Source organism: Oncorhynchus mykiss, chromosome 3 (assembly GCF_057628025.1).
Source record: "Oncorhynchus mykiss isolate SJ-2025 chromosome 3, ASM5762802v1, whole genome shotgun sequence".
Lineage (NCBI taxonomy): Eukaryota > Metazoa > Chordata > Actinopteri > Salmoniformes > Salmonidae > Oncorhynchus > Oncorhynchus mykiss.
Genome location: NC_143024.1, coordinates 55,580,014 through 55,652,102, shown reverse-complemented (window position 1 = coordinate 55,652,102; position 72,089 = coordinate 55,580,014). Strand labels below are relative to the sequence as shown.

The window sequence follows — 72,089 nt, the reverse complement described above, 5'->3', positions numbered from 1 at the left end:
AACACTTATCTCCCTCACTAGCTTTAAGCACCAACTGTCAGAGCAGCTCACAGATTACTGCACCTGTACATAGCCCACCTATAATTTAGCCCAAACAACTACCTCTTTCCCTACTGTATTTCATTTATTTATTTATTTTGCTCCTTTGCACCCCATTATTTTTATTTCTACTTTGCACAATCTACCATTCCAGTGTTTTACTTGGTATGTTGTATTTACTTTGCCACCATGGCCTTTTTTTTGCCTTTACCTCCCTTATCTCACCTCATTTGCTCACATCGTATATAGACTTGTTTATACTGTATTATTGACTGTATGTTTGTTTTACTCCATGTGTAACTCTGTGTCGTTGTATGTGTCAAACTGCTTTGCTTTATCTTGGCCAGGTCGCAATTGTAAATGAGAACTTGTTCTCAACTTGCCTACCTGGTTAAAAAAAGGTGAAATAAATAAATAAAAAAGACTCTCAGCCTGCCTGCCTGTCTCCCTTCCGCATTCTTTTCTTTTAAATGCTATCAATCAAATGTACAGACGGCATTTCTTTAGATGGGTCAGTTAGCATGAGCTAAGATTGTAATTAGCCGACAGGTACAAACAGACAAATGAAAGAAGGACAAAAGGTTTCTTACAAGTCAATACAAAAACACTGGAACACCATTCAATGGAGACAGTCTCGGCAGTTACAGGGATTGTGAATCCATAAATGAATTAATATAATACAATAAGATGCCGCTTTTGGGCTCCTTTTGAACAGTGTGGTTCTACCATATTAGTGCCCAGTCAGTATATTCCCCCCTCTAGCCTAGAGGTTAGAAAGGCGTGCCAGTAGACAGAAGGTTGCTGATTCAACCCACTGGACCCACCATGTCATTTCAACGTGGAGAATTGGGTAATATTTGGTAAATATGTTGATCAATGACATTACAAACTATTTTCACCCACTCAAAAATATTTTGTTGAATTCCCAATGTGTTTCCGCTATGATTTGAACGGTCTAAAAAGCACAACCAAATTCCAATGGAAAATCAATGTCTGATTTTTGGTTTAGTCACATAAATGAGTTATCACTGCGCTTTCAACGATTTAACCTTTTACTGCAGTGGTCTAAATCAGGGTCTTAAAGGAAAGGTTCACCCATTTTGTGCCTCTGAGTGATGTTCTATCGATTTTCTGGGTCATTTCATGTTTTCATATGTATCTGAGTTATTGGCGTTCAAGCATGCAGAAATCCGTCCGGTATGACACAGCTTGCCAGCCAGCCAGTCCATAGAGAGAGCATTGCATTGTGGATTTTGTAGTCGACTTGAGCTGCAACAGATTTCCACAACGATTTTGCATGTTGCTACCAACCATATTATAACTCCAAAATTAAACATTTGTTCACATAAAATGTTGTTCTCACATATTAGTGTTATTTTACACTGTAAATTAAATAAATGAGTGGTTTGGAGTGGATTTTTCCTTTAAACAAATCTACTTTGAAACACCGGATTTTTGGCCAAAAATAATAATAAAAGTTGATTAATTATGAAAAATATTAATAACATTCCATCGAGGCCAATAGCTAATTTGACTGCAGGGAAGGGCTACAAGCACAACAACGTTCAAATGGGAATACAATGAAAGATAATTTATTTGTTTATTTATGCAAGTTAAAGATGCAGTCAGGGATCTTAAGCACAACAAATTTGCAACATGTATGAATTGGATTCGTAACATATCATACGAATTGCAACAAAAAAAAAAAAAATATATATATATAATATCCCACAAACTGGATGATGTAATACACAAAAAACGGGGACCTGTTTTGGCTCGTTGTAATGATTTTCATTGGTGGAAGGAGAGGAGGACTAAAGTGCAGCATGGTACGTATCCATAATACTTTTAATCAAGAATGAATACACACCCCCCCCCAAAAAAACGATAAACGAACAGTTCTGACAGGTGCAACAAACACTAACCAGAAAGTAACTACCCACAACCCATAGTGGGAAAACAGGCTGCCTAAGTATGGTTCTCAATCAGAGACAACGATTGCCCGCTGCCTCTGATTGGGAACCATAGCAGGCCAAACACATAGAAATAGAAAACATAGAACAAAAACTTAGAATGCCCACCCCAACTCACGCCCTGACCAAACTAAAACAGAGACATAAAAAAGGAACTAAGGTCAGGACGTGACACTCGTGAGCATCACCTTCAAAACTACTGGCTGAAATTATGCAAAGGTTCCGGAGCATCCCTTTTCTGTGTTCTCACTGTGCTTCAACTAATAGAACAACCAAATGATCTGGAATGCAGTTGAGATTACATTAAAGTAGATGGCACAAGTGATCAATGCCGTTCGGGATTCTATGCAGATTATTAGAGCAAATGTGAAGATTTCCACAGACCTGCAGCCTTTGCATGCTATCTTGAACATGCACAGTTTATATGATTACATAAGCAGACATTCATTTTTACATTAACCTCAAAGTGTGTCCATGGATGTATTACTCACTTTAAGGTTGAATAAAAACTGTTAAATGTGTTTCTAAAATATCCTTAACTTATTTACTGTATTGCAAAAGTGATATTGAATTGTGTTTGGTTGTCAACACAACCAAACATCAACATTTGAAGAAGTTGTATCTGCTTGGATACTTCCATCTGTGCCCTGAGTCTGGCGTTAATTCCAATTTGACTACAAATTAATAATTGATATGTTGGATTCATGTCCCTATTTCAACCAAAAATCTAAGGTAAGGCCAGGCTCATCAGACTAAAACTTTACCAATTGAAAGTATACATAAATACAATATATTATTGTATTACAAGTTTTATTTATTTGAAAATTAAAATATGCAAATGTGTCAAACCTCCCGTAAATATGCGCTAATTTGCATATGACGAGAATCTGATTTTCAACACATTGCTTTAAGGCAGAATGTTTTTTTAGTTGTTTTATTGTGATAAGACACACAATGGTCAGACAAATCAGTTCATCAAAATATTGTAATTTCATGGAATTATTTTAAAAAACACTATTCACATGTAAGATGGATGCATATTTTGCATATATTTACACATAAAATGACACTTAATCAAAACAACACAAGATATTTAAAAAGGCCTCTGTAAAAGTCTGCCTGTAAGACCTAAGAACCTGTGTGTGGAATAGTGGGAATGTACGTCCTTTACAGACTGAGAAAAATGAATTGGCGCACCGGTAACATGTCATTTTGAGAAAATGGCCGATAAAGATAGGCTAATGCAATTAAAATGTACTTTCCATAAATATGTCCATATTTCACATTAATTAAACTCTTATACATATATCACTTCTAAACTGACAAATGAAAATCAATCATCACATTCTTATTGGCAGACTCAACAGCCTTGGTTTCTCAAATGACTGCCTCGCCTGGTTCACCAACTACTTCTCAGACAGAGTTAAGTGTGTCAAATCGGAGGGCCTGTTGTCCGTACCTCTGACATTCTCTATGGGTGGCACACAGCGTTCAATCCTCTGACCAACTCTTTTCTCTGTATACATCAGTGATGTCGCTCTTGCTGCTGGTGATTCTCTGATCCACCTCTACGCAGACGACACCATACTGTATACTTCTGGCCCTTCTTTGGACACTGTTAACTAACCACCAGACAAGCTTCAATGCCATACAACTCTCCTTCTGTGGCCTCCAACTGCTCTTAAATGCAAGTAAAACTAAATGCATGCTCTTCAACAGAACGCTGCCCACACCTGCCCCCTGTCCAGCATCACTACTCTGGACGGTTCTGACTTAAGGGTGGACAACTACAAATACCTAGGTGTCTGGTTAGACTGCAAACTCTCCTTCCAGACTCACATTAAGCATCTCCATTCTAAAATTAAATCTAGAATCGGCTTCCTATTTTGCAACAAAGCATCCTTCACTCATGCTGCCAAACATACCCTCGTAAAACTGACTATCCTACTGATCCTTAACTTCGGCAATGTAATTTACAAAATAGCCTCCAACACTCTACTCAGCAAATTGGATGCAGTCTATCACAGTGCCATCCGTTTTGTCACCAAAGCCCCATATACTACCCACCACTGCGACCTGTATGCTCTCATTGGATGGCCCTCGCTTCATATTCATCGCAAAACCCACTGGCTCCAGGTCATCTATAAGTCTTTGCTAGGTAAAGCCCTACCTTATCTCAGCTCACTGGTCACCATAGCAGCACTCACCTGTAGCACGCACTCCAGCAGGTATATTTCACTGGTCACCCCCAAAGCCAATTACCCCTTTGGCCGCCTTTCCTTCCAGTTCTCTGCTGCCAATGACTGGAACGAACTGCAAAAATCACTGAAGTTGGAGACTCATATCTCCCTCACTAGCTTTAAGCACCAGCTGTCAGAGCAGCTCACAGATCACTGCACCTGTACATAGCCCATCTGTAAATAGCCTATCCAACTATCTCATCCCCATACTGTTATTTATTTGATTTATTTTGCTCCTTTGCACCCCAGTATCTCTACTTGCACACTCATCTTCTGCACTTCTATCACTCCAGTGTTTAATTGCTATAGTAATTATTTCGCCACTATGGCCTATTTATTGCCTTACCTCTGTTATCCTACCTCATTTGCACACACTGTATATAGACTTTTTCCATTGTATTAATGACTGTATGTTTGTTTATTCCATATGTAACTCTGTGTTGTTGTTTGCGTCGCACTGCTTTGCATTTATCTTGGTCAGGTCGCAGTTGTAAATGAGAACCTGTTCTCAACTAGCCTACGTGGTTAAATAAAGGTGAAATAAAAAAATAAGGACAAGTGAAATCCTAGATGAAACTCTGGCTCAGTCTGCTTTCCAATACTGAGAGACAAATTTATCTTTCAGCAGGACAATCACCTAAAACACATGGCCAAATATACACTGGAGTTGCTTACCAAGATGACGTTGAATGTTCCTGATTGGCCTAGTTACAGTTTTGACTTAAATCGTCTTGAAAATCTATGGCAAGAAATGACTGTCTAGCAATGATCAACAACCAACTTGACAAAGGTCAAAGATCATTTTTATAATAATGTGCAAATGTTATACAATCCAGTTAACTAGGCAAGTCAGTTAAGAACCCATTCTTATTTGCAATGACGGCCTATCCTGGCCAAACCCAGACGATGCTGGGCCAATTATGCGCCGCCCTATGGGACTCCCAATCTCAGCCGGATGTGATACAGCTTGGAATTGAACCAAGGACTACAGTGACGCCTCTTACGCTGAGATGCAGTTCCTTAGACCGCTGAGCCACTCGGGAGCCAAAATCTTAGAGACTTACCCAGGAAAACTGTAATTGCTGCGAAAGATGATTCTAGCATGTATTGACTCAGGGGGTTGAATACTTACCCAATAAAGATATATTAGTGTTATTTATTTATAAATGTTAGCATTGATATCCCAGAGTAGTTTATGTAGATCGTTGACAAAAATTACAATTAAATCCATTTTAATCCCGCTTTGTAACAACAAGCAGTGTAAATATTTTCTGAAGGCACTGTATACATTATGATTGATTAAGTATTGTTTCATTAATCTACTCTTTGGAATGACTTCGATAGCAACAATTAATCGATTAAGTGGAGATTTCTGTACAGTCATTCTCACAACATCACATTGGTAATAGTCAGTGACAGACATCAAAGCAAAGCATGGCTGGGCTTGGTTACATTGTTGTCAAATTTTTCTCAGACATGCCACTATGAAAATCTTATGCCATTTTTGTGTGCATTGATGAAGCAAGCTCACTCAGAAGCCCAGGTCGAGTCCTTTGAGAACATTAAAAGAGACCAAAAAAAGCAGGTGAGTGCATAGCCAACAAAGTCCCACGAGAGCGTTTCCACACCAAAGCACACACACAATACCCACAATATCTTTCTAATTCATTTCGACAACAGCAATGCTTCCTGGCAGGACCAGGAAGAGGGCTTTTGTGGTGCGAGTGAGGGCTTAGATTTGTACCTTCCATGCAGCATAAACTATGAATCAGTTGGGAGTGCCGTCTCCATGGTAACAGAGGATTATTATCTTTTACATAACAACAGTTGGCCATCTAAACTCCCTGGATAAACCACAGCAGTCAGTGCTCTGGTTTTTTAACCAAGATGCATGTGTTCAAGGCATCAGTGGTGAAAGTACTGTTAGTAAGCAAATGTATAGGCTTTGTCAATAGCACAGACATGATGGCACTCTGGTATTTAAGTGATGTTATTTTTCAATCATGGACTTCTAGACTGGCAACATCAAACTGGTCAAATGTAATCACCTATCATCTGAATCTCGTTGAGCGTCAGACGGAAAAAGGTTGGTCTCGTCACCGACTGCAGTGCTAATCTTGACACTACAAATCCTGACAAACACTTCGGAAAACCACCATGGCTTTTACAAAACTATCTAGAAACTAAGGGGCATCTAAAGGTATAGTTCACCAAAACAACAATCCTATGTGCCTCCTTTGAACAACTCTAAACAAAACATGTTACTCCCAGTACCTGTGACAGCATCTAAAACCATGTTATTGTCACATCTGCTCCTGCTATGCCCTCTTGTGTTCATCCGGTGTCTTCTTGACCTGCAGTTACTTCCCCAGTACACTCTTTCTCTCTGTGTGTGATTGTGTGGTTGGAGACAGGTGTGCTGGAGTCAGAGCAGATCTCTACCAGCTGCAACTCGTTCCATAATCAAGACCTCTACAAATACTCAGTCCTGCCACTTCCACTCTGCCAGATTGTAATCTCTGCTCAGTCAGTTTATGCTTCTAGCTATTTATGATTATTCAAGATCCTGTTACTCTGCTGTGCCTGTTTCCCTGCCTGACGCTGTTTATCCTCTCATCACAGTTTACCGATCTGTCTCTGGCTCCTGTCTCCCGTTCCACATCTCACCACCCTACTACCCTGTTCTGGATTTAGCTCACCACCACTACCTTGGATTCCCCTCCGGACCTATTTATCCGGTTCTACCCAGCTCACTCCAACGTCAGTCTCCACATCTGGTATTCTACAACTCATTCGAGCTTCCCCGGATCTGCACTCCATATCTCCCTGTGTTACAATAAATATCTTGGTTCATTCATCCCTGTTTCCTCGTCTGAGTCTGCTCTTGGGTTCCCCTGTGTCGCGCCGCCTAACAGTAATACAATAATACTCCATTTAAAACTTGATGTATTATTTTACACTGTCAAAATGTAGCGTCCTGAATATGTGAGGTGTATGTATTAAACCGTAAATTAAGTGTGATATTAATTTAGCAGTACTTCAGAAAGTGTAGTGTAAACATCTACTACCACAGTGGTAAGAAATATCAAAGGTTCACAACCTTAATTTGATGGCCGCGTAGCTATAACAGCTTTAAAAATCTTATTTTTTTCTGAGCAAAGCACTTAGACTTTAATCTGCATAATTCCAGTTTTTTGAAAACAGTAAGTCCTACAATATCAAACATTCCAAGCAGAGTTGAGGAAGACCGCAGTCTTCCCCATCAAGAATGCAAGAGTTAATCTACCAGTTGCTCACTTCCAAATGTGTTGATTAACATAGAACGGTCTAATTTACATATTCAGCTGTGGAGTGTAAAATCATCCCGTCCTCAAATCCGGCATTTGATGAAACCACAGCAAATTTCCATGTAATCAAGTTTCCGGTAATCCCAGTATTTCAAAGGGTCAAATATCTAGACCTCTGGTAGGAGTTGGCTCTTCATGCTTGAATAAAGACATCTTTACTTTCCTCACTTAAAGGAGAAGACCAGATATCTGAGGTATCATCGCCCTGGCTCCCAAGCCAACACTCTTACCAACTGCAACCTTCAACCTGGCTCGCCTCTGTCACATCACTCCTCCAGGTCATCAGGCCTCTAATGCCAAGATGGCTACCTTCCTCACCTCCTCCCTGTAATTTAAATTAAACTAAAATAGGGTTAATTAATAAAAAAGTTAAAAAGTGCACTGTGAAAAACAAATTCTGAAAGGTTGATGTTGTCATCCACTAAGTGCATACCATTCAGTGTTCCCTTCAGCTATGTCCTCCTCCTAATTGTGGAAATCATTTGAGTGCAATAAGTGGACTCACTGTGGTATTGGATATGCTCACGCTCAGAGAGCGAATTATATCGTGACATTAGGGGGTCTCTATTAGTAAAGTTAAATTGTATGACCTTTTAATTTGGCATGAACACAACCAATCATGATGTTTTCATCTTATTGTCAAACAAATCACTTCAGAAAGTAGGCTACCTGCACATGTTCGTCCACTCCAAAATAATAAACAGTCCACTGTGCACTCTTTTCATTTGATGAATGGAAAGAGACATCTCCCACTGGGCACGCACTTGTTGAATCAACGTTGTTTCCACGTAATTTCAATTAAATTACGTAGCCTGAATTAACCTGTGTGTCTTGCTAACAAAAGTATATATATTTTTTGGAGACAGAAAAGTTGGGACATCTGAAGAGGGGCTGAGATACGGGACTGTCCTGGGATGACAAGCGCAGCCACATGGGAAGTAAATTGTTTAAACCATGACACAGAGGTGGGGGTGTTCATTTACTTGACACCCAGCATCATGACACGTCATAACACAGTCATAGCCATGTCATAATATGTCAACAACTGACATAACTTGTCATAATCTGTTATATTATGGTCATAACACTGTCACAACACATTTTTAGACCTGTTGTGACATATATTGCGTTATTACTCGTAAATAATATGTGGATGTTATATAACAGGAAAATGGCCATATTATTGTCATTGTAATTGCTCACACATTGATGTCAGACATGTTCCTACTCCAATCTTCAGTTGCTGATGACATTGGATGAATGCAGGAGCAGATTTCAGGAGCAGGACAAGACACCATATTTTTGACTGATGATTGACAAAAGGGCATTTACGTGACAGGCCTGTCTGATTTATAGGATTATTATTGTCAGAATGTTTTGTGACAGTGTCATAAAGTGTATTTTCTTAGTCCAAGTAAAGTTACACAGGGTGTCACAGGGCGTAATTGGCGGCAGAGAGGTCAGGCCCAGGAGAGCAGAACTGGGTGATAACCGGAGATTTATTATGCAAAACCAATGGCATCCAGAACAACAAGATAAATAGGCACAAAAATAACCCGTTGTGTGCTCACGGGGAACGTGCACAAGCACTACAATAAAAATCCCACACTAAGACATGGGGGAACAGAGGGTTAAATATACAACAAGTAATTGAGGGAATTGAAACCAGGTGTGAGGAAAAACAAGACAAAACACATGGAAAATGAAAAGTGGATCGATGATGGCGACGCCGACCGCCTAGCAACGCCCGAACAAGGAGAGGACCAGACTTCGGCGGAAGTCGTGACATAAACTCGATGGAGCAGCCCAAAAAATTATTCCAGCCAATGGGAAAACCAACACAAACGCATTGTCTTTTCCTCTTCAATCTGAGCCAGGTTGACAGTGCTCTGATCCACTGAGAATGGGAGCGCAAAACAACTACCTTCCTGCATTTCAACACATTTTGACACAGGGCAGAGGGAATAGGGGGGGGGGGGGGGGGGGGATTTATTGATTTGAAATAAATTATTGTAGGGGACGAATCAGCCTGTTCTGAATAACACGCCTATGGCATGCATCCAATGGCAATGTTCGCTTTAGGTGTAATGCGAAGAGCCACTTGTGGATTTGACAGCTCTAATGGAGTTCCACCTAAGCTCCGACGCCACCAGAACAACCGCTATGCAAATGTTGGCTAAAGCTGAACTGATTTAATATAGCCCTTAGTCTTTTTTTAGCAAAACCAGGCCAGATTTACACAATCCCCAGCATATCCCTTTGATCTGCATCCTGTATCAAAAGGTTGGCTGGACTTTGCTAATGACCTTTTGGTTTACCAGGCCCTACTTCATAAACTTACGTCTTATCTACATTTGCTATTGAAGTATAGACATTTGAGTTGCCTTATCCGTTCACAGGATTGGTTAACTCTTGAGGTTTCTAGGGTCTCCGCCGAGCTAGGTAAATATGCTTGTATATAATCTGCCTGTATATAAAACATTAATGAACACATTTTACCCAATATAGAGTACCAGTGAAAAGTTTAGACACACCGACCAGGGTTTTTCTTTATTTTTACTATTTTATACATTATAGAATAATAGTGAAGACATCACAACTATAAAATAACACATATGGAATCATGTAGTAATCAAAAAACTGTCAAACAAATTCAAATATATTGAATATTTTAGATTATTTAAAGTAGCCACCCTTTGCTTTGATGACAGCTTTGCACAGCTTTGCATTCTTTCAACCAGCTTCATGAGGTAGTCACCTGGAATGCTTTTCCAACAGTCTTGAAGGAGTTCCCACATATGCTGATCACTTGTTGGCTACTTTTCCTTCACTCTGAGGTCCAACTCATCCCAACAAGCAGATCCTTCACTCTGTGGTCCAACAAGCAGATTTACCTAGCTCACCAGCAAAGCACCCCCACACCATCACACCTCCTACTCCATGATTAACGGTGGGAACCACACATGCGGAGATCATCCGTTAATCTAGTCTGCGTCTCACAAAGACACAGCAGGTAGAACCAAAAATCTCTAATTTGGACAGATTTACACCGGTCTAATGTCTATTCTTCTTATTGGTGTCTTTTAGTAGTGGTTTCTTTGTAGCAATTTGACCATGAAAGCCTGATTCACACAGTCTCCTCTGAACAGTTGATGTTGAGATGTGTTTGTTACTTGAACTCTGTGAAGCATTTTTAGGGGGCAGCAATCTGATTTGCAGTTAACGCTAATGAACTTATCCTCTCCAGCAGAGTTAACTCTGGGTCTTGCTTTCCAGTGGCGGTCCTCATGCGAGTCAGTTTCATCAAAGTGCTTGATGTGTTTTTTGCCTGCACTTGAACAAACTTTAAATGTTCTTGACATTTTCCACAATGACTGAACTTCATCTTCTATAGTAATGATGGACTCATTTCTCTTTGCTTATTTGAGTTGTTCTTGCCATAATATGGACTTGGTCTTTTACCAAATAGGGCTATATTCTGTCTAACAACCCTACCTTGTCACAACACATTGTCAAGATGGCGCTGACAGAGGGCTGCCTCGCTTCTAGTTCTTAGGAAACTATTTATTTTTTAATGTATTATTTCTTAAAAATTGTTAGCCCAGAAAATTGTATGGTATTATTACATACAGCCAGTAAGAACTATTGAATATCAGAGCGGAGGTAACTCACCAGCACTACCAGCATTACGACCAGGAATACTTTCCCAAAGCAGATCCTTTGTTCGCACCACCCAGCGCTATTGAACTGATTCCAGAGGCCGACCCAAATCAACGCCAGCAAAAAATGAGCACTCGGAGCGGTCTTCTGGTCCAACTTAGGACTAGAAGACCGATTTAGGACTAGCACACCACCTACTGCTTCCGAGTATAGTACTTGCTAATAACAAAGTTGATGAGATCAGGGTAAGGGTTTCTTTCCAGAGAGACATCAGGAATTGTAACATACTCTTTCGCGGAAACTCTCTCGGGATATACTGTCGGAGTCGGTCCAGCCATCTGAATTCTCAGTTCATTGCTCCGACAGGAAGAAGAAGGTCTGGGGTGTATGTTTCACGATTAACAACTCATGGTGTAATTGTGATAACATACAGGAACTCAAGTCCTTTTGTTCACCCGACCTAGAATACCTTACACTCAAATGCTGACCATATTATTTCCCAAGAGATTATAGTCACAGGTGTGCACATCCCCCCTCAAGCCGATACCACGATGGCCCACAAGGAACTTCACTGGACTTTATGCGAACTGGAAACCATATATCCTGAGGCTGCATTTATTGCAGCTGGGGATTTTAACAAAGCTAATTTGAAGAAAAGGCCACCTAAATTCTATCAATATATCGACTGTAGTACTCACACTGCTAAAACTCTAGACCACTGTTACTCCAACTTCCGGGTTGTTTACAAGGCCCTCCCCCGTCCTACTTTCGACAAGTCTGACCATAACTCCATTTTGCTCCTCCCTTCCTAAAGGCAGAAAATCAAACAGGAAGTACCCGTGCTAAGGCTTTTCAACGCTGGTCTGATCAATCGGAATCCACGCTTCAAGATTGTTTTGATCACGCGGACTGGCATATGATCCGGATAGCTTCCGAGAATAATATTGATGAATGTACCGAAACAGTAAGTGATTTTATCAGGAAGTGTATAGGAGATGTTGTGTGTGACTGTGTGACTATCAACACATACCCTAACCAGAAATTGTGGAACATGGCAGCATTCGGTAAAACTGAAACCACCGCATTTAACCAGGGCAAAGTGACTGGGAATATAGCAGAATACAAACAGGGCGGCAGGGTAGCCTAGTGGTTAGAGCATTGGGCTAGTAACCGGGTGGCAGGGTAGCCTAGTGGTTAGAGCATTGGGCTAGTAACCGTTGCAAGTTCAAATCCCCGAGCAGACAAGGTACAAATCTGTCGTTCTGCCCCTGAACAGGCACTAGGCCGTCATTGAAAATAAGAATTTGTTCTTAACTGACTTGCCTAGTTAAATAAATGTAAAAAACTAAATTCCATCTGCATTCCAAACAGGAAAAACATCAGTATAGAGACAACGTGGAGTATATATACATTATATGTTGGATACACACCTCCATCTCAATCAAAATTAGAAGTTAAAGAATAGTATTAAGGAATAATCTATGGAACTATCCAAACATTAGATATCTTTGTTAAGTGTTGATATTTGGTTGCGTTGTCAAACAAAATTAATTTAATAATACAGTAAATATCCTAAAGTTATCTTACAAACTAATGTAACACTATTTATTCAACCTTAAAATTAGTAACTGGACACACAAACTGAGGAAGAAAACATGTGAGAGGAGATGTCTGTTCACTAGCCCAGCAAGCAAGTCGTGAGAAAGCTAACAGGGCTGCAGTCATCAGAACAAATTAAATGACTCACTGTCACGATCGTCATGTGGGGTAGACCAAAGCGCAGCGTGGTTAGAATACATTATTTTTTAATGAAGACCACAAACAAAAAACAACAAAACGAACGTGACGCTAATGATAACGAGTGCTGACACAGGCAACTACACATAGACAATAACCCACGAAATACCCAAAGAATATGGCTGCCTAAATATGGTTCCCAATCAGAGACAACGATAAACACCTGCCTCTAATTGAGAACCAATCTAGGCAACCATAGACCTACATAAACACCTATATGGAAACAACCCCATAAACCTACAAAAAACCCTAGATAGTACAAACACCCTAGATGAGACAAAAACACATATCACCCATGTCACACCCTGACCTAACCAAAATCCAAAATAAAACAAAGAATACTAAGGTCAAGGCGTGACAATACCCCCCACAAAGGTGCGGACAAAACCTAATCTACAAAACCTAATCTAAAGGGGAGGATCTAGGACTGGCAACCCTACTAAAGGGCCCCACTGGACTGAGGGGCAGCTCCGGACTGAGGGGCAGCTCCGGACTGAGGGGTAGCTCCTGGCTGGCTGACGGCTCTGGAAGCTCCTGGCTGGCTGACGGCTCTGGCAGCTCCTGGCTGGCTCAGGACAGACTGGGAGACTCTGGCGGCTCACGACAGACCGGGAGACTCTGGCGGCTCAGGACAGACCGGGAGACTCTGGCGGCTCAGGACAGACGGGAGACTCTGGCGGCTCAGGACAGACGGGAGACTCTGGCGGCTCAGGACAGACGGGAGACTCTGGCGGCTCAGGACAGACGGGAGACTCTGGCGGCTCAGGACAGACGGGAGACTCTGGCGGCTCAGGACAGACGGGAGACTCTGGCGGCTCAGAACAGACGGGAGACTCTGGCGGCTCAGGACAGACGAGGCGCACTGTAGGCCTGGTGCGTGGTGCCGGCACTAGTGGTACTGGGCCGAGGACACGCCACCGGAGGGCTGGTGCGTGGAGATGGCACCGGATAGACCGGACCGAGAAGGCGCACTGGAGATCTGGAGCACCGAGCCTGCCCAAAATTACCTGGTTGAATGCTCCCCGTAGCCAGGCCAGTGCGGCGAAGTGAAATAGCTTGCAATGGGCTTTGCAGGCGAACCAGGGACACCATGCGTAAGGCTGGTGCCATGTATGCCGGCCCGAGGAGACGCACTGGAGACCAGATGCGTAGAACCGGCTTCATGGCACCTGGCTCAATGCCCACTCTAGCCCGGCCGATACAAGGAGCTGGAATGTACCGCACGGGGCTATGCACACCCTCTCTCTCCACGGTAAGCACGGGGAGCTGGCACAGGTCTCCTACCTGACTTCGCCACACTCCCCATGTGCCCTCCCCCAAGACATTTTTGGGGCTGCCACTCGGGCTTCTAGCCGCGCCGCCGTCGCCGTGCTGCCTCCTCATACCGGCGCCTCTCTGCTTTCACTGCCTCCAGCTCTGCTTTGGGAAGGCGATATTCCCCTGGCTGTGCCCAGGGTCCTTAGCCGTGCAGAATCTCCTCCCAAGTCCAGAAGTCCTTTGATTGCTGCTGTTGTCCGTTATCACGCTGCTTGGTCCATTGTTGGTGGGTTATTCTGTCACGATAGTCGCATGGAGTAGACCAAAGCGCAGCATGGTTAGAATACATTCTTCTTTATTAATGAAGAACACGAAAAACACTTAAACAGAAACAACAAAACGAACGTGCCGCTATGATAACAAGTGCTGACACAGGCAACTACACATAGACAATAACCCACCAAATATCCAAAGAATATGGCTGCCTAAATATGGTTCCCAATCAGAGACAACGATAAACACCTGCCTCTAATTGAGAAACAATCTAGGCAACCATAGACCTACATAAACACCTAGATGGAAACAACCCCATAAATCTACAAAAAAACATAGATAGTACAAACACCCTAGATGAGACAAAAACACACATATCACCCATGTCACACCCTGACCTAACCAAAATAAAAAATAAAACAAAGAATACTAAGGTCAGGGCGTGACTCTCACACCTTTCTGAAAATACTGTAGCTCTCTGCTGAAAGTGAAATGAGAATTGAATTCAGCTGAGGGTAACGGAGCCTGGATGGATGAAGGATTTACAAGTTGTGCTTCGAACAGTGGTAGAGTTTTGAGAAATTGCGTTCGAAATGTAAGGCAAGATCTGATTACACATGATATCACAATTCATATTTTGTTTGCCTACACTTCTCAAGTCAAGTCCAGTTTTGTGTAATGTGGCTAATGGCCACAAACTGCACAGTTGGCACTTAAATATTAGGTATAAACAGGGTCTTAGATAAAGCATCAGCTTTATAGAACACCTCAGCTCACTGTTCCCTTTACGCTCCCCAATCAGTGCCTCTACTGAGTCTTGCAAAAATGTACACACAGCATCAAGCTGCCCAACCTGGATTCCCACATCAAACGTTGCTATGGATACCAGACACAACAATGCTACAACTAACATTTACAAGCTGAATTCGTTCGAGATGCTTAGAAGAAAACATTTCATCTTACTATTCATGCTACATTTGTTTCAAACTTTTCAGTGGTGATTTTAGCGGGGCAAACCAATTTATTTTTTTATTTTTTTTAACATGCCAGAAAATCCACTACACAACACAACACAACACTAAACAATACATCAACTCAACTTTAACGGTGACAAACTGTTCCAACAAACTGTTAGGGCCTACAAAAAGCTCTCCCAAGAGCAGAGCTTCATTTTCAGTACCATGGAGTGAATCCTTACCACTGCTACACCTGGCTATCAGCGGAGCCTTGTCTGGCAGTGAAATAGTTCACTCAGCCTTTTGAAAAAACCTTGCTGATATGGCTGACTAGCTTAAACAAATGTGGTTTCTACTGACAATTGAGATGTACAAACTATGGCATAAGGGGACGATGAGTGGATAAGAGGCAATCCGTAATTTTGATTAAGACATTCATGAGCAAGCGAGGACAGACATAGTCAATATTACTATTTGTTCAGCATTTTTTAAATGTACAGTGACAGAATTCAGACATGGTCCATTCTTACAGTATTCTCCCTGTACACCAAGTCAGAACCGTAGGATAAATAAAGGGGGCTGTCACAACTTCTGCCAAAGTCTCTCCTTGTTCGGGCGGTGTTCGGCGGTCGGCATCACCGACCTTCTAGACATTTTTTTATTCCATTGGTTTTGTCTTGTTTTCCTTCACACCTGGTTCCAATCCCACCAATTACATGTTATGCATTTAACCCTCATGTCCTTGTCGGTGATTGTTTGATTGTATGTTATGTGCAAGTTATGTTCTGGTGTGCGACTGGTTTTGTACCCACTTTTATTATTTTGTATATTTTGGTTTTCTGAGTTTTGTGAGCACTTATTAAATGACTCCGTTTCTACCAAGTTTGTTCTCCTACGCCTGACTTCCATGCCACCAGCACGCACCCATTACAGGGGCATATAAACAGATAATGAAACCTCCTACAATATTTGATGATTACATTTCCCTGAAACAGGCTATAGGCTACATGTGCACCACCAAGTCAGAACAGTAGTTATGATTATTGGGGTGAGGCACATGGGCTACTAACAGCTTACTACACAACATACACTTAGTATTACTTTATTAGCTACAGTATACATATCTCCCTGCCATATTACATCATTTATGCAGCAGCATACAATACATTTTTTGAATCACCTTGTTGTGCTGTGCTCACTTGAACAGGAATGTGGCACGGCGGTTCTTCTTGTGGGCAAATGTTGTTGTCAAACTTTGTCATCAAAGTCTGTCATTCTCTGGATTTATGGTGCTTTCAAGACAACTGGGAACTCTAAGAAAAAAACAAGGTTGAGTCATGACGTCAGTGATCTTCAGGTCGGAGCTCTAGAAAGAGCCCAGAGTACCTGACTTGGAGTTGGATAACTGTTCAAAATGTATTTTCCCAGTCGGAGCTCACTGAAGTCTGAATCCTAGTTTCAAGTTGTTTCGAACACGGCAGAAGTCATGCTGGATTGGGAGCATGGCCAATGTATTCAAACTTTTCTGGCCCATGGTGTTGAATGTTTATCATTTTAAGCTTGGAAAAGAGTCCCCTAAACCCAGACTTGGACCACACACCCACTCCACTGAATAGCAGGCTAGTGATAGCTTTGCAACGCTTGCAGTTAGCCACTGATTCCTTCCAAACCATTCATTGTTGAATTTGCGATTTCCAACATGTTGTGTAATGTTCATGTCCAACGGACAATTAGCACCAATACGTTTTATCTTTAAATTCTCTTCATATGACAAAGATTGAAAAAAATGTCCATTAATTATAATCCACATAATAATTCACATTTCCTGTTGCTGCAGGATTATTTTCCCGCTGTAGCAAACTGGCTCAAATTAAGATCCCACATCTGTAGCCTAAAGGCTCTGTGTTTTGATCGCCCTGCCCCAGCTGGAAACATTCTTCCAGTATCATGTTGCCATTAATGAAGTGAAAATATTCCTGAGGCTCTCATTCCATGTCCCACCCCACACCATTCCTTTACAATAATGTTTTCCTGCTCTAGCATTTCAAGTGGGAAGACATCGGCCGCTTTCCTGGAAAGGGTGTGTGTGAGACATTCAACTCGGTACAGGGAGCAAAAATGATCTGCGCTGCACACTTGTCTTAGAGCTATTGTATAAAATATCTAGCACAACTATACAACTTTTTTTCCCTTACAGCCTACAATGCAATAAGAAAAACAGTGTGCTTTGTGTACTTGTGAAGCAGCTTCAAAGAGAAGTGCCAACTAGGGAGTGATGCTGGCATGTGGCATTTTGCAATCACCATCACTCTATCTCTGTGGCAGAGAGGGGCCACTTACACCCACTGAGTATTTGATTAAAACCACAAAACAAGCTATTGTTATCTTCCTAGTTGATGCAGGTGTCACCCTTGGGGTAGAAGAATGTGGCAGGGTTTTTGTGTACAATTGCCATGTGTGGCTGCCCTACTGATTTTACATTGTGTTATTGAAGAGCATGTATGTACTCAGCAAAATATACTGACCAATCGAAATGCAAAAAAAATGTCAGTGGCATGAATCTATTATATGAACAACAGGGATATCAAGATTTCCCGAGACATATAAAAAAAAATTGGTAAATGTTCAATGTGACTTTACAGGAAGAAATGCACCTGCAATTCTCCCCTATACACACCACGTCACATCAAGTAAGAGTACACCCAATGTTTTCCAAAGGCAACATGATGAAGAGGTGAATTGCATCTCCCTTGAGCTATGGCGTGTGCAGTATCTGAGCCTTTCCAATCCACAGCACAGAATAACTGATGTAGCACTGCCACTTACTGGATGACTGATGACAATGACCATAGAAGTGAAAAATGCAACAAAAGCTTAGCCTTTACATCTCATGATACAAACCCACTAGGCACAGACGTCAGTTCAACGTCTAGTTTTGATTTACATTTGTTGAAATTAGACAAAAATCACCATGTCATTGGATTAGGTTTAAAAGTTTGGTGAAAAAAGCCCGGAATTCCCTTACGTTATTATTTTTTTCGAATCCAATAATATTTCTACTTTGATTCAACATCATCACATCAACGTTTTGTTGAAATTATGTGGAAACAATGATGATTCAAGCAGTTTTTGCTCAGTGGGCAGTGACAGTGCTGCACTACAGATATTTGGAAATCTTAGCCACCATGTCAATTATTTTTCGATTTAAAAAAAAAAAAACTTTATTCGTAAGTTTTCAAATTTGAGAACATGGAGCCATTGATATCAATACAACATCCCCAGTCCTTTATCCCCCCACCCATCACTCATACCCACCCACTCCACTAAGGCATCATAAAAAAAGAAAATTAAACAGCACCAGAACAACAACAAATAAATAATAATAATAATAATAATAATAATAATATAGCCACCATGTCAATTCTTAAAGTTCTTATTAAAGGGATATTCTTCTCAAAATTCAATCTAACATGATTTTATTGTGGTTTAATCACCCAACCAGCTTTTTGGTACATATTTACTTAACTTAGATATTCAGTAGCCTTATTTTTTGTTGATTTGTTCTAAAAAAAAAAAAACATGTATAAAACGCAATTCAACATGACAGCATCCTCTTCTGAAGAGAATGGTAGGGTTGCATTATATTTCTAACAAAGTACATTTCCTATACTATATCACTTATGCATTTAGTTGTTTTTGTGTATCACAACAACACCATACAAAAACAACTTTTCTGACTCAAAGTTTAACTCCACTAGAGATTTTATTGAATTAAAAACAAAAAACAAATGTTTTAAGTGAGAAATAGTCATTGGTCTGAAGCCGTAAAAGAAGCCTACGATGCCTACTCCACCCATGCGCTACCAAGGTTTTCCAGGACACAGCTTTGACCTACTACAGTAGCTAAGTTGGTCTATTGTACTTCAAACAATGTGTATGAAGATCGCTTAGGATTCAAACCTTCTCAAACAGCCTAATTCATACTCTTAGCGGAGGTGCTCCCACAACAATGTGATTTTTAGTATTGGATTCTTCACACACCTCACTAATCCCATTCCCATACCTTTCAAGCTTTTTTATTATATGAAAGCAAGGTTTTCTTGTATACTTACAAGACCATCATGCTTGATTGCCAGAACTCAAATTCCTTGGTCATGTGGTTAATGCTGAAGGTATCCATGCAGATCCAGCCAAAGTTGCAGCAGTGCAGGAATTCCCAAATCTCTCAAGGCTGTTCAGTGCTTCCTGGGCATGTCTGGATGGTACCACAGGTTTGTGCTTGACTTTTCAAAGATCACCAAACCACTCAACCACCATAAGATGAAGGGGGTGAAATTCCAATGGACCACTGCATGCATAAGTGCATTTGAAGCACTTAAAAACAGTCTCATCACTCCTCCAGTGCTTAGACATCCTAACCTGAATGCTTTGACTTGCATTTGTGTACACCAGGCCTGGGCAACTGCAGTGTTCGGGGCCTGATTTGGTGTCACACTTTTGCCGCAGTTAACACACCTGACTCCAATAATCAACGAATCATGATCTCAGTTAAAAAGGCAAGAAGTTTAAATCAGGTGTGTTTGCTAGGGATGGGGACTGGAGACTGGAATTGCCCAGGGCCGGTGTACATGAATGCAAGTCAAACAGGACTTGGAGCTGTCTTGGCTCAACAAACAGGACCTAGAACAGAAGAAGTTCTTGCCTATGCAAGTCGTACCCTTAATTCAGCCGAGATTAATTATTCAACGACTGAAAGGGAGTTCCTCGCGGTGGTCTGGACTTTGGAAAAATGAAGCTACTCCTTGGAGGCGAAGGTGAGTTCTGGCACCAGCAAGACCAACAGCCGTCTTATTCGCTGGTCTAACAGACTGCAGAGGTTTGACTTCACCATTGAGTATCGCAAGGAAAACTGAATGTTGTAACAGATGCCCTTTCTCGGATTACAGAGACTGACAATGTTTGTCCTACATTGTGCAGCATTTACACTACCACTAAGAATCTGGATGATGAGTGTGTGGAGAGCACAGCAGAAGGATGCCACCATCATGGTGATCCACAAGAGTCTGTCTGAAGAACACTCGAAGAGTCGCTAGCTGGTGGGAAGGTTTTCAGTAAGCTGGACCTGGCATTCGCTTAACAGCAACTGAAGCTGGATCCGGAGTCAGAACAGTATCTGACCATCAATACACACAAGGGGCTATTCAGATTCAATCGCTTGGCCTATGGAATCTCGACAGCTCCAGCGATATTCCAACAAACAATGGATCAGATCTTGGACGGTATAGACCATGTTGTGTGCTTCATGGACGACATCCTCGTGTCAGCACCAACCATTGGAGAGCACCTTGTAGTGCTGGACAAAGTGATGTCAAGACTGGAGAAATATGGAGTGAGAATGAAACGCAGCAAGTGTGAGTTCCTCCAGGACTCAGTGGGGTATCTCGGATACAAGATTGATGCACAAGGCCTACACCCAACCAACAGCAAGGTGGAAGTAATCGTAAATGCACCAGCACCCACAAATATCTCAGAGCTGAGGTCATTTTTGTGGCTCCTGAACTATTACGGAAAGTTTGTGGCAAACTTGTCCACATTGTTGCATCCGCTTCACCAACTGCTGCAGGCCGATACAAAGTGGAATTGGTCCCCACAATGCGAAGAAGCATTCAAGACTTGCAAACAGCGTCTGCTAAAGAGCAAGTGGCTTGCCCACTATAACACAGAGATGAAGCTGAGACTCGCGTGTGATGCATCTCCATACGGAGTAGGAGCCGTCATCTCACATGTTCTACCGTCAGGTGAAGAATACCCTATTGCATTTGCATCACGGACTCTGTCACCAAGTGAGAAAAATTATGCTCAAATTGAGAAGGAAGCCCTGAGCATAATATTCGGAGTGAAGAAGTTTCACAAATACCTCTACGGAAGGAAGTTCCAACTGCTGACAGATCACAAGCCTCTGTTGGCCATCCTGTGGACCAAAATCAGCTATACCAACCCTTGCTGCACTTCGAATGCAACGTTGGGCTCTGATATTGTTAGCCTACGACTACGAGATTGAGTACAGACGATCCAGTGATCACGCAAATGCCGATGCACTATCAAGACTACCATGCAATAGTGACTCTGACAGTGAAGATGATAGAGCAGTCTTCCAGATCTCTCTCATTGATGAACTGCCCATATCTGCTTCTGACATAGCAGAGGAAACAAGGAAAGACCCAGTGCTTTCCAAAGTCTTGGACTTAACATTAGGTGGTTGGCCAACCTTCGTAAATGACGATAACCTTCGTCCATTCATCGATAAGAAAGACCAGATCAGGACATTCAACAGCATGTAGGCCACTGCTCACCTTGTGAAGCTGTTCGCAAACAAGCCTGCTGCTGCGCCTCTTGGGCTGCTACACCTTGGGAACGCATCCATGTGGATTACGCCGAAATTGACAAGCAACATTTCCTTGTTGTCGTTGATGTCCATTCCAAGTGGATGGAAGTGTTCCCTACTCAACTGACCACAGCTGAGAAGACCATCAATCTTCTCATCAATCTTCTCAGACACCTGTTTGCATCCTTTGGTCAAGGAGCTCGTATCGGACAATGGCCCTCTGTTCATGTCAAACGATTTTGAAATGTTTCTCAAGAACAATGGAGTAAGGCACATCCTGTCACCACCTTACCATCCGGCATCAAACGGAGCAGCGGAGAGAGCCGTGCAAACCTTTAAGAAGGCCTGGACTAGACTCGAGGTTCAGTCTGTGCCCACCCACCAAAGGCTTCTGCGGTTCCTGTTTACTTACCGTAACACACCACACACAGTAACGGAATGTACACCAGCTGGACTGTTTCTGAAACGCCAACCACGTACCCGCCTGACATTGTTGAAACCAGACTTGTCAAGCACTGTGGCAAAGCACCAGCTACAGCAGAAGAAAGCTCATGACAGACACTCAAAGACTGTCAGAGAATTCAAAGAGGAAGAGATGGTGATGGTACATGATTTCAGACACCCCAAGCGCCTGTGGAACTCAGGTGTGATCTTGCAACGCAGAGGACCTTTGACTTACCAAGTCCAAATTGGTCATCGCCAGGTCAATGTTCATGTGGATCATCTGCTACGGTCCAACGCCCCAGCAGAGACATGCAGAGAGAACAAGAACAATAACGACCCCCAGGACTATTCTCCTGACTGTAGACGTACGGGAGAGACAGAGCCTGACCTTCCACCCGAACCTGGCCCGCCACAGGAAGCCCAGGAGGAGCGGAGATATCCTATTCGACAGCGAAGGGCACCTCAAAAGGTTGACCTGTGAGTTGAGCTGGTTAAGGAGGTAACGGACAGTAGAACAAACACTTTAATATGTCCTAGATAAAAGGAAAGAAAAAAGGACATTACCTGGGTTAGTTATTAGGACACAAACTCCATCTTCGGGGCAGAATAATCCCCTGGATTTGTGCTGGGCTCTGAAAAGTCTGCTTCAACCCAGTAGTTGAAAAATGTTTAAGAATAAATTGTTCAGATATTGCATTAGTAGTAACCTAACATATTTACCTTGTTCTCTGGGAGTTAAACACTATGGGGGAGGAGTGTAGTATCTGGGATCTACATCGGTTTATATTAGTTACTGTGCTGTTACTAAGCAGTAATGCATTACGGCAGTGTTACGTTACTACACCTAATAGGAAATGCACATGTGCACTGGGGTGCCGCGAACTGTAGAGCACGAGGGGTTTTGACTAAACGAAAACTAACTGTACTCCCGTCTCCTGCCTGGTCATTTCTCCACAACACAAATATTACACTTACAAGCCATTAACCAACAATGCAGTTAAGAAAAAGAAGTGTTAAGTTAAAAAAAATATTACAAACATTTAAAGAACGGCTGTAAAATAGCAGTAGAGAGGCTACAGTGCCTTGCGAAAGTATTCGGCCCCCTTGAACTTTGTGACCTTTTGCCACATTTCAGCCTTCAAACATAAAGATATAAAACTGTATTTTTTTGTGAAGAATCAACAACAAGTGGGACACAATCATGAAGTGGAACGACATTTATTGGATATTTCAAACTTTTTTAACAAATCAAAAACTGAAAAATTGGGCGTGCAAAATTATTCAGCCCCTTTACTTTCAGTGCAGCAAACTCTCTCCAGAAGTTCAGTGAGGATCTCTGAATGATCCAATGTTGACCTAAATGACTAATGATGATAAATACAATCCACCTGTGTGTAATCAAGTCTCCGTATAAATGCACCTGCACTGTGATAGTCTCAGAGGTCCGTTAAAAGCGCAGAGAGCATCATGAAGAACAAGGAACACACCAGGCAGGTCCGAGATACTGTTGTGAAGAAGTTTAAAGCTGGATTTGGATACAAAAAGATTTCCCAAGCTTTAAACATCCCAAGGAGCACTGTGCAAGCGATAATATTGAAATGGAAGGAGTATCAGAACACTGCAAATCTACCAAGACCTGGCCGTTCCTCAAAACTTTCAGCTCATACAAGGAGAAGACTGATCAGAGATGCAGCCAAGAGGCCCATGATCACTCTGGATGAACTGCAGAGATCTACAGCTGAGGTGGGAGACTCTGTCCATAGGACAACAATCAGTCGTATATTGCACAAATCTGGCCTTTATGGAAGAGTGGCAAGAAGAAAGCCATTTCTTAAAGATATCCATAAAAAGTGTTGTTTAAAGTTTGCCACAAGCCACCTGGGAGAAACACCAAACATGTGGAAGAAGGTGCTCTGGTCAGATGAAACCAAAATTGAACCTTTTGGCAACAATGCAAAACGTTATGTTTGGCGTAAAAGCAACACAACTGAACACACCATCCCCACTGTCAAACATGGTGGTGGCAGCATCATGGTTTGGGCCTGCTTTTCTTCAGCAGGGACAGGGAAGATGGTTAAAATTGATGGGAAGATGGATGGAGCCAAATACAGGACCATTCTGGAAGAAAACCTGATGGAGTCTGCAAAAGACCTGAGACTGGGACGGAGATTTGTCTTCCAACAAGACAATGATCCAAAACATAAAGCAAAATCTACAATGGAATGGTTCAAAAATAAACATATCCAGGTGTTAGAATGGCCAAGTCAAAGTCCAGACCTGAATCCAATCGAGAATCTGTGGAAAGAACTGAAAACTGCTGTTCACAAATGCTCTCCATCCAACCTCACTGAGCTCGAGCTGTTTTGCAAGGAGGAATGGGAAAAAAATGTCAGTCTCTCGATGTGCAAAACTGATAGAGACATACCCCAAGCGACTTACAGCTGTAATCGCAGCAAAAGGTGGCGCTACAAAGTATTAACTTAAGGGGGCTGAATAATTTTGCACGCCCAATCTTTCAGTTTTTGATTTGTTAAAAAAGTTTGAAATATCCAATAAATGTCGTTCCACTTCATGATTGTGTCCCACTTGTTGTTGATTCTTCACAAAAAAATACAGTTTTATATCTTTATGTTTGAAGCCTGAAATGTGGCAAAAGGTCGCAAAGTTCAAGGGGGCCGAATACTTTCGCAAGGCACTGTATATACCACTCTGTACCAGTACAGAGTCAATGTGCGGGGGCACAGGTTAGTCAAGGACATTGAGGTAATATGTACATGTAGGTAGGGGTAAACAGAGAGTAGCAACAGCGTAAAAAAAAGGGTGGGGGCAATGCAAATAGTCTGAGTAGCCATTTGTTTAGCTGTTCAGGAGTCTTATCACTTGGGGGTAGAAGCTGTTAAGAAGCCTCTTGAACCTACCTAGACTTGACGCTCCGGTACCGCTTGTCGTGTTGTAGCAGAGAGAACAGTCTATGACTAGGGTGGATGGAGTCTGACAATTTTCTTCTGGTATAGAGGTCCTGGATGGCAGGAAGCTTGGTCCCAGTGATGTACTGGGCCGTACGCACTACCCTCTGTAGTGCCTTGCGGTCGGAGGCCGAGAAGTTACCATACCAGGCAGTGATGCAATCAGTCAGTATGTTCTCAATGGTGCAGCTGTAGAACCTTTTGACGATCTGAGGACCCAGGCCAAATCTTTTCCTTCTCCTTAATGGGAAAGGGCTTTGTCGTTCCATCTTCACAACTGTCTTGGTGTGTTTGGACCATGATCATTTGTTGGTGATGTGGACACCAAGGAACTTGAAGCTCTACTTGCCCACCTATAGCCCCGTCGATGAGAATGGGGGCGTGCTCGGTCCTCCTTTTCCTGTAGTCCTTTGTCTTGATCACGTTGAGGGAAAGGTTGTTATCCTGGAACCACACGGCCAGGTCTTTGACTTCTTCCCTATAGGCTGTATCATTGTTTTCTGTGACCACTGATGTGTTGTCGGCAAACTTAATAAGGTCCATGAGTAGGACACAGCCCTAGCCAGAGCCATAAGCTGAACAAAAATATAAACGCAACATGCAACAATTTCATTGATTTTACGGCATTACAGTTTCTATGAGGAAATCAGTCAATTTAAATGAATTCATTAGGCCCTAATCTATGGATTTCACATGACTGGGAATGCAGATATACATCTGTTGGTCACAGACGCCTTAAAAAAGATGGGCTTCACGGCATTTTTGTGCAATTCAAATTGCCATCGAAAAATGCAATTGTGTTCATTGTCCATAGCTTATGTCTGCACATACCACAACCCCACCGCCACCATGGGGCACTCTGTTCACAATGCTGACATCAGCAATCCGCTCGCCCACACAACGCCGTACACGTGGTCTGCGGATGTGAGGCCGGTTGGAGTACTACCAAATTCTCTAAAACGACGTTGGTAGAGAAATTAAGATTCAATGCTCTGGCAACAGCTCTGGTGGGCATTCCTGCAGTCAGCATGCCAATTGCACGCTCCCTCAAAACTTGAGACACAGGTGCACCTGTGTAATGATCATGCTGTTTAATCAGCGTCTTGATACGCCACACCTGTCAGATGGATGAATTATCTTGGCAAAGGATAAATGCTCACTAACAGGGATATAAACACATTTGTGCACAAATTGTTTTTTTTGTGGGTATGGAGCATTTCTGGGATCTCTTATTGCTGCTCATGAAACATGGGACCAACACTATGCATGTTGTGTTTATAGTTTTGTTCAGTGTATTTTGGCCCTTGCAAATAAATAGCATTATAAATGTTCATATTATGTACTGTTAACGTCCTGAGTATGACACATCTGTCATCTCTATGAATTCTAAAATGTGATAAAAGACAATAGGCAATACATGTTGGCCCTGTGTCCTCCATACGCTCTTTAAATATTCACCTCTTACCTTGGTAGCAGGACAATGCAGACTGACTGGGCTGGCTGGGGTCACATGTGGGCAAAAGTAGCCTAGGCCGCAGATAGTGGGCGCTAGATCTGCAATATTGTCTAGGATAGGTGTGCCCAACCGGTAATACACTCGTGTCCCCTGTGGACCATCTCGTACATAAAGCATCCTCCATTCAGGCTGGAAAAGCATGGTGGTGGTGGAAAATTGTGTTTTAATAAGACAGCACACATTTTTCCAGTTGTTTTTCAGACGGCCCGCCATTAAAGCTAGTTGAGGGAAGTTATGCCTTCGCAGCCTAACGGCAAATGCTTTATGTATGAGCCACTCCAAGGGAGACACAAGTGTATTACCAGCTGGGCACATCAATCCTAGACGATGGTGCAGATCTAGCACCCACTATCAGCTGCCTAGGCTAGGGCAAAAGGTGTTCCTAGGATAGGGACACTTTAAAGTGAGTTACCCAGGTACTGGAAGTAGGCCCTGGAGCCCACAGGAAGGGGATGACTGCAGTCAAAGGCATCAATCCCTGATTGAATGGCTAAAGGCTTGGTGCTCAGGTCCCTTACTAAGTGATTGGTCAGGGGTCCTGCAAGAAGCATGAAGTCTTGTTGGTCATCTTCCACTTGACATTGGCAGCCATAGAGACACAGCAGATACAGAGACGGAATCCTCCCTAGGGATCTCATCTGGGTTATAGTGGAAGTCCACACAGTGCTCGCCTTTTATAATGGTGTTTTTTTACTAACTTGAACTCTGACACACACACGGCTCGCTACATAATCATTACATGTAGCAGTTCTCCAATGATGCAATGGTTTATGGTGCTTGTAATGATAGTTGCAACCTTGAGTGGCTCTGAAGGGCCTCAGAAGTAAATATATTTGTGTAGGGCAACCCGACCCCTGAAGTGACTCTTCTTATCAACTGTATGCAATAATTTCCTCTGTGTTGTCTTAGGAATCATATAACTAATATCTGATTGGAGGTTAACTTTACAGTAATACTATTGGTCAACAACTCAGATTTTGAATCCAAACAACCCAGATGCTTATGCCCTAGTCGTCATTGTAAATAAGAATTTATTCTTAACTGACTTGCCTAGTTAAATAAAAAATACATTAAAAAAGGGTATTGGATTCATTGTTGTTTCTTATTTTTCTTCCTGGTCTGCTATGGTGAGAGACTCTTTCTTTCTTTCTCTCCACTACCCCTTTCTTTTGGTGCATGGCCTTTCAGGCTATGATTTCTCTCTTTCTCTCTCTGATCATGCCTTGCTTTGTTATTGTAATTATTGCCTTGTAACTTAAGCTCTTTGTCTTTTATGTGAATCCATTCATTTTACAAAGTAATTCAATTCATATATTTACAATTCCATTCTCAGATCTTTATTGATTGCCTGTAACTCAACTTTATGGCATCAGATACAAATTTGAATAGGCCTTGTGTCTTATTTTTTAAATGTATTATTTATTTTATTATTTTTACCACCTTTTTCTCCCCAATTTCGTAGCCAATTGTTAGTAGTTACTGTCTTGTCTCATCGCTACAACTCCCGTACGAGCTCGGGAGAGGCGAAGGTCGAGAGCCTTGCGTCCTCCGAAACACAACCCAACCAAGCCGCACTGCTTCTTAACACAGCGCGCATCCAACCCGGAAGCCAGCCGCACCAATGTGTCGGAGGAAACACCGTACACCTAGCAACCTGGTCAGCGTGCACTGCGCCCGGCCCGCCACAGGAGTCGCTAGTGCGCGATGAGACAAAGATATCCCTTGCCGGCCAAACCCTCCCTAACCCAGACGATGCTAGGCCAAGGCCTTGTGTCTTATTACGAGTCGCATGTGAGGTATTTATAATATCATATATACTGTATATACACATGTCAAATATTACTGCCCTCTACATTTGCAGGGTCGAAATAATAGACTTGCAGCGCTACTACAGTGTAAACACACATTCTGTATGCATGCTTGCAAGTACACAACTGGAACTCTGAAACCAATTAGGAGGGATAAACACAGTTTAGGTTGGAAATATCCCAAAACAAGGGTATGCCAAGTACAGGTATCAGTGACAAAATTGATAATGAGCTTAATAGCACGAGTCACTTTGGTAATACTTTGGCAACAAACATTAATGAATAGTTTATTATATATTATATAATAAACTATTAATAATATAATAAACTATTAATAATAAGTATTTTGGAACATTTATACAATTAATTTGAACTTTTAGCATTTATTTATTTATTTTCTTTTTTTAATTATTTTTTTTACCCCTTTTTCTCCCCAATTTCGTGGTATCCAATTGTTTTAGTAGCTACTATCTTGTCTCATCGCTACAACTCCCGTATGGGCTCGGGAGAGACAAAGGTTGAAAGTCATGCGTCCTCCGATACACAACCCAGCCAAGCCGCACTGCTTCTTAACACATGATTGTGTCCCACTTGTTGTTGATTCTTCACAAAAAAATACAGTTTTATATCTTTATGTTTGAAGCCTGAAATGTGGCAAAAGGTCGCAAAGTTCAAGGGGGCCGAATACTTTCGCAAGGCACTGTATACCTTGTATACCATTTTCAAGTAAGGAAATATTTAATATCGTCCCTAGGGATCTCATCATACCATTTTTTTTGTTCCTATGGATAGTATACAAACAGAGCTTATCACTCGCTTTCCCAGAGATAATGTGGTGATTTAGTACATTTACATACGTATTCATACTCTTTACTCAGTACCTTGTTGAAGCACGGTACTTTGTTACAGCCTCGAGTCTTCTTGGGTATGATGCTACAAGCTTGGCACACCTTTATTTGTGGAGTTTCTCCCATTCTTCTCTGCAGATCCTCTCAAGCTCTGTCACGTTGGATGGGGGGCATCGCTGCACAGCTATTTTCAGGTCTCTCCAGAGATGTTTGAACAGGTTCAAGTCCGGCCTCTGGTTGGACCACTCAAGGATATTCAGAGACTTGCCCCAAAGTCACTCCTGCGTTGTCTTGGCTGAATGCTTAGGGTCATTGTCCTTCGCCCCAGTCTGAGGTCTTGAGTGCTCTGGAGCAGATTTTTATCAAGGATCTCTTTGTACTTTGCTCCGTTCATCATTAACTCAATCCTGACTATTCTCCCAGTCCCTGCTGTTGAAAAACATCCCAACAGCATGATGCTGCCACCACCATGCTTCACCATAGGGTGGCAGGTTTCCTCCAGACGTGACGCTGGCATTCAGGCCAAAGAGTTCAATCTTGGTTTCATCAGACCAGAGAATCTTGTTTCTCATGGTCTGAGTGTGTTTTGGCTGCCGTTTGGCAAACTCCAAGCGGGCTGTCATGTGTCTTTTACTGAGGAGTGGCTTCCGTCTGGCCACTCTACCACCTGGTGAGGGGCTGCACAGATGGTTGTCCTTCTGGAAGGCTCTCCCCTCTCCACAGAGGAACTCTGGAGCTCTGTCAGAGTGACCATCGGGTTCTTGGTCACTTCCATGACTAAGGCCCTTCTCCCCCGATTGCTCAGTTTGGCTGGGCGGCCAGCTCTAGGAAGACTCTCGGTGGTTCCAAATGTCTTCTATTTAAGAATGATGGAGACCACTGCATTCTTGGGAAACCTTCAATGCTGCAGAAATGTTTGGGTACCCTTCCCTAGATCTGTGCCTCGACACAATCCTGTCTGACCTTTAAATTATGGTTTAGCTGTTTAGTTGCTTGACTAATAAATATATTTTGTAGACATAAATGCCTACATTTTTTGCATTGCACCTTTATTGGTGTTGGGAGGGGGACCTGGGACTTTGTAGAATGTTACTGACTAAAATGCCTTCTGATTGCGTTGATGAAATCGAGTATGTACATTAAAGGAGGAACAACTGTATTATAAACACCCAATCTAATCTAAAGACCAGAGAATCTGATAAAACAGCGTCCTCTATTGGACGACTGATGATAATGACCATAGACTGGAAATGCTTCAAAAGTTAGTCCTTTATTTCTTAAAATAACAAGCGAAGGCAACGTTTGGTGCAGACACTAATGATTCATCAGATATATAGGCAGCAACTAATTTTCCTATACCACAAATAGACAGGCACTTTTCAGGTAGAGTATTGACAGATTATTTAAAAAACAGAGACAATGAGAGATTTATGTTGGATGGGGCAGAGCCTTCTCGCACTCTGTATGTGTTCAGAGTGCCTCCATCCTCACAGATTCCACAGAGGATCTGTCTGACTTCCGGTACAGATAGGTTACAGCGATGACTGAGAGGACACCCGTAACGGAGAGAGCAAAGACGCTGTAGAGGGCTATCTCAGCACTGCCCGATGACAGCTCCATACCGAGGAAGCTCACGTTATCGACTGATAAGATAGGCGAGGTGGTGGAGGGTGCACTCGTTCCTGGGATAAGAGAATAAATTCAACAAAATTAATTAGACAACATGTTCAGGTGTAAGGTGGTAAGATTGACAATCAAGAGCATTTCCCCATTCTGAACTTCCTTGTTAACAAAAAAAAGGGCGTCATTACTTTTATGAAAACGCATCACAACACCACGAGGAAACATTTAAGGAGATAGTCCTTTTGTTGCAAAACAAATACATGATTTATTGTCGCATACACGGGATAGGTGCTGTCAAATGTGTTGTTTTACAGGGTCAGCCATAGTAGTACAGCACCCCTGGAGCAAATTTAGGGTTAGCACAATAAAAATAAAAATTGTATATGTCACATGCGCCGAATTCATCCCCTTTGGTATTTTTCCTATTTTGTTGCATTACAACCTGATTTCTATTTGGATTTCATGTAATGGACATACACAAAATAGTCCAAATTTGTGAAGTGAAATGAAAGAAATAACTTTAAAAAAAAAATATATATATATATATATATATATATATAAATGGAAAAATGGTGCGTGTACACAGTATGTATTCACCCCCTTTGCTATGAAGCCCCATCATAAGATCTGGTGCAACCAATTACCTTCAGAAGTCACATAATTAGTTAAATAAAGTCCACCTGTGTGCAATCTAAGTGTCACGATCTGTCACATGAGCGTGGTATATTTGCACCTGTTCTGAAAGGCACCAAGCAAGCGGCACCATGAAGACCAAGGAGCTCTCCAAACAGGTCAGGGACAAAGTTGTGGAGAAGTACAGATCAGGGTTGGGTTACAAAAAAATATCAGAAACTTTGAACATCCCACGGAACACCATTAAATCCATTATTAAGAAATGGAAAGAATATGCCCCCACAACAAACCCACCAAAACTCACGGACCAGGCAAGGAGGGCATCAATCAGAGAGGCAACAAAGAGACCAAAGATAATGCAGGAGCTGCAAAGCTCCACAGCAGAGTTTGGAGTATCTGTCCATAGGACCACTTTAAGCCGTACACTCCACAGAGTTGGGCTTTACGGAAGAGTGGCCAGAAAAAAGCTATTGATTAAAGAAAAATATGAGGAAACACATTTGGTGTTTGCCAAAATGCATGTGGGAGACTCCCCAAACATATGGAAGAAGGTACTCTGGTCAGATGAGACTAAAATTGATCTTTTTGGCCATTAAGGAAAAAGCTACAGTTGAAGTCAAAAGTTTACATACACTTTGGTTGGAGTCATTAAAACTAATTTTTCAACCACTACACACATTTCTTGTACAAGCTATAGTTTTGGCAAGTCGGTTAGGACATCTACTTTGTGCATGACAAGTGATTTTTCCAACAATTGTTTACAGAGATTATTTCACTTATAATTCACTGTATCACAATTCCAGTGGGTCAGAAGTTTACATACACTAAGTTGACTGTGCCTTTAAACAGCTCGGAAAATTCCAGAAAATGATGTCATGGCTTTAGAAGCTTCTGATAGGCTAATTGACATCATTTGAGTCAATTAAGGTCACAGGTATGAAAACGTAGGACACGAAAAAGAGGCCTTTCTACTGACTCTGAAAAAACACCAAAAGAAAGATGCCCAGGGTCCCTGCTCATCTGCGTGAACGTACCTTAGGCATGCTGCAAGGAGGCATGAGGACTGCAGATGCGGCCAGGGCCTAAGACAGTGCTACAGGGAGACAGGACGAACAGCTGATCGTCCTTGCAGTGACAGACCATGTGCAACAACACCTGCACAGGATCGGTACATCTGAACATCACACCTGCGGGACTGGTACAGGATGGCAACAACAACTGCCCGAGTTACACCAGGTACGCACAATCTCTCCATCAGTGCTCAGACTGTCCGCAATAGGCTGAGAGAGGCTGGACTGAGGGCTTGTAGGCCTGTTGTAAGGCAGGTCCTCACCAGACATCACCGGCAACAACGTTGCCTATGGGCACAAACCCACCGTCGCTGGACCAGACAGGACTGGCAAAAAGTGCACTTCACTGACAAGTCGCGGTTTTGTCTCACCAGGGGTTATGGTCGGATTCGCGTTTATCATCGAAGGAATGAGGGTTACACAGAGACCTGTACTCTGGAGCGGGATAGATTTGGAGGTGGAGGGTCTGTCATGGTCTGGGACGGTGTGTGACAGCATCATCAGACTGAGCTTGTTGTCATTGCAGGCAATCTCAACGCTGTGCATTACAGGGAAAACATTATCCTCCCTCATGTGGTACCCTTCCTGCAGGCTCATCCTGACATGACCCTGCAGAGAATGACAACGCCACCAGCCATACTGCTTGTTTTGTGCATGATTTCCTGCAAGACAGGAATGTCAGTGTTCTGCCATGGCCAGCGAAGAGTCCGGATCTCAATCCCATTGAGCATGACTGAGACCTATTGGATCGGAGGGTGAGGGCCATTCCGCCCAGAAATGTCTGGGAACTTGCAGGTGCCTTGGTGGAAGAGTGGAGAAACATCTCACAGCAAGAACAGGCAAATATGGTGCAGTCCATGAGGAAGAGATGCACTGCAGTACTTAATGCAGCTGGTGGCCACACCAGATACCGACCGCTACTTTTGATTTTGACCCCCCATAATGTGTTCAGGGACACATTATTCAATTTATGTTAGTCACATGTCTGTGGAACTTGTACAGTTTATGTCTCAGTTGTTGAATCTTATTATGTTAATACAAATATTTACACATAAAAATAAACACAGTTGACAGTGAGAGGACATTTCTTTTTTTGCTGAGTTTACAATTACTATTCACTGGGAATAGGCGCCAGGTGTGCATAATGAAAGTTCCAGAGGGATCCGTGACTGTACTACACCAACAGCGCAACGACACCGGCCTCGAGGGTGATCACAGGAACGCAGTGCGGGTCGATCAGGACCCAATGCAGCTGCCGAAGTTACGTTATAGTCGGATGGACCAGTTTCCGCTGCCGAAGTTTCGGCGGCATCAAACGGACCAGTAGCAGTGGCGTTGGACGGAACGGTTGTGGCGGCGTCGGATGGGCCAGTTGCAGCTGCTGAAGTTGCGTTGTCGGACCGACCCATTGTGGCGACGTCGGACGGGCCAGTTGTAGCTGCCGAAGTTGCAGCTGCCGAAGTTGCGACGGATGGCCCAGTCGCAGCGTCGTCGTACGGGTCATTCCCGCTGTCTCCCTTAATGGTTGATTATTCTGTCACATTGGTATGAATCATTCGGGAGACAGGCGCAGGAATGCATAATAGGGTTTTTTAATTTACCCAAATTACGGCGTGCCGTGTAAAGACACGTGAACAAAGACCAAACAAACACTATACAAAAACACAGGGTTGAAACCCAAACAAAAGAGAGAGGAGTACCTTGAATAAATAACACACGCGCATAATGATTAGCACACGTGACGAGACCCGTAATCATCTGCACAATCCACAATGGCACGAAAGCCAAAACACACAGCACAGGTACTCACTCACACGCACCAACGGATATAGTAACAATAATCAACTGGACACTGGTAAACCTAGGGCACACTTATACAATTACTAATCACTGGGAATAGAGGCCAGGTGTGCGTAATGAAAGTTCCGGAGGGATCCTTGACAAGATTGCTGTACACCAGCAGAACCCATCCAACTTGAAGGAGCTGGGGCAGTTTTGCCTTGAAGAATGGGCAACAATCCCAATGGCTAGATCTGCCGAGCTTATAGAGACATACCCCAAGAGACTTGCAGCTGTAATTGCTGCAAAAGGTGGCTCTACAAAGTATTGACTTTTGGGGGGTGAATAGTTATGCACGCTCAAATTTTCTGTTTTTTTGTCTTATTTCTTGTTTGTTTCACAATAAAACATATTTTGCATCTTCAAAGTGGTAGGCATGTTGTGTAAATCAAATGATACAACCCCACCAAAAATCTATTTTAATTCCAGGTCGTAAGGCAACAAAATAGGAAAAATGCCAAGGGGGTTGAATACCTTCGCAAGCCACTGTTTATCTATTAATCTCAGGACTACTTTCTCTATGGGAATAGAGTAGTAAATACTTTAGGTTTTCTGACACACAAAAAAAAATATGCCAGATATGAACATAAAACACATGTCACGCCCTGATCTGTTTCACCTGTTCCTGTGATTGTCTCCGCCCCCTCCAGATGTGGCTTATTTTCCCCAGTGTATTTATTCCTGTTTTTCCGGTCTCTCTGTGCCAGTTCGTCTTGTATGTTTAGTCAAGTCAACCAGCGTGTTTTTCCCGTACTCCTTTTTTGCTATTCTCCTTTTTCTAGTCCACCTGGTTTTGACCCATGCCTGTTTCTGGACTCTGTACCTGCCTGCCTGACCACTCTGCCTGCTTTGACCACGAGCCTGTCTGCCACTCTGTATCTCTCCTTGTGCTTTGATAACATAATGGCATCCTTTTGTTTACAATGACCACTCCACTTAAGCAGTGCAAAGTTCAAAATGGGTAAACTCCTCTTTAAAAAATACTTTTAAGGAGTTTATAAAAACCCTTCTAATCACTTTCTGTCTTTTAATATTGTGTGATAACTTTTATGGTTCGCAGGTATGTTTGTGTGATATGGTGTGTGTGTAAAACATACAGAATTATCAATCACTTTAAATGTGCTTTTTCCATCTGAAATGCACTGTGTGCAACAGTGTTGCATCCACTGAGATAGACAATGTTGTCACTCTACCTTCGGGTTCGGGATTCAAACACTCGTGAGGCCCCAGAGTGGGGTCAGGGAATCCATTGCAGGTGATGATGGTGGCATAGCGGGCAACAGAGTTCTTGGCTACTCGTGTAAGTTTGGAGTCAGAACGGTTCACATAGAACAGGCCGAATCTCTCTGAGAAGCCAGTGGCCCACTCTAGATTGTCCATCAGAGACCAGGCTGTGTAGCCTCGAATATCCACCCCATCCAGCAAATATGCTGAAAAGAGAGGAGAAAACCCAAATTTGGCTCTATAAAGGTTCACAGAACATTTCATTAGGTTGTGGGAATGTTTTCCAAAACATTAAAGATGGTGTTTCACTTGTAAATTATATTTCATACTGTCAATATATAAATAGTGAATTGCTATTGTGGCATATTACCTTTGAGGACCTGATTGATGTAATTCTCATAGTAGTGAATCCTGTGGACATCGTTCAGATCCACTGGCCCTCGCGCCGATATCCCATTCTCTGTGATGATGATGGGTGGGTCGCCGTACTCCTCCTTGATGAAGTTGAGGATCTTGCGGAATCCAAATGGGGAAACCTTCAGCCAGCCAGAGCCAGAGTCCAGCCAGGTGCGATCAGCAATCGTTCCAGCGCCCCTAATACACACATTAAAATGACAGAATATTTCATTGAACTATGAAAAATATGGGTTTGGAAATGGAACAGGACTTCAATTTGAAACAAGGACGTACAGAATAACTATAATAGATTCATAAACGATACATAGCCCATACAGGTTGACTTCATATAGTTATATACACATCTCCAGTTGTTGATCTAACCATGAATACATATTTTCAGTCATGTCCTGTATAGTGTAGGCTCTTGTGGCTGATTTCTCACCTGTCTGCATCGTAATGCTGTAGGTTCCCATACTCAACAGGGAATGCCAGGACAGTTGTGTAGTGGTTGAACCCAAAGTAATCATATGTACCTTTGACCCTCTGGATCTCTGCAGGGGAAAACTCAGGAAGCCTGTAAAAAAAAGAAGTTCATAGCCAGTTGACCATATGTGTATCATATAGCCAGTTCAGAGCATTTTATCTGTGAATCACTAATTATTTATTTTATATTTAGGGTTTGAGTCATATAATTTCCTCAGAATGAATGCAAATTCTTCTATGGCTTTTTAAAATTAGCGCTACTAATAAACATTTATCTTGCCGTGATTTAGATAGGCCTGCTGCTAGGCTCCTCTCTCGAATGATTGTCTTCATTGTATCACTGTAGTCTCCATTGAATATAGGGTGGGCAAACCAGCCGATATAGAACTGCAACAGGAGAAAGGAACCAATAGTGTTACTGAATAAGAACATTGGGGCTTTAAAGCTGGGAAACGACAGAAGAATAATGTGGTCACTCTTCATGTAACTCTTGAGTATGATGTTTGTTTGTACCATTATTGAGGCCTTTTGTGCCAAATATGCGAAATGTGGTACATGCAGTACAGGAACTCTACATACACGATTATGTTTTACGCAGGATACTAAAGTTTCACTGATGTAGTGGAGAGAACTTTGATGACTGATGCAATGTGAAGCATTAGACTGTACCTGAACAACGCGTCGTGCAGCTTCTACGTCCTCCTGCTTGTAGGGGTTCCGTGGCTCTGACCAGTCTGAGTTGATGGTGATGGAGATAATGCCTCCCTGCTTGGTGCGGTAGTTATCGTTGTACAGGTGCCAGGCTTCGGCATGGGCTTTGATGAGGTTGTGGCCCACTATGTAGGGCAGTGTGCCAGGTCTGAAGCTGATGCCTGGCCATAGAAGGATTATTGTTTTAACTGCATCCTGAAGACACTTAAATAAATACGATCTCTTTCTACAGTTCTTTTAAGAGGTCTAAATAAATTTTTTTTAGCTTTAGCGGTACACCTAGCTTTAGAATCTCTTTTTAAAGCTATTGTATTTCGAAGCTATTTAGCATATCAACGATACGATTGCTTCCTGTTACAACAGACACACGCTGAAAACAGTCAACAATTGTTCGGCAAATACAAGCCAAATGAGTATTTGTTTAGTCTGAATTAAAGAGGTAGTACCTGGGGCGGCAGCTCCATAGCCGTGGCCAATATTGGCAATATTGTAAGGCTCATTGATGGTGATCCAGAACTTCACTTTGTCTCCAAGGTGAGTGAAGATAAAATCAGCATATTCTCTGAATCGGTCAATGATGCTGTCGTTCTCCCAGCCCCCCACATCCTGCAGAGCCTGAGGGAGGTCCCAGTGGTAGAGGGTAATCTGGAGAGAGGAACATTCATGAAGAGAGGAAACAATTATTTACCTCAGGGGTTTAATGTGTCAATTCAGGTTTTTCAAAGTGCATGTGTAATTAACTCCCTTTGATATAGTAAATTACATATTATCCCAGTCATGAGCATGTCTTCATGGCCACCAAACTCACATGAGGCTGTATGTTGGCAATGAGAAGTGCGTCAACCAGTCTACGGTAGTAGTTGAGGCCAGCCTCGTTGATGTTTTTGGTGGTGCCATCGGGGAGCACCCTGGACCAGGATATAGAGAAGCGGTAGTGGGTCACCTTCAGCCTCCTCAGCATAGCCACATCCTCCTCCACCTTATGATAACTATCACAGGCAATATCTCCTGTGTCATCATTGAACACTCTAAGAGGAGTGTGAGCAAACTTATCCCAGATACTGAGGCCCTTTCCATCTGCTCTCCAGCCCCCCTCAATCTGGACAAGAGATATAAAATGACACGGTAAACATATCGTGGTGCTTTTATTGGCACTTGACTTTTCGGAATTGTTTTCAGTGAGCAGTCACCTGGTAAGATGCTGTTGCTGTGCTCCAGATGAAATCTTTACGGAAGTTTCCATAAATGGGTGTACCATCCTCCGATTGAGGGAAACCGTTGTCCCTCACGACTTGATAGTAGTAGTGTGCTGAACGTTTGGGCGTCCTGGGTCGGCTTGGGTGAGTAAAGTCCACATGGTGGAGACCAAAGCCCACTGTGTACCCATTGAGCCACTCAAAAGAGTCCATAAGAGACGAGACACTGTAACCCCTCACCTTCACACCATCCAGGTCATGGGCTAAGGGGACAAGAGAGAAGATTTACTTTTGGAAGATTACCTTTTTTTTAAATTATTTTTTTACAGCAAATGTCGGAAATCCCTAGCAAAGTAAGTTGCATTTGCTTGCCCCTTGGTGTTCTGCTCAGTCTGTACTATTTCCTCAATGCAATTAGAAGGCATTATAGTCAGTGACATAGTACAACGTCCCCCCCCAAACTCCCACCACCTCTTGAAGGTGAAATGAGCAACTTGTAGGGAAATTGTTAATGGGATTTATCTGTTAATTGAATGATTAGAATATTCCACCCAGAAACCATATAATTGTATGGAATTGATTAGATTGTATAAAATTATAATCAATACATGTGTAGATCTAGTCAGAATTAGGGTAAAACAATATAGCTAATGTTTATGTCTTTATGGTATTTTATTACACAGACAAGATTTTTGAGCAAAATTCGGTGCCGACCTGACTAGAGATTTGGGAAAGGACAGGGAGTACATCTCAAGGTCCCAAGGTCTTCCTAATCTTTGTCGGCTGGGTAGTGGTACAGTATGTGCGTAGGATACCTACTGTTGTGTGTGTACCCATGTGCATAGGCTGTTTTTGTGTGAAAATATGTGCGTAAGAAGCCAGTATAAATAGGAATGGTTATAAATAGGAACAGACCAGCGCTCTCGTGAATAAAGCCTTTTTGACTATGTTAGCTGGGCCTCCGTCTGCTTAATTTCAATCCGTATCTTACAAATCCTGATGAGCAGACTGAGTAGTTAAATTGAATTGGTTTATGAACATTGAGAACACAATTCTCTTAACAGAAATATATCATTAGATCTTACCTTTCAAAGCCTCGTCAATGTAGGTTTTGTAGTAGAATATTCTGTCAGTGTCATCCACTGTGGTCTTTGAAGCCATTGGAACTCCATTCTCTGTGACATAAATCTCTGGATCTCCGTACTCCTCCTTGATCCAGTTGAGGAGTCTCCGTAAGCCCCATGCTACAGCCCTCTGCCCTTTGATGGCAGTTGTGGGGGAATCACCCTCCTCCTCCTCTCCAATGTCCTGGTCGTTATAATAGGACTGAGGACTAAGCCTGGCAGTTACTTGACGTATCACCTTAGTGGTATAAGCATTTAGACAGAAGACATCAGCAGTACCTCTGATGTAGGCCTTATCATCATTGGTTAACGTGGAGAGCCTGGAACCTGGCAGGCCTTGGAGCTCACTCTTGTTGCCCACCTGCCACTTCATGGCGTCGGGGTAATCACCAGTTTTGAAGATTGGGTGAGCGAACCAGCCAAGCTGAAACTGCAGGGCACGGTCTGCAGCCATGACTTCCCGGGGGTTGTTGACATCTTTGGGCTCAGCCCAGTCTGCGTTGAGGGCGATGGAGACCAGACCGCCTTGGGATTTGCGGTATTTCTTGTCATAGTTGTGGTACACCGTGGCATGTGCCTTTAGAAGGTTATGAGCGACTCTATATGGTGCATCCCCAGGCTTCCTGACATTTGGTGGGATCTGCCCCAGACCATATCCTGACCAGGCAATTGTATAGGGTTGGTTGAAGGTCAACCAAAACTTTACTCGCTCCCCAAAGGTGGAAAAGCAGAAGTCACAGAAGTCGTTAAAGATCTCAACCATCTGGATGTTGTCCCAGCCATCAAGGTCCTGCAGGGCCTGAGGGAGGTCCCAGTGGTAGAGTGTCACCATGGGGGTTATGTTAGAAGCTAGTAGGCCGTTAATGAGCCTGTTGTAGTAGTTAACACCCTTCTGGTTCAAGGAATTGCGCCGACCATCGGGAAAGATCCTGGACCAGGACAGGGAGAATCGGTAGGTCTTAACCCTTAGGGCCCTTATCATGTACAGGTCTTCCTCTAGTCGGTGGTAACTGTCACAGGCTATGTCACCATTGGCATCTTCGGTAGTACTGCCAGGCTTGTGGGTGAAGGTATCCCATACACTTGCACCCTTTCCGTCAACATTCCAGCCACCTTCTATTTGATAGGCTGAGGACGTCACTCCCCATTGGAAGCCCTTTGGAAAGGTGCCGTAGTGGTAGAGCTTCCTCTGGAAATTGGACTGACTGGAGAACTTCTCCCAGACAACCTTGGATCTGGAGGGAACCTCGGACGGGGGCAGAGTGGGTTGCCGCACAACGGTTTGAAACTTTGGTTCTTGTTGTGGACTTCTTTCTCTTGTATCAGAAAACCCATTTCTCTTGATAATATCAGAGTAGAAATAGGCTGACTGCTTTGGGGTTCTGGGCCTGTTAGGGTCTTCAAAGTTGACATAGTGCAAACCAAACCTTTGGCTGTAGCCCTTTGGCCCCTCGAACCCATCCATCAGTGACTGCACAGTGAAACGCTGCACGTCCACTCCATCCAGATGGATTGCTGTTGAAAGTCAACCAAAATCATCCTGGTAAACAATACTTATAAACAATCATTCTTACAAACAGTCTCAAAACACTCCTTCTGTACAGGGCTAGGTGACCCCTGGTCTAACATATTCCAGAGACTTACCTTTCAGTGCTTCGTTGATGTAGCCCTTTAAGTACTCTGTACGCTCCGTGTCATTGATAGTGTCCCCGCTGTACCCCGTGGGCATTCCATTTCCAGTTATGTAGACGGGCACCTTAGTGACATTCAGATACTCTGCAGAAACATAGTTGAGCAGCCTACGGAGGCCCCAGGGTGCAGAGTGTATCGAGTCAGACTCCGTAGAAGGCCAGGCATGGTCCACATGAGCTTTGAAGTCTCCCACCCCCTCTGGTCCAGGCACGCAGCCACCATCACTGGCATTGACCAGGCGAGAGGTGTAGTGGTTGAGCCCCAGGAAATCTGCCGTTCCGCGAATTCGCTTACTCTCTGCTGCAGTGAAGAACGGGAGTATGGCAGGCACAGAGAGGGAACAATTCCGCCTTTTCTGCTCAATCTGAGACTTTAGCAAGGGTGGATAGTCCCCATCCACAAAAATGGGATGGGCGAACCATCCCAGCATGAACTGCAGGTAGCGGTCTGCAGCCACTACATCTTCAGGCTTGGAAGAGGAGCTTGGAGGCTCAGCCCAGTTGGAGTCCAGGGCAATGCCTACTTTGCCTCCCTGGTCCTTCCGGTACTTGTCGTTGTAAACATGCCATGCTTCAGCGTGGGACTTGAGCATGTTGTGAGTCACCTTTTTTGGGGGGGGTACACAAAGGATCAAAATCATCAAAGAAATAATAATTACAATTCACAAAGTCAACAAAGGGCTAAAGGGAAAAGAGTGATGCTAGTTCTCTCACCTGGTAGGAGGCAACCACATAGTTCTTTATTCCAGGGGGATGCTGACCGGTACCGTACCCAGCATGGCTAATCACCCAGGGGCTACTGAAAGTGTTCCAGGTCCTAACCCTATCTCCAAACCTGAAGAAGCAGAAGTCGGCATAGTCTTTAAAGGCTTCTGCAACGGAAACATTGGTCCAGCCTCCATAGTCCTGGAGTGCCTGGGGAAGATCCCAGTGGTGCAGGGTCACAGCAGGTTCTATACCCGCCTCTATCAGCGCGTTGATCAGGCTGTCATAGTAAAGCGCACCTTTCTCAGAGTGGCTCCCCCAGTGGCCAGAGGGGAAAATGCGGGCCCAGGAGATAGAGAACTGGTAGGTTTTGACAAGTAGACCTCTCAGAAGATAGACGTCATAGTCGACTTTATGGTAACTGTCACAAGCCAGGTCTGCAGTCTGATTCTCAAAGACTTGGTGCTCATGGCCAAAGCGGTCCCAAATGGTCTCACCCTTCCCATGCTCAGACCAGCCACCCTCGACTTTAAAGGACTCACTGGAAGTGGCCCACTGGAAGCCATCAGGAAAAGACTCATTCAGGAAGATGTCCCGCTCAGAAATGGTCTGAGTTCCAAACTTATCCCACACTCTCTGGTAGTTTACTGACAGTGCATCCCCAGTGTGATCTGAAAGACTAGCCGAGCAAGAGAGGTGAAGGGCAACATTAAATACAGTGCCGTTAAGAAAGTATTTACACCCCTTGACTTTTTCCACATTTTGTTTTGTTACAAAGTAGGATTAAAATGGATTTGCCATTTTTTGTCAACAATCTACACAAAATGCTCTTATGTCAAAGTGGTAAATAAAATACTAATATATCTTGATTAGATAAGTATTCAACCCCCTGAGTCAATACATGTTAGAATCGCCTTTGGCAGCAATTACAGTTGTGAGTCTTTCTGGGTAACTCTATAAGAGCTGGATTGTACAATATTTGCCCATTACTTCTTTAAAACATTCTTCAAGCTCTGTCAAGTTGGTTGTTGATTGTTACTAGGCAGCTATTTTCAAGTCTTGCCATAGATTCTCAAGCGAATTTAAGTCAAATACATAACTTGGCCACTCTAACATTCAATGTCATCTTGGTAAGCAACTCCAGTGTATATTTGACCTTGTGTTTAAGGTAATTGTCCTGCTGAAAGTTGAATTTGGCTCCCAGTGTCTGTTGGAAAAGAGACTGAACCAAGTTTTCCTCTAGGATTTTGCCTGTGCTTAGCTCAAACTCCTTAAGGCCTTGCCTATGACTATGACTTGAAGATTTGCCCAAAATATAACGTTTTGTATTCATTACCAAAAATTACTTTCTTTGACACATTTTTTGCAGTATTACTTTAGTGCCTTGTTGAAAACAGGATGCATGCTGTGGAATATTTTATATTCTGTATAGGCTTCCTTCAATTTGCTCTCTCACTTTTGTTAATATTGTGGAGTAACTCCTGTGTTGTTGATCCATTCTCAGTTATCTCTGTCATTCTGCCCCTGAGCAAGACATTTAACACACTGTTCCCCGGGTGCCAAAGACGTGGATGTCGATTAAGGCAGCCCCCCACACCTCTCTGATTCAGAAGGGTTGGGTTAAATGCAGAAGACACATTTCAGTTGAAAGCAACTAGGTATCCCCTTTCCCTTTCCTTTTATCACAGCCATTAAACTCTGTAACTGTTTTAAAATCACCATTGGCCTCATGGTGAAATCCCTGAGCGGGTTCCTTCCTTTTCGGCAACTGAGGTAGGAAGGGCGCCTGTATCTTTGTAGTGACTGGGTGTATTGATACACCATTCAAAGTGTAATTCTACCAATAGGTGCCCTTCTTTTGCTAACCATTTGAAAAAAAAACACAAAAAACAGCGTCCTCTCTGGACAGCTTTAAAAATAAAGTAAAAATATGTTTGATGTCTTCTGTGCCCATATGAATAACCATAGCCATACTGTTTTTGATCTTGTCTCAAGAGGACCACAATGGAAATAAGTCCCAGACTTTATTGTGTGTTATCCTCAATGATTTTATTATTGTGCATGTATGGCTTTTAAGTTTTCTGTGTTCTTGTTTTTTAAAATGGTTGAATTAATAAACTAAACTAAACTGAGGGACCTTACAGATAATTGTATGTGTGAGGTTCGGAGATGGGGTACTCATTTAAAAATCATATTAACCAATATTTTTGCACACAGAGTGATTCCGTGCTATTTATTATGTGACTTGTTAAGCACATTTTTACTCCTGAACGTAACTTGCCATAATTAAAGGGTTGAATACTTATTGACTCAAGCCATTTAAACTATTCATGTTTTATTAATTTGTAAGCATTTCCACTTTGACATTATGGGGTATTGTGTGTAGATCAGTGACACAAAATCTAAATTTAATACATTTTACATTCCGGCTGTAACACAACAAAATGTGGAAAAAGTCTAGGGGTGTGAATACTTTCTGAAGGCACTGCAGATACTGTACATACAGAGGTATGAATTCACACTAAAATACAAAAAAGACAAAAGGTTAATTCAGACTTTTTATATTCCATTATGCTAATAGTAGACTATTTGATCTATTACTACATTTCCAAATAGTGCATGTAAACAACAAGTGGATTTGTACCTATTCAGAGTGTCCACCAAATCCAGCTCCTCAAACAAGTCAACCATGTCACATCCCAGAATTTGCAGGTCCCCATTTCGCAGAACTGTAATGATTTTAGACCACACACAGGGGGTTGTTCTTCAAATTCCTCAAAAAATGATTTGATATGAACATCGGGTTACATTTTATATGATCTATATTTGCAAAATCCATAAAGGATATATTAATTATAAAGGGTATGCTCACAGTTTTAAGTGAGTTGGTAATTGAGACCGCTAGACTGGAGGTGGAGGGTTTGAACACTGTATAGCTTCAAACATTAAACTGAACTGTAATTTGATCTCATCTATGGTAAATTCTTGCATGCATAGTAGTTACATTTAGTAGTTACATTTCTCCAGTCATATACCTGAGCTGTTTACCAAAGAAGTGGTGGGATAACCACTTTGTTGTTGTTCCAATACTAGATTGCCCTTTAACTAGCTAGCACTTTGCAGCGTACTCCGGACCATGATAACAACAAGTCAGAATTTCATAATGCCTTTACAATCAAATTGGACTATGACATTTTATATTGGATAACATCTTTGTGGAGATAACATCAATACAATTATGGTCTCTGGCACTGTAACTACTACAAATCACTCTCTTGATTTGAATCCACCATCTGGTTTTGGAGATGTCATCACCGACACGTTTATTTGACAGTGTAGAGATGTCTATAATGTGACACTAGACTTGAGTATGGGTGAACTGTCTGTAAGCAAATGCAATTGTAACCATCGCACTGAGGTTGAATGGTATGATCACACAAGACACCAGTGATTAATCTGATGGTCTACAAAGCGTGCGTGTGTACATTTATGCAGCTTCACATGATTTACCTTGCAGGATGTTACCGAGTGGCTGGAATTGACTGAAGGAACAGCCTTTGATATTCATCTTGTAAATCACAATGGGTATCTGACCATTGGCCTTCTAAAACATGACAAAGGGATCGTCATTCAGGGGCTGGCTTTTATGAGACAATTATGAGTTGCAGATTAATGGTTGTGTGTTTTCATCTAAATTAGAGAAATCATATTAGGACATTCTGTATTCAGCCTCTTCAACCTTCAAACTGTATATACAAAATCTCACATTATTCACAGTTTTCCATTTTGGGGTAAAACATTATGAGTTTCACACACAAGGTTTACAGTAACTTACAAGGATATTGGCAATTAGACATTTAATAATTGATGGTAAGATAAGACGGTAATAAAATACACTTTCATGTGAGGCTCTTTTCTTCCTTTCATTAAGACACACTTTATCAGAGAATGGAAGAGTAAACTACCTGTAATCTTCTCAGCTCCTCTGCCAGGTTTGATTTAGAGGTGCAGTTGTACTCAATTTGCACTGACAGGAAATCTAGGGACTCCTGAATGGGAAATATTTTATCACCATCACAGCAATACGGTGGGTGCCTTGGGAAAAGTATAAACCCTGTGCAGGTTTCACATTTGCTTTGGAGTCTGACATTGTGACACATTCAATTGTCCAAATGTCAAAGGTACTGTACCCATACCTTAATGGCAGCCTCGCTTTGGTAAAGGATGGAAACATCACTGGCCCTTACGCCAATCGACACATGGCCGCCTGAGAGGAGAGCACAGAATAGAGGGCTGATGTGTTATGAAAACAGTGACAATGTTAGCAATCCAGTTCCATGGGAGGACCATCCTCCTCAGAGAAATTTTATAAAATGTTTTAATAGTTATGTTAATTATATAAAAATGATTAAAATACACTGTTTTGCAATGAAGGTCTACAGGAATTTCAACAACACTGTCCGGGGTAGCACCATGGTTTAGCCGGAGGACAGCTATCTTCCGTCCTCTGGCTACATTGACCTTTCATAAACATACATGGTAATTATGACCACCTCCGGGGGACGTCTTCCAACCAATCAAAACTTTTGCAGTATAAACTGACATGTTCTCCATCCAATCATATAATTAGTATCAGAGAATTAACATTGTGAGTTGTATTGGGATTGTGCCACAGATCATTATGGGGGCTCTATGTGTTGAGAAGCTTGGTGACATTGTTGGATAGAGATTAAGAGTAAAAAGTAATAGTTGAGCTTTTTAAAAATATATTACTCAATTCAAAATAGTTTTTTTCAATTTACAGGAGACGGAGGAAGTATATTATAAATTGATTTCTTGGTTTTAGAACTTTATTTTGTGTCCAGTTAGTGATATGTATTTAAATTTGCCTTGCTAGCTAGCTACCAGCGCGAATGTGGAGATTTCTCCGCCAGAATGGTAGAATGGCCAACGCTGCCGACAATGTTGTCGACTTTTTGTTGAAGAACCCCTTTCATTCTCTGGGGTACACGGTGCAAATTAAAAGTGAGGGTCGACCTCTGCCTGAGATCAGTTTCATGAAGAAGGATGAAAAGGTGAGGGCGTTCAATACCAACTGGTATCAAAAGTATAGCTGGTTAACAAGGAGTCTTTCACCAAGCCAGCTGTATTCCTGGCCTGGCCTGCTTTTTGGAAAGTCTGAGCCTTGGCCTAGGCGATAGATGGGTACAGTGACCTGAAGAACATTGATCGTTCTGCAGGCAGCATATAAATGCCCACATCAGATTCAAGCTTCTGGGAAAAAGCTGGATCGATCATGATGATGGTCTGCGTATTCAACGAGAAAGTTAGAAAAAACAGGGATGTTCTCAAGCGGCTTAAACACCACTGTGTTTTTGGGCATGCAATAATTTGCTTTTAGAGGACACTACGAGAGGGAAAGTTCTACCGACAAGGGAAACTAAAATCAGCTTGCAGAGGTAATTGTGCACATAACAATACTTTACTTGCTGAACTTATAGAACCTTCGACTGTCTTCTCTGGGATGTCGAAATCAATTTCTGAATGATTTGATAGCTTCCATCGCATCATCCATTATCAGAATCAAGTAGGTTTTCCACTTTCCTCCGGAATTTATTTAGCAAAGATGAAAACACATAATCACTCCGGACAGACAAAAGCAAAAACTCATGATTTAAATGATGCAGCAATTTTTCAGTCTGATTAACCGTAGGCTACTAATGAGAGCAGATGCATACAGCCTATGTGCGCTGTCCATTTCGTCAGGGTAACTCATTTGATAACGTTGTGTATTTATAGTCCATTTGTGTTTTCAGGCGAAAACGTGAATGTGATCAAATTTGGTTTATATTCAAACTTGGGCTGGCTAGGCTGGATATACGTTTTCAATCCAAAAGTAACTGGAATGAATCATTCAACATAATAGTGACGACAGATTTGAGTACATTTTTTACAAGGCCTAAAGTTGCATAGAACTGCATGATGCAAACATGCATAAAGCAAGCTCAGCCCTGTGAGTTCTATTGTCTACCAGTTGTTGTCTCTGTGTCTGGGTAGAGGAAATTCCCTTCCTAATCTAGTCTAAATATAATTAATATGAACAAGGATAAGGTTGCTGCAGTTTGACAGGGTTTTCACAAAACTGGAGTTTTTTGTCTTCCCAGAAAAAGCCTGCCCTGCACTGAAGCCTTTGAACACCTCAACTCGGGCATTGGGTCCTTCAATCACTGCTGTGATCCCTTCCAAACACTGTGTAAGTAGCCCTCTCATTCCCCATACTATTGTACTATACATGTCTTTATTAAATGCTTTAGGTTAAAATAATTACTCTGACGATTTTTGAAACACATTTTGACATCTCTGTGCAATCATCGCCTACATGAGAGAGAGAGAGAGAGAGAGAGAGAGAGAGAGAGAGAGAGAGAGAGAGAGAGAGTATGCAGTGTTTCACTTTTCCCCAGATCCTAACCTTTGCTATCTAACGGCATTCAAAACACTTGGCCAGAAATAATCTCTCCTGATAAGGAAAACAATATACATGCAAACCTGAATGATAGTACTAGAAAAGTCAAGGATGGGACATAATTGAGGCACAGTCACTGACCTCTTTCACATCTGGTTGACCGATATTTTGTGAAACAATTTTTTACAAAATCTGTCTAAACCTAACGCCGCTTTGCTATGAAAACTTGTCGGTTCCAAACAATTCAAACACCTTGTAGCACTAAAGATCTTCATAAGAACCCACATACTGTAGGAGTATTTATTGCGGGCGACAGGTGCAACACACCACTGCATTCTTTACCAGAAAGTAGGCTGGCCCTCTTTTATTCATAAAGCTCTTTAAAAAATTTTAAAAACTCCCACTGTACCTAACAGCATTAATAACCTTTAGATTTAGGAGTTGCCATACCCTGTCTAAGGGATCGCTAACTCTGGAAATCCATTCGGTCTCCTCAGTTAGGTAATTCAGCTTTTAGTTTCTTTACACCCCATTGTGCCATAAATCTACAGAGTTTAGTACAACTGGATGTACTAGTGCCTCTCGGGCAGTTCAAAATGTTGATTGTGGACCTCTGCTGAGGAATGTGATTGTTTTTCTTAACTGTGTTTGTGATTTTGTGTCTGTATGTGATTGTATTTTGTAAATTGTGTGCATGCAGGGCTCCCTTGCAATTGGACTCTTTTAAAAATAAAGGTAAATTAATTGTTATCTCTGTAAACTGTTCCTCAAAACCCTGTGAATAATGTACATCTTCTACCACATGCTAATTAAGGGTTTACCTTGTCCAGGAAACAGGTGATGGTAGAGGTGGTACACGTCGGCGTGGGCATGGAGAGCGTGTTTCAGCTGCAGATTCACCTCATCCCGCAGCTCTTCGATGTGGCTCAGTGTCACCCAAGAGTGTGCCAGTTCTCCATACGCCAGAAAAACAAATTCAGCATATTGCTGAAATACATCTAGCAGCTCTGCGCTTTCCCAGCCCCCATACCTGGATCTCAGGGCCTCTGGTAAAGCAGAGCGATGCAAGACAACAAGTGGTTTGAGGCCTATTTCCACTAGCTGTTCCAAGAAGTTCCGGTAGCAAGACAATGCAGGCTGACTGGGCTGGCTGGGGTCACCTGTGGGCAAAAGTTGAGCCCAGGACAGGGGAACTTTGAAATGAGTTACTCCCCGACTCTGGAGATACTGGAAGTAGGCCCTGGAGCCCAAGGGAAGGGGATGACTGCAGTCAAAGGCATCAATGGGTTTGGTGCTCAAGTCCATCCTCAAGTGGTTGGTGAGAGGGCCTGCTAGAAGCATAAAGTCCTGTGGGTCATCTTCCTGACACAGACAGCCATAGAGGCACATCAGGTACAGATAGAGAACCCGCACCAGGTTCTTCATCTTGGTGGTGGAAGGTGAACTGCACAGTAAGCCTTTTATAGCAATGCTGTTTACTGTATTGAACTCTTGTATCGTTTATGTAATCATGCTAGATAAACGCATGTCAGTTATATTGCAGTTGTGTTTATAACTTCTGGGGTTTTGGCTCAATTGCAAAAAAATATTTGTTTCCTCCCCTTCATCTGCACTATTTGGACAGTACTTGATAGATATACTGGAAGCTCAGACAATCTGGATCAAGCCCTCATAAGGTGTAATTTGCCAACATCCCCGAAACGTTTGCTTCATTCATGCGACCGACCAATACTGGGTCATGCATGCGACAGACCAATAACTCACGAGGCTTCTTCTCTAAGCTGAAACCTTGAAATGGATATCCGTTTCTCAAAACCAGTTTCTGGCCGTACTGCCAAATACTGATGATTCATTCAGTCGCTTGCATGAACACAGAAATGTGTTAAAGGAAAAGCACAAACAATACAATTTTCCATCACAGGAGACATGGATTTATTAGGAAAAGTTTATTTAAGAAATTGAGCACAAAAATACTATTCATACAAAAGTATTTAAACAAATTGTTTGAGATGACAGTTGACACTTAATGGCACTGCTGATATAATGTGTGCACTGATGGCATAAGATCACATTCAAGGCATTGGGTCGTTTCAACCATAAAAAGATAACAATGATAACATTTACAACAGTCACCGAGACTGCCGCATGGGGGTCATTATTAACAGCTTGAAGGCTTTTGAATGTTACTTGCATCAATGCCTCAATAATGAACACTGAACCGAGCATACATTTTGAATTGCATAGAGAAGTAACACAGAGCCACAAATCTACATGTCCCAATTTCAGGAGAAAACACTGAACAAAACAATATAGAAAAATAACCCTGAATTGTGGGGGTCTTGAATTACTTTCTGAAAATGCTATTCGACAGAGTAAATGCGTCGTTTGTATATATATTTTTTAAATCTTGGGTCTCTGGTTCATGTTCAGTAGGCACAAAACAGGACGGGAGAGGTACTACAGGAACTTATCCTATAAGAAAGATTAATTACATTTTCCCTTTCAAAACATTGCTATGTTGTGCCCTACTGAACAAGACCCAGAGTTCAACTGGTGTATGGCATAGATGCGTTACCCACAAATCGTGGATGGTCCTCAATATGGAAAATAACTCCCAATCTGTTGAGTCCCTCAGTTAATGTAGAAATCCCAAAAAGACAACAGTAAACTTCATAGTTACAATTTGGCCATCCTGACCTTAAAGGTTTAATCTTGCAATGTCGTCCAAACACTTTCCATGTTAAACTAACAAAATGGAAGAAATCAGTATCAAAAGCATGTTTAACATTACCAGACAAGATAACAATTTACATGAATTCAAGCATTACCCAGGTTTTTTTTAAATCCTTTGGACAAAGGTGCCAAAATAGGCTTCCAGTTCCCAGACTTGGCAACAGTCAGATTTATGGGAAGGGGGAGGTTCATGATGAAAGCAGGTTAGTTCTCTTTCTGCAAACTACATATTGCTGTGCTACAACTCAAATGTAACTGTTGTTTCTGGTGGTTGACCCAAAATAGTTACCCATTTGCTCATTGTAAGCTGTTGCACATGGAAGACAGTTATTCACTCCATAATATCACTTCTAACACAACTATTACCATACCAGTTAACATCCCCAAACACCGACTCACCGTGGTTCCCTATTCCTCACAAAACACACACATAAAAAAATTACACATTGACATGTTTTTGCGACACGCTTGGGTTGCCCATACCTTAGAATGGCTGAAATGTAAACTCCAGTTTTAGGTTGAAGGCAAACTTAAGATTGACCTCTAAACTCCAGCAGAGGGAAAAACTACAAACAAGAGGAAACACTAGTATTCCCCCCCCCAAAAAAACAGCACAGCTACCCTGAGACGAATAGGAATGTTCTGAAAACTAGTTTGTGGACACTTTGGATCTTCAGATGTGCTCAAGTATAGCTGGGTAGGAAGGCGCTGCTCGTTAAGTTTGGCATGTTTCCCTTGAACGTTCACTGGACTCAACACTGAAAGAAAGATGGATTCATCCTCCTCAAGTCACATACACACCTGTCCCCACACAATGCTCCCTGGTACCCCTACTGTCCCAGATGCAAGAATTTATCCTGAGAGGGCCAGGTGGGCCAATGACAAAGTTATGCTCGTAAACCTGAAGGCAAGGGGAAAAATGTTTAACGTCAGTTTGAAGTATAGAGTAAAATTGTCTACATAACATCCATTCATTGATTCTATCCACTATAAAAATTAAAACATAGATATGCCATGCAAATTACTACTGAATATGTACATCTTGTGACGCGTGGCACAGCCTACTCACCTTTCTCACAGGTGCTGCTTTGCTTCTCCTGGGCAAAGTTGAGGCGGTTCTGCTCCACGGCCGTCCCGTTGGACTCAGGGCTGTTGCTCCTCGAAGTGCTGCTGTTGTCCTCATTCTGGTAGGCCAGGTCCAGGTGCTGCTGGGCCAGCTTTAGGTGCCGCCTTAGCCTCTCCAGCTCCCGCTGCGACGCCTCGTCCCCAAACGACTCACGGCCCGAGTCGCCCAGGTTGTAATCCAATCGCATACCTTTTGGGTCCTTCTTCAGCACTGTGTTGTAGCCTGGAGGAGCTGTGGGCACCTGGCGGCCACATTGTGAGGGATGCTGGCTGGCCAGTTGGTGGGGGGTTGGGGGGCGAGGACGAGGGCGGCAGAAACAGTCCCGTATGCCGCTATAACCCAGGTGGAGGATCTCCAGCACAGTGAAAAGCAGACAGAGGGCACTCACCGCATACATAATGAACAGGAAGATGGTTTTCTCCGTGGGACGCGACACGAAGCAGTCCACTGTGTGTGGGCAGGGCGAGCGCATGCACACGTACGAGGGAGACACCTCCAGGCCGTAGAGAATGTACTGGCCGAACAGAAAGGAGACCTCGAAAGCAGCCCGTGACAGCAGCTGGAACACGTACACCTTCATGAGGCCGTCGCGCTTGATGCGCCGGCGTCCATCGTGCTTCTTGTTAGGCTTCTCCTTCTTCTCCAACTCGATCTCCTCGGAGATCATGGGGTCCTCCTCGCCATTGTCCTCCGCCTCCTCATAGTTCCGGTTGGTCCCTAGGCTGACCATCGGCATCCTCTTCCCGCGGGGCTTGTACTCATCGTCGTCCATGCGAGCGATTTTGTGCATGGCGAAGCCCAGGTACAGAATAGTGGGGGTGGTGATCATGATCACCTGGAACACCCAGAAGCGGATGTGCGAGAGTGGTGCAAAGGCGTCGTAGCACACATTCTCGCAACCGGGTTGGTGGGTATTGCACACAAACTTGCTCTGTTCATCGTAGTAGATGGACTCGCCTCCCACAGCAGTCAACACAATGCGGAAGACGATAAGCAGTGTGAGCCAGATCTTGCCCACAAAGGTAGAGTGGTTGGAGATCTCGTCCAGGAGACGCGTCAGGAAACTCCAGCTCATGGTGCCTCCGGGGTGGGGGGAGAGAGACTTTCAGATCTATATGGGGGAAAGAGGGAGGGAAAATTAGCAAATTAGACTATTGTATAGGAGCACCTGAAAGTGAGGCAGTATCTAGAATCAATATTCAAATATTAGATTTCTCAAGAAATGTCTAACCAGGCTCTATAATGACATCAGCCTCAACTACCAGAAGCGTGCAGCTCATTGCTGAAGAATGATGAGGGATTCCTCCTCAGTACGAGAGTTTGCAACAGTGTGAGAGCCAAAGATAAAATCAGATTCAGTGCCCACAAATATTACAATATGGAAACTGCCTAAATAATATGAAGATAAGACCTTTTGCCTGTAGGGCAGCAGTACATTAAGTACACCAACAAACTGAAGTGTGTAGATGTGTTATACACCTGCATGTACCAATAAAATGATAAAATGTGTCTCCGGTGATGAAGGCCTTTTTCTGTTTGACAGTGTAGGTCTCTTTCTATGAAAGAGGACAAAAATGTGGTGATCCATCAGCAAGATATCAGTAATGTCCACCAGGTGGCATTAACAGCAATGTGTCTCAAAGGCCGCTCAGTGTGGATAACAGAAGTTCCCTCTTGAGAAGGCACATGTTCGGGCAAGGATCTCATGCAATAGGCCTATATCACTAGGCCCAACTGGAATGTGCCGTGAAGTGCTTACTTACAAGCCCTTAACCAACAATGCAATTGAGACAATATTTACTAAATAAAGTTATATATATCAGCAGTCGTATGGCTTGGGGGGGGGGGGGGGGTTAGATGCTTTTAAAGAACCGTTTGGACCTAGACTTGGTGCTCACTCCCTTGTTATCAAAGCAGTGCAGCCCAATTCTGATATTTTTTTAGAACAATCCCATTAGATACTTTCACCACAGATATTTTCCAGAGCTGATCCTTTGATTTATTGGGATCCCCATTAGCCACAGCAAATGGCGAAAGCTGGTCTTACTGGGGTCCGACACGAAAACATTTTTTTTTACAAAAGACTTTACAATTTACATACATAACATGTACTGTGTGTGCATTAACCAGTTACACATATATGTCAGTACATACACACAAGTAGGTCACATGAGAGGTGTTGTGCCGGGAGGTGTTGCTTTATTTGTTTAAAAAACAAAAACAGGTTTGCTGTTCACTTGCGCTATATAAGATTGGAGTTCAATGCACTCATTGCTCTGTATAACACTGTAAATTTCCTAGAAACGTCTTTAGAACCATTGAATCTACACCGAACAAAAATAAACACAACATGTAAGGTTTTGGTCCCATGTTTCATGTGCTGAAATAAAAAACATTCCAGAAATCTTTCATACACACAAAAAGCTAATTGGGCCCAAATTTGTTAACATCCCTGTAGGTGAGCATTTTTCCTTTGCCAAGATAATCCATCCACAAAGCCCTTTTGTTGGGAAAAACGAATTCTGACTGATTGGGCTTGGCTCCCCAGTGGGTGAGCCTAATGTGAAATCCATAGATTAGGGCCTAATGAATTTGGACTGATTTCCTTATATGAACTGTATGTAACTCAGTAAAATCTTTGAAATGGTTGCATTTCTATTTATATTCAGTGTATGTATTTGAAAAATGTTAAAAGGTATACTTCACCCAAATTACTATTGGTTTCCTTACCCTGTAAGCAGTCTATGAACAAGGTATGACAGTAGGCAGGTTACCATTGACCCAGGTTTATTTGACAAAAGCAAAATCATTGCGACATGTACAGAGCATGCGGAAAGTATTCAGACTAGAGGTCTACCGATTATGATTTTTCACCGCCGATACCGAGTATTGGAGGACCATAGATGCCGATCAAATCGGCCAATTTATTTTTATTTATAATAATGACAATTACAACAATACTGAATTAACACTTATTTTAACTTACTATAATACATCAATAAAATCAATTTCGCCTCAAGTAAATAATGAAACATGTTCAATTTGGTTTAAATAATGCAAAAACAAAAAGTGTAGGAGAACTAAAAGTGCAATATGTTCCATGTAAAATATGTGCCATGTAAGAAAGCTAACGTTTCAGTTCCGCTCAGAACATATGAAAGCTGGTGGTTCCTTTTAACATGAGTCTTCAATATTCCAAGGTAAGAAGTTTTATGTTGTAGTTATCATATACCATCTGTAGTTCATTAATCTTTGACTATTGGATGTTCTTATGGGCACTTTAGTATTGTCAGTGTAACAGTATAGCTTCCGTCCCTCTCCTCGCTCCTCCCTGGGCTCGAACCAGCAACACAACGACAATTAGCGCGCACTAACTAGCTAGCCATTTCACTTCGGTTACACAAGCCTCATCTCGGGAGTTGATATGCTTGAAGTCATAAACATCGCAATGTTTGATGCACAACGAAGAGCTGCTGGCAAACGCACAAAAGTGCTGTTTGAATGAATGTTTACGCGCCTGCTTCTGCCTACCACCGCTCCGTCAGATACTTGTATGCTCAGTCAGATTATATGCAACCCAGGACACGCTAGATAATATCTAGTAATATCATCAACCATGTGTAGTTAACTAGTGATTACGATTGATTGTTTTTTATAAGATAAGTTTAATGCTAGCTACCAACCTACCTTGGTTTACTGCATTCGCGTAACTCCTTGTGGAGTGCAATGAGAGAGAGGCAGGTCGTTATTCCGTTGGACTAGTTAAGGTTGCAAGATTGGTTCCCCTGAGCTGACAAGGGGAAAATCTGCCGTTCTGCCCCTGAACAAGGCAGTTAACCCACTGTTCCTAGGCCGTCATTGAAAATAAGAATGTGTTCTTAACTGACTTGCCTAGTTAAATAAAGATTAAATAAAAGGTGTTAAATTAAAAATAAACAAATCGGTGCCCAAAAATACCGATTTCCAATTGTTATGAAAACTTGAAAATCGGCCATTCCGATTAATCGGTCGACCTCTAATTCAGACCCCTTGACTTTTTCCACATTTTGTTACGTTACAGCCTTATTCTAAAATAGAGATGCAAAATTGAGCTCAGGTGCATCCTGTTTCCATTGATCATCCTTGATGTTTCTACAGTCGTGCCCAAAAGTTGAGAATGACACAAATATTTAACAAATTTGCATATACTCCAGAATGTTGTGAGTGATCAAATGAATTGCAATTACTTGCAAAGTCTCTCTTTGCCATGCAAATGAACTGAATCCCCCAAAAACATTTCAACTGCATTTCAGCCCTACCACAAAAGGACCAGCTGACATCATGTCAATGGTTCTCTGGTTTACACAGGTGTGAGTGTTGACGAGATCACTCTGTCATGCTGATTGAGTTTGAATAAAAGACTGGAAGCGTCAAAAGGAGGGTGGTGCTTGGAATCATTGCTCTTCCTCTGTCAACCATGGTCACCTGCAAGGAAACACGTGCAGTCGTCATTGCTTTGCAGAAAATGGGCTTCACAGGAAAGGATATTGCTGGCAGTAAGATTGTACCTAAATCAACCATTTATCAGATCACCAAGAACTTCAAGGAGAGCGGTTCAATTGTTGTGAAGGCGGCTTCAGGGCGCCCAAGAAAGTCCAGCAAGTGCCAGGACCGTCTCCTAAAGTTGATTCAGCTGCGGGATCGGGGCATCTGCACAGACAGTGAGGCGAAGACTTTGAGGATGGCCTGGTGTCAAGAAGGGCAGCGAAGAAGATAATTTCTCTCCAGGAAAAACATCAGGGACAGACTGATATTCTGCAAAAGGTACAGGGTTGGACTGCTGAGGACTGGGGAAAAGTAATTTTCTCTGATGAATCCCCTTTCCAATTGTTTGGGGCATCCAGAAAAAAGCTTGTCCGGAGAAGACAAGGTGAGCGCTACCATCAGTCCTGTGTCATGCCAAGAGTAAAGCATTCTGAGACCATTCATGTGTGGGGTTGCTTCTCAGCCAAGGGAGTGGGCTCACTCACAATTTTGCCTGAGAACACAGCCGTGAATAAAGAATGGCACCAACACATCCTCCGAGAGCAACTTCTCCCAACCATCCAGGAACAGTTTGGTGAAGAACAAAGCCTTTTCCAGCATGATGGAGCACCTTGCCATAATATATAAAACACACACTCAGACATTGCTCAAAACCTAATATTTCGAAATTAGGTTATTTTACTTTTTAGGTGCATGTGTATTGTTAGATATTACTCCACTGTTGGAGTTAGGAACACAAGTATTTTGCAACAACCGTAATAACATATGCTAAATATGTGTGTGCGACCAATAAAATTAAATTTGACTTTCGCCACACTGCTCATAAAGACCAAAACATGTTTACCTGACACACCGTCTACTACTTTTTCCTTCATGTGAATACATCTCAATTTTCTGTGTATTGCACTTGCAGTTTGTGGGCTATTAGCATTAGCTGCAACGTTCTCCTCTACCCTGGCAGTCTCTCTGTCACAGTCTCTCTGTCACAGTCTCTCTGTCACAGTCTCTCTGTCACAGTCTCTCTGTCACAGTCTCTCTGTCACAGTCTCTCTGTCACAGTCTCATTTGCAGATGGGTTAAAGAACCCTAGCAGTGTTCATTGTGTTAATTGACTAGTCATTGTTTATTTTGGCTAGCCAGTCCATTCAGTCAAGCTTTTCCCTTTTAAAATTCCTGTGGATTAAAACGTAACCCAGCAACGAAAATGCCACTGACAGCTACTCCTGCCACACACACACACACCCTCGCCGCACTGTCTGCAGACAGGCAGAGAGAAAGCTTATGGTTTGGACAGTTTGGAGGATGGATGAGATGTTTCTGATAATCACAGAGAGTCTAATTAAATTTGGAACTTAAAATTGAATGCCATGCGTGAAAAACACAGAATTCTGCACTAACGCAACATCTGAAATTAAAATAATTACCCAGCAATAAATAAATAACCCACTTCTGGGACAAAAATACATGCAAAACAGAAACGCAGCAAAATAGTAAAAAGTAGGGGTGTACCGGTATATGTAATCCGACCGAACCGTTCCCGTCCGCACTGTGAACCCGAATGAATACATTTTTTTTTAACGTACTATATAAAAACACTAGGCATAGGCTATGCGCCTACGCTGCGTTGTAGGCCTGCCTTTAAAGTAAATCTCTGTCTATTCCGTTTAAACATCGGCAACCTATGTGCACATTGTAATATATAATTTGTATCTTATTAGTTAATTTCAAAATTTAATTTTGTGAGGCGCAGCAGGGAACTAATTCTTTACCATGGCGAGTGGTGGGCCCGATAGAATTGGAGGAAACACCATTGTTGAAATCTCAAATTTTGGAACATTTTGCCTTCCCAGTAGATTGCAACGGCGATGGACAGAGTTGTGGTTACAACTTTAACAGTATTTATCCACACACTATGCAGCTGCCAACACCTCATATGTTAACACATTTACGCTGACGTCACCCCAGTACGTACACCAGCACAAGACTGAAACAAATAAAAAGATTCTTCCTTCAAGTTGATTCTGACCGGGCGAAAGAAATTACAAGACTGATAGGTAGGCTGTTTATATTTGTTTACAGTCTGATTTGTAGCCGCCCATTCTTAGTGGTTAAGAATAGGGGATTCAGCACCTCGTAAAAAAACTCCTCGAAATTCCCTCTAGCATTATTATTTTTAGCACATGGGTAGTACCCGTTCTTTTTAAGCAAACCAAAGCTTTCAATGAATTGGCCACTGCATCCTGTGATGCGCTTACTTCTTAGGGATAGCGTCCTTTTTTCCAATTTTCACATAAAATGACATAAACAAATCTAACTGCCTGTAGCAAGGATGTGCATATTCTTGGTACCATTTGAAAATAAACATTTTGAAGTTTGTGGAAATGTCAATTGAATGTAGGAGAATGACACAGGAGAATGACACAATAGAAGAAATACGAGGGAGAAAAACAACCGTTTCTTTTGTATTTATTTTCTACCACCATCTTTGAAATGCACAAGAAAGGTTGTAATACCGATGGTGCCCACAGGAGGGCAGCAGTGTATGTGCAAGTTTCAGATGAAGTATGAGCAAGCTACATGACAATTCGTGTGAAGTCACCCAGGTGTCCTTCACGATTTGCCAAAATGTACATTTACATTACACTTTTCTGCAAGAATATCGTCAAATCTGTATACTTGGACATTGATTTGGCTTTTCCAGTATTAGTAGCCATATTGTAAGTTTTCATAACTCTCCATATTCTTGCAATTTTTGTCCAAAAGGAAAAGGCTTGCAAAATTCTGCGACAGATACAGGGTTTCCACATACTTGCGTAAAGCCAAGCTCATTGGCTATCTAGCTATTTGTTTGTTTGTTTGTTTGACCCTGATTGGTGCTTATTTGACAAAGTAACAGTCAAAACAAGTGAACACCGCCCGAGTCATCGGCGCACCATGAAGGCGTCGCTCTCTGACCAAATTTGGTGTCATATAGGATATAGTACACTCCTAATGATATAGTGAAGTCTGGTTACGTTCTAGGATCTCTGAGGAATACATAAACGTAATTTGACTGGTTGAAACAAGATTTAGGGTTAGATTTTCACAGATTCCTTTCTTTGCAAACTGAACAAGTAGAAATACAAAATAAATCGTGCATGCTATATGGACCTTTTTTAGGATATGAAAAAGGATTTCATCTAACAAAGCAACACTTCATGTCATCTCTGATACATTCTGAAATCTTGCTCTGATTTAGGTACACATTTCACCTTCAGAGGTGAATTTATCAAACCTGTCGCGGTGAAAAAATGTGTGTTGTTTTGAGCTCTCCTCAAACAGTAGCATGGTATTTTTCTCACAGTAAAGGCTACTGTAAATTGGACAGTGAAGTTATATTAACAAGAATTTAAAGCTTTCGGCCTATGTAAGACACTTATATGGACCGGCATTTATTGTTTCTCTAAAAATCTGCGATCGACACATGGCGCTACATGATTTACAATTGTCCCGACGGGACATCTATCCCTAATTAACTTATTTGGGATAGGGGGCAGCATTTTCACTTTTGGATGAATAGCGTGCCCAGAGTAAACTGCCTTCTACTCAGTCCCAGATGCTAATATATGCATATTATTATTAGTATTGGATAGAAAACACTCTGAAGTTTCTAAAACTGTTTGAACAATGTCTGTGTGTATAACAGAACTCATATGGCAGGAAAAACCTGAGAAAAAAATCCAAACAGGAAGTGCGAAATCTGAGGTTCGTAGTTTTTGAACTTTTTGAGCCCCTATCGAATACACAGTGGGATATGGGTCATTTTGCACTTCCTAAGGCTTCCACTAGATGTCAACCGTCTTTAGAACATTGTTTCAGGCTTCTATTGTGAAGGGGGGCTGGATGAGAGGGGATTGAGTCAGAGGTCTGGCAGCAGCCTCGATCTCAGTCACGCGCATTTCACGTGAGAGGTAGCTCTCGTTCCATTGCTTTTCTACAGACAATGGAATTCTCCGGTTGGAACATTGATGATAAAAACATCCTAAAGATTGATTCTATATACTTAGTTTGACAAGTTTCTACGTCCTTTAATATAACTTTTTGAACTTTGCAGTCGACGTTCGGCTGGACCTGAACGCGCTTATGAATTTGTTTACCAAACGCCCTAACAAAAGAAGCTATTTGGACATAAATATGGACTTTATGGAACAAATCAAACATTTGTCGAACTGGGATTCCTGGGAGTGCATTCTGATGAAGATCATCAAAAGTTAATATTTATAATGCTATTTCTGACTGATGTTGATTGCGCAACATGGCTGATATTTCTTTTGGCTGTTTTGGGCTCTGAGCGCCGTACTCAGATAATGGTTTTTCCGTAATATATAGAAAAAAAATTGGATTTCAGACAGATTTCTCCTTAACACAGGTAACGATTGGAGGACAGAGGAGCCTCTTAAAGAAGAAGTTACAGGTCTGTGAGCCAGAAATCTTGCTTGTTTGTAGGTGACCACATACTTATTTTCCACCATAATTTGCAAATAAATTCATTAAAAATCCTACAATGTGATTTTCTGGATTTTTTTCCTTCTCATTTTGTCTGTCATAGTTGAAGTGTACCTATGATGAAAATTACAGGCCTCGTCTTTAAGTGGGAGAACTTGCACAATTGGTGGCTGACTAAATACTTTTTTGCCCCACTGTATATAACGTAGGTAGATGACAGAATGACGCCACAAAAAATAAAGCGTTACACGTGCACCACAGCATTCCTAACCTAGCCCACAATGTCCACTGTGTGGATCGAGCAGTCAACAAGTTGAGCAGTCATTTGAAAGAGTAAGAACATTTCAGCGAGACAACTCAAAATGCGAAATTCCTTAACGTCAAGATAACGGAATTCATTGGCCTTGACAATCAACCGTTCTCTGTCGTGGATGATGTTGGCTTTCACCGACCGGTCGAGTACTGGTACACACTACCAAGTAGGCGCTATTTTTCAGATGTTGCCCTACCGGAGTACCACAGTATTGTTAAAACAAATCCATGAGCTACTTGCTTCACGACTGACATTAGGACCAGCGATGTCAGCCCCATGAGCATTATGAGTCTGACAGCACAGTGGGTCGATGAGGATTTCGTACTGAGGAAAGCTGTATTGCATGTTCAAGAATGTGCTGGTTCTCATACCGCTGCTGCCATTTCAATGGCATTTGAGAATGTGTTTGAAACATGAATTCCTTTGGTTACATTTAAACCACAGGAAAATGTTTTGCATACATTTAATGTAAGCTTGCTAGCTAGCCTGTGGTTGTTGCATAGCAACCAGTCTAGCAATGAGACTTTTCTGGCAGAATGTATTCATTAACTTATTTATGAAAGCAACATTTTCAATTTAGATGTGTCGTTTCTTGCCTTACTGTGTTGGCAACCAGTTTTTAAAAGCAATAAGGTACCTCAGGGGTTAATGATATATAACCTAAATACCACAGCTAAGGGCACTCCGCATTGAGTTGTGCTTAAGAACAACCCTTCTTAAGCACAACTCAATGCGGAGTGCCCTTAGCCGTGGTATATAGGCCATATACCACACCCCATTGGGCCTTATTGCTGAAGTATATTGAGCGAGTCAACTTTTCAACTGTGTCTCCAAATCTTTTTGAAAATCAGAGCATATATGTGCCTGAAATTCTACATCAAACATTGTAACCGCGGCGGCTTCACCCGGGACATCCATAATCTTTCTGCCACAGCACTGTGAACCGCAGCAGATTGAAGCTTGTGATTGGTTTAATAAGGGACCGGGACCAAGGCGATTGGATGCGTTTGTAAAGAAATGCCCCTTATGATAAGAGTGGACTGCAGCCACGGCAGACTGGACAGGCACGTTCATTCAAGCGCCGATCAAAGTCTATGAACTCAAAATATCAGCATGGCAACTTGAAAGCTGTTTTGTAAACATAAACATCAATAAATACATTTTCTTTCAGACCTGTCCCAAAATGCTTCCTTATGACAGCATGTGATAATAGGCTGTCACATACTACTACTGATTTAATATAGGGTTGGGCGGTATCCAGATGTTCATATCGTCCTTGTCTCATGCCGGGATTTATAGTATTATTGTCTTTGTACACAAGTGGGCATCCCCCCAAAAATGGAAATTAGGTGTATACCAGAATGCTACCAAATGTAGCACAAGTAATAGCAAATTTCCATTGAGCCTGCTATCAAAATATGTTAAAGAACTAAAATGATTTAATGAATTGCAAAGACAGGCAATCCAGCTACCGAATGTAATTTGTGGTGAGTTACAAGCAAATGTGACCGAGAGACATTGTGCAAATGAACAAAGTTGAGATGCATGCTTGTCTGAAGGAAGAACAGTTCCTGCTCTGGAGCAACATGTGTACAAAGCTGTGTCTGTGTGGAGTCTAGAGTTGCTAGGGCAACTGGCCTGCCTGCTCTGCACAGAGAAGATGGTGGAGAAGCAGACCGGCCAAGAACTGAGAGGAAAATATTGGGGAGGAGCAGAGGAGAAAAAAACCCCTCTAGGAAATCAAAAGATAGCAGTGGCAGCTGTAAAGATAACTCATCCAAAGGGCGTTGACTTCGAAAACATGGCAGAAAGCTAACACAATATGATGCCCCATCACCTTATTAATTCAGCCACTTACTTACATAACTAGCAAGTTAACCTTAGGGGTAGCGTTAACGCAGAATTCTTCAATTTTTCACATATGACAACATATCTTGCTGTGTTTTGTAAACTGCGATCTAAATGGTTTATATTGTAATTTCATCAGACTCATTTTGTGCTTCAGTTGCACTTCTCCACTCAGATGAGAATTCGTGACGATGCTCTGACTGATGTACCTTTCTCCCGGGCTTTTCTCAGGGTAGCCAACATACACTTCTCTGATAAAATGCCAGATTAACTTTAAGAAAAACATTAGGAAATGTAGCTTGCTACATTCTTTCTATGAAGTATGATGGCCACGCATCGTTTTTGCAACAACAAAAATACAATTAAAAAGCAATGTATGCTCACTTGTGTGGCTGCCAGCCAAATAGCATTGCACTTCTGTCGTCATCTGATGAAAATAAAATTTCTGCCGAATGTGTTGCACTAATGTATTTTCTGTGAATGGAAACTATAGTTGCACGTCCCCGATCACCATTTAACCAACAACAAAAAAACGTGACCCCTGTCAATACGCCGCTAGACTCACCTGCTCCTGCTTTCTCCCTTTGTGCTATTTACAAACAAACATGTGACCTGCTGAACTGCTCTGGGGAACTACAGTAAACTTCATAATACAAAATAATGTGACAGGGGAAATTTAGAACGCAATATGCAAGTATTTACTTAAAGTATTACAAATATGAAAATGTATTGAAAAACCATCACTTTGCCATTTCCAAAATACCCTGGTATATAAGGTACACCACCCAAGTCGAATTGAATCCACCACTTTCATTAGCCCAGATCCATAAGCTACATTAAATTCACCTTGTTTGGACATTGGCAATTTAGCACTAGGATAATTAGGCTGTAACACTGAAAAGGCGCGTTTAGCATGAATTTTGGAAGGGTGACCTGATTAATCAACATTATTTTGCCCAAACAGATTGTAAACCCAAATGTGTAACTGATTCTAGTGTTTTATTTATTTTACCAGGTAAGTTGACTGAGAACACATTTTCATTTACAGCATTGTTATAGGGGAGAGGAGGGGGATGAATGAGCCGATTGGGAGTTGAGGATGATTAGGTGACCAGTGTAGGGACAATACACAGATATATATATATATATATATATATATATAGATATATAAATAAATATATATACATACATACATACACACATACACACACACACACACACTTGAAGTCAGAAGTTTACATACACCTTAGCCAAATACATTTAAACTCAGTTTTTCAAAATGTAATCATAGTAAAAATCCCCTGTTTTCGGTCAGTTAGGATCACCACTTTATTTTAAGAATGTGAAATGTCAGAATAATAGTAGAGTGATTTATTTCAGGTTTTATTTCTTTCATCACATTCCCAGTGGGTCAGAAGTTTACTTACACTCAATTAGTATTTGGTAGCATTGCCTTCCACAAGCTTCCCACAATAAGTTGGGTGAATTTTGGCCCATTCCTCCTGACAGAGCTGGTGTAACTGAGTCAGGTTTGTAGGCCTCCTTGCTCGCACACTCTTTTTCAGTTCTGCCCACAAATTTTCTATAGGATTGAAGTCAGGGCTTTGTGATGGCCACTTCAATACCTTGACTATATTGTACTTAAGCCATTTTTGCCACAACTTTGGAAGTATGCTTGGGGTCATTGTCCATTTGGGAAGACCCATTTGCGACCAAGCTTTCACTTCCCGACTGATGTCTTGATATGTTGCTTCAATATATCCACATAATTTCCCTTCCTCATGACGCCATCTATTTTGTGAAGTGCACCAGTCCCTCCTGCAGCAAAGCACCCCCACAACATGATGCTGCCACCCCCTTGCTTCACGGTTGGGATTGTATTCTTCAGCTTCCAAGCCTCCCCCTTTCCCCCCCAAACAGAACAATGGTCATTATGGCTAAACAAACAGTTATATTTTTGTTTCATCAGACCAGAGGACATTTCTCCAAAATTAAAATCTTCGTCCCCATGTGCAGTTGCAAACCGCAGTCTGGCTTTTTTATGGCGGTTTTGGAGCAGTGGCTTCTTCCTTGCTGAGCGGCCTTTCAGTTTATGTCGATATAGGTGCGTACAGATGAACGAGGTACCTACAGCTGCGTACAGATGAACGCGATACAGCTGCGTACAGATGAACGAGGTACCTTCAGGCATTTGGAAATAGCTCCCAAGGATGAACCAGACTTGTGGAGGTCTACAATGTTCTGAGGTTTTGGCTGATTTCTTTTGATTTTCCCATGATGTCAAGCAAAGAGGCAGGGAGTTTGAAGGTAGACCTTGAAATACATCCACAGGTACACCTCCAATTGACTCAAATTATGTCAATTAGCCTATCAGAAGCTTCTCAAGCCATGACTTAATTTTCTGGAATTTTCCAAGCTGTTTAAAGGCACAGTCAACTTAGTGTATGTAAACTTCTGAACCCCTGGAATTGTGATACAGACAGATTACTTCACTTATAATTCAATGTAAATAATTGTTGGGAAAATTACTTGTGCCATGCACAAAGTATAAGTCCTAACCGACTTGCCAAAACTATAGCTTGTTAACAAGACATTTGTGGAATGGTTGATAAACTAGTTAATGACTCCACCCACACACACCCCTTCAAATTAGTGTATTTGGCTATTTCAGACACACCCGTTGCTGACAGCTGTATAAAATTGAGCACACATACATGCAATCTCCATAGACAAACAGTGGCAGTAGACCACTCTTACTGAAGAGCTCAGTAACTCAATGTGGCACCGTCATAGGATGCCACCTTTCCAACAAGTCAGTTTGTCAAATTTCTGCTCTGATTGAGCGGCCCTGGTAAACTGTTAGTGCTATTATTGTGAAGTGGAAAAGTTTAGGGGCAACAACAGCTCAGCCGCAGTTTGTTTCAGCACCCTGCAGATAAGGGGGGGGTTGATCTTGACAAAACATTTATGTATGGAGTTCGCTTTGTGCACAGGGGCATCGTCATGCTGAAACAGGAAAGTGCCTTCCCCAAACTGTTGCCACAAAGTTGGAAGCACAGAATCGTAGCATTAAGATTTCCCTTCACTGGAACAAAGTTGCCTAGCCCGAACCATGAAAAACACCCTCATACCACTATTCTTCCCCCATCCAATTTTACAGTTGTATTCGGGCAGGTAGTGTTCTTCTGGCATGCACTAAACCCAGATTCGTCCATCGAACTGCCATTTGGTGAAGCACGATTCATCACTCCAGAAAACACGTCTCCAAAGCTCCAAAGTACAATGGCGGTGAGCTTTAAACCACTCCAGCCGACACTTGGCATTGCATATGAAGATCTTAGGCTTGTGTGCGGCTCCTCGGCCATGGAAACCAATTTCATGAAGCTCCCAACAAACAATTGTTGTGCTGACGTTGCTTCCAGAGACAGTTTGGAACTCAGTAGTGAGTGTTGCAACAGAAGAAACACTAGAATCAGATTTTTACGCGCTACAGCACTCGGTGGTCCCGGTCTGTGAGCTTGTGTGGCCGTTGTTGCACCTAGACTTGGCCGTTGTTGCACCTAGACTTTCCACTTCACAATAACAGCACTTCAACGGTTCCACGTTTAAAAAAAAAATCACTGAGCGCTTCAGTAAGGCCATTCTCCTGCCAATGTTTGACTATGAGGTGGCATGGCTGTGTGCTCGATTTTATTCACCTGTCAGCCAGGGGTGTGGCTGAAATAGCCAAATCCACTCATTTGAAGGGTTGTCCACATCCTTTTCTATATAATTGTGTACCTCTAGGTGGAATTTCCAACAGTCCTATTTTAAAAGGGACAGTTCACCCACATTAATTCCTTATTGGTGTCTCAAAAAACATTCAGTGGCACAATGGTCTAAGGCACTGCATCTCAGTGCTAGGGGCTTCACTACAGACCCTGGTTCGATTCCAGGTTGTATCACAACCGGCTGTGATTGGGAGTCCCATAAGGCGGCGCGCAATTTCCCCAGCGTCGTCCGGGCTAAGAGTTTGGCCGGGGTATCCTGTCATTGTAAATAAGAATTTGTTCTTATTTGACTTGCCTAGTTAAATAAAATAACATTTTTGTAAATGAACAAGGAGAGATTAATATTGGCACAAAACGCTAAACTGGAAATAACTGTTGTAAGGCTGTCTTGTTAGACAACATAAAATTACAACATTACATAATGATTTCCTTACCTTGTAAGCAGTTTATGGACAAGGAAAGACAGAAAATCACAGTTTGGTTGTGCTTACCAGGCCTCTGTTTCCAAATGCTAAAGTTTTTTTGTAAAATAAACTACTGTATTCTATTAACATTTCTAACTAATTCATTTCCCCCAGTTGCCATTCTCTAAATTTCATGCACACAAAAAAATATCATAGTAACTTCAAACCAAGTTGTTGAGTTGTGTTTATTCAACTTTAAAATAAAATCTTAAATACACCTGACCTGTGAATTTTAAACATTTCTATTCCACCCTTGTCATGTGCCTAAAACCCCCGCTAGGGGTGACAGCATTGACATTCGCGATAGGAAACCTCAGATATCTCCAAAGATTGGCAACCCTGCTAAAATATGAAAATATTATTTGTCATGTCTCAAAATCGATATCCATCTTACCTCATATTGTTTTATTTGATATGAAAGGTGACGAGTTCAATGGTAGGTCAAACCTGTGTGTAGCCTTAATTCTCGCAGAGTATCCAGACTAGGCGACGCGATTTTCCAGATTGTTCGACCACCTTTTTCTTGCCTCCATTGATTTAGTTTCCCTAATTTTGACCATCCTACAAGGGTTAAAACCCCAATACATTTCTTACGTATTATGACGTGAGATTTTGACCGTTGGTTTTCTTAGAGGATTATCCCAATTAACATGATTTTTTTTACACCTTGTTCAAAATATGCGTTTCTGATTGGACACCGCCTGGGTTCGATCAAACTCAACTCTGGACCTCGATGCCAGTTCCATTGCATTTTTTGTTGTTGTTGCATTGTTCCCCCTACAAATCAGCGATTTGATTTAGACTTGGTATACCATGCGTGTGCAATTCAGATAGAACTGAAAACCAGCGGGCTCCGGACCTCGGAGGGTAAGAGTTGAGTACCCTTGCCCTAGGTGATGAAATCCACGTTCAGTCGCTTCCATCACTTTCACACAATGAAGGAACAAACTACTGTCCATTCAAGACCATGTACATTGGCTAGCTTGCTATTTCGCGAGATACCTCTAGTAGCACGAATCAAACAATATACCGATGTACTAGCTAGCTACTTATCAATATCACATGTTAAACGCAGTACATTTGGAGAAAAATAAAATTGCTTCAAGAGGTACATGTATACAACTAACCTAGCTAAGCGCACAACATTCGTAAAATGGAAAAACAGCCTGGACACATTAACGCTCCGTTTTGTTGCTTGATAAACGTGTATTAATCTTACCTTGAAGCCGACTGCGTTTCTCAATTCTTTGAATTCAGCCTGTGTTCGAAACACTTTTCCCTCTTTCTCACCACAAAATACAAACGTCTCACTAGTTACACCATGGGATTGGATATATGCATGTGACTGTCTCTCCTCCGTCGCGGTTACAACATTTTTTTTTTATACGGGACACACAAAGAACATCCCCAAATCCACCTCCCCCCGTGCGCACCCCACCCCCCTATTCAGGACCTTCTTGTGAAATCTGAGACAAGGATGGTCGACACTCTTCATTCATCATTACCTTAGTCATAGCTTCGAGTTTTTCCAGATACACTTTGATACATAGTGCCACCGAAACAGATTTAGCCGTGCGAGTAGCCGTTTACTTTGCAACTAAACGACAGCAGTGCAATTTCTCAATACATAATGTTCCCCTCCAGAGTTCATAGCCTGTGGCTAGCCTGGAAGTAAGAGAATGATTTATGATCTCAAACTATGTACACTATCAATAGGAATCTTCTAACTATCATATATCCAAAATGTAGAATATGTACACATTGGTCATAATGAAATGTAGTCACCCCTATGATAGAGATTTAAGAAAAAATAATGGCAATTTCTTTTTTGTGAGTTTTCGGTTAGACGTGCTGTGACAACTGCCTAGTCATGGTATGATAAATTCCTAATGATTAAAGTCTGCTGAGTTTTGCATGCATGCTGGTGATGTGGGCATTTGAAATGGGCTACAATCCTCATTGTTGTGGGATGTACAGCAACAAGCCCTCAGCTGTTATGTTGCACATAGCCTTCCTGTTGGAGTGGGCATTCGGGAGTAGTTGTTATTTGAGACCATTCCTCCTTCACACTGTCTTTGACAAGACAGGGGAGGGAATACTTCCATATAACCTTTAAAATCTCCAGTGTCATCAGTTGGCACACTCAGGAAGTAAATCATATGTATTTCACAGTCTTCTGTGAGGTGGAGATGCTGATTCCTGGGTATTTTCATCCACACAATGACATCATCAACTAGACAGAAATTCCTTAGATTTCTTCTAGATTGGGAACATTCTGTATATTTCCCTCTTAAATTATTTCAGCAATTTAACAGGGGAGCCTACCATTTGGTCGCCAACCAGTCAGTCAATTATCATGGTTTTTGTTGTTCCTCTATTCACAGAACGCAAGCCGACAGGGCACAGTATTACACATCGCTCTGTAGACAATAGCAAAGTAAGCAGATGTATTGTGTTCAATAAATTGCTTGCCGAAAGGACTTCATGACTGTGGATGTCAGTTTTGATGTCTGGCCAAGGCAGTTTGGCGCTCAAAGCCCAACATAATGGTCTTCATTGTTTCATATGTGCTGCAAACAGGTCAGAGATGGAATGTGTCCCCCTTCTTAGGGAGATTTCACAAGTCTGCATTCATTCATGGACTCCAATGTGAGGTCCCCTCGTTAACTATAGTACAAGCCCCCTTTTCACCACAGAGGCAGAAACTGGACAGCAGGAACAAAGAACTTTGAGGTTTTCAAGTTGCTTGCCGATAATGTGTAGACCCTGGATTGGGCTTGCTCTGAGTTTACTCTCATGCATTTCTCCAGATTGGAGTGTCCCGACTGCAAATGTTAAATTACTTAAGTATAGCACTAGGTAGAAGTGCTTTGACCAACAGTTGCTTGTTCCACGTGTGCCACTGCGCATAACCTGTGTAGGCTAGTTGTTGAATCATCCCCTCGTGATATGCATCTTCCTCAATGCCACACACACCCTGCTTTTGTGAAAGACTTTAACTGACTTGTGCCTGAGCACTTGTGCAATGTCTGCCATGAGTTTCCCCATTAGGGAGCTGTAGATAGCTATTTTGTCAATGTAATCGGCTGAGAATAAAGGAATTGGGGAGTGAGTGGCAGAGAATAAGAAATGAGTCCCAGGGATAAGATAACACTGGAGCTGCGGAAATAATATTGCACAGAACAAACTTCATTTTGGAGAAAATCCCCCTGAGAATTAAGCTACATTGCAAACCGATTTTCACTGGAATAATTCTGTTTCCAGGTGTTTCCCACCAATTCCACCACTTGATGACTTAAACATTTGAACTACTCACTGTCACTGAACTGACTAGATATACACTTTAAGTATTCTGGTCAAGGGAGATGAAACTCACACCTACTTGTGTTCCAACAGCATTAATACAAAATCCATCCCCGCCATTTTCTCAAGAAAAGGTGCTCTAAACCTGTTTTAGTCACTGGGCAACACATCTGTGGAATTGGAATTGCACTACACTCCCCTCAGCACAGCCTTTCTCTGTCCAAGCCCTTAGTCATGCTGAGGTGCTTTGAGGCAGTTGAATTATTTATCGCCTGGCACACTCCCCTGCTGGATGTAATGTGCCCCTCACATTCTTGAGGTGATCTCCATACCAACACACTAGCTGACGTTATACCATACAATTTGCAAGACGTTGGATCAATTGTTGTGCAACATCAATGGTTAGCGAGAGTCCTTACACTTACAGATTCAGCAATAACGGACATACAGTTGACGCTACTGTGTCCGGTCGAGATTTGGAGGCTGCTGAGGGGAGAATGGCTCATAATAATTGCTGGAACGAGGGTGGATGGAATGGCATCAAACCATGTGTTTGATGTATTTGATACCATTCCACTTATTCCGCTCCAGCCATTACCACAAGCCTATTCTCTCCAATTATGATACCACCAACCTCCTGTGTTTGGCATGCATGGTTCAGGTTTCCGGTCCAAAACAAACATGTTTTAGGTTGAGTTCCAGTTGAATAATGAAATTAATATAATCAATTACAACTTTTTGTGTATGCCTTGTATAACGAATTCTTTGGAAGAATGAGTTACATGTCAGAGTGGCACAAGACAGACTGTTCACGTTGCAAGATCAAATCAAATCAAATTTTATTTGTCACATA

The 72,089-nt window shown here is 42.2% G+C and overlaps 2 protein-coding genes across 4 annotated transcripts; both read right to left on the bottom strand.

Moving 5' to 3' along the window:
- Window positions 1-30,760: 30,760 nt before the first annotated feature.
- Window positions 30,761-50,212, bottom strand: LOC110519997 (lactase/phlorizin hydrolase). Its single transcript, XM_021596938.3, has 17 exons — window positions 49,492-50,212; window positions 46,404-46,474; window positions 46,173-46,256; window positions 45,718-45,811; window positions 44,852-44,936; window positions 42,217-42,886; window positions 41,456-42,107; window positions 39,773-41,326; window positions 38,682-38,950; window positions 38,300-38,590; window positions 37,938-38,136; window positions 37,450-37,652; window positions 37,061-37,167; window positions 36,740-36,871; window positions 36,269-36,492; window positions 35,868-36,104; window positions 30,761-31,191 (listed from the first exon to the last, which is right to left on the bottom strand). The coding sequence occupies exons 1-17, from the start codon at window positions 50,093-50,095 to the stop codon at window positions 30,980-30,982; spliced, it is 5,688 nt and encodes a 1,895-aa protein (XP_021452613.3). The 5' UTR covers window positions 50,096-50,212; the 3' UTR covers window positions 30,761-30,979.
- Window positions 50,213-50,601: 389 nt separating this feature from the next.
- On the bottom strand, window positions 50,602-69,791 carry LOC110519995 (gap junction gamma-1 protein). Of its 3 annotated transcripts, none has more exons than XM_021596935.3 (3): window positions 69,153-69,791; window positions 52,473-53,640; window positions 50,602-52,304 (listed from the first exon to the last, which is right to left on the bottom strand). In XM_021596935.3, exons 2-3 carry the CDS (start codon window positions 53,602-53,604, stop codon window positions 52,291-52,293), a joined length of 1,146 nt encoding a protein of 381 aa, XP_021452610.2. In that variant the 5' UTR covers window positions 53,605-53,640; window positions 69,153-69,791; the 3' UTR covers window positions 50,602-52,290. The 3 variants fall into 3 exon arrangements, with proteins under 3 accessions (XP_021452610.2, XP_021452612.2, XP_021452611.2); XM_021596937.3 differs by having other exon boundaries at window positions 69,439-69,611; XM_021596936.3 differs by lacking the exon at window positions 69,153-69,791 and adding an exon at window positions 68,328-68,663.
- Window positions 69,792-72,089: the final 2,298 nt, after the last annotated feature.

What these genes read in the sequence shown, in the direction of transcription:
- LOC110519997 (XM_021596938.3), bottom strand. Translation starts at nt 50,095, where the DNA reads ATGAAGAACCTGGTGCGGGTTCTCTATCTGTACCTGATGTGCCTCTAT. An exon ending in CATCAACGAAGCACTGAAAG is followed by an intron (nt 41,327 to 41,455) that starts GTAAGTCTCTGG and finishes GACTTTCAACAG; the next exon opens with CAATCCATCTGGATGGAGTG. An exon ending in CTGCACGACGCGTTGTTCAG is followed by an intron (nt 37,168 to 37,449) that starts GTACAGTCTAAT and finishes CTCCTGTTGCAG; the next exon opens with TTCTATATCGGCTGGTTTGC.
- LOC110519995 (XM_021596935.3), bottom strand. Translation starts at nt 53,604, where the DNA reads ATGAGCTGGAGTTTCCTGACGCGTCTCCTGGACGAGATCTCCAACCAC.